Source organism: Mytilus trossulus, unplaced genomic scaffold (assembly GCF_036588685.1).
Source record: "Mytilus trossulus isolate FHL-02 unplaced genomic scaffold, PNRI_Mtr1.1.1.hap1 h1tg000110l__unscaffolded, whole genome shotgun sequence".
Taxonomy (NCBI): Eukaryota; Metazoa; Mollusca; class Bivalvia; order Mytilida; family Mytilidae; genus Mytilus; species Mytilus trossulus.
In genome coordinates, this window is record NW_026963297.1 from 697,597 (window position 1) to 769,685 (window position 72,089).

The following is a 72,089-nucleotide window of genomic DNA, read 5'->3' on the forward strand; positions in this document are numbered from 1 at the left end:
TCAATCAATCAATCAATCATGATCATGATCAATCAACCAATAATGATCATGATCAATCAATCAATCACGTTTCCGTCTCATGTGTTTCTTAAAGGGTTCAACCAACCAACCAACCAACCAACCAATCAATCAATCAATCAATCATGATCATGATCAACCAATCATGTTTCCGTCTCATGTGTTTAATATAGGGTCCAAGAACTTCTTTGTGTCTTTTTCCGTGTTTCAATTGACCCTATCCCATGTGTTTAACCAACCAACCAACCAACCAACCAACCAACCAATCAATCAATCAATCAATCAATAAATCAAACATGATCATGATCAATCAACCAATAATGATCATGATCAATCAATCAATCACGTTTCCGTCTCATGTGTTTCTTAAAGGGTTCAACCAACCAACCAACCAACCAATCAATCAATCAATCAATCATGATCATGATCAACCAATCATGTTTCCGTCTCATGTGTTCAATATAGGGTCCAAGATCTTCTTTGTGTCTTTTTCCGTGTTTCAATTGACCCTATCCAATGTGTTTAAACAACCAACCAACCAACCAACCAACCAACCAACTAATCAATCAATCAATCAATCAATCAATCAATCAATCAATCAATCAATCAATCAATCAATCAATCATGATCATGATCATGATCAATCAATCATGTTTCCGTCTCATGTGTTTAATATAGGGTCCAAGATCTTCTTTATTTCTTTTTCCGTGTTTCAATTGACCCTATCCAACGTGTTTAACCAACCAACCAACCAACCAACCAACTAACCAACTTATCAATCAATCAATCAATCAATCAATCAATCAATCAATCTGTATGACTGTTTAATCATGACAGTTTATTGAAGGAACAAACTCTCAATTATTCAAGAAAAATTGAAATTTAATATTGTTCTTACGTCACTTCTGAAAAAAAATCCACATGTTCTCTGAAACTACAAGTACAATCGACCTCAAAATTTGCAGTCAGCAGGGCATACATGTACTTAACGTTTATAAAAAAACTTGGTGCAGATATCTCTCAAAGCTTTTCCTAGAGAAAAGAAATGGCAATGCCGTAAAAATAGCTTGCTAGGTCCGTAAATCTCAGTAAAAACCTACAATAAAATGTCCGCTCCGAGTTTGAAATACTAATCTGTGTTACAAACAGGTGCTGAAAAATGTACATTATCAGAAATTAATCAATAAATGTGTTTTAAAGTTACACCGGATCAATTAAATCCAAAACATGCACTGCTTGTGAACTGTCATCAAAATGTCAATTTCCTACAATGACAAAAGAAATTACATTGTGTTTATTCCGTCTCTATACATGTTGTCTGTTCAAAGTCCCCACTTAAAAAGAAATAAAAAGGACTATCTTTTCGTTATTATAAACCCGTGTCACGTGATGTGGCGCGCGCGCTGTACCTAAAATAAAAGAAAAACTTTCCAAACTAAACATGAAACTTCTCCGGTAACAATAATATAGACCCCATACAGAAACAAACAAACAAACAAACAAACACCCCCCTTCAATTAATTTTACAGGGGGAAAGACCCCCTACAATTGCTTTTTTAAAGCAATTGATTTATATTGTAAAAAACCTTTTTAACCATTCTGTTCCGTTAATAAAAAAAAAAAATCTCCCCTAGACCCCCTTTTGCCCCCCCCCCCCCCCCCCCTTTTTTTAACCCTCCACCTACAACTGAATGTAGGTTGTGTGCTATCTATCCTATCAACGTAAAACGAACGACAACTCCAGTTTTTTCCATATTATTAGGTCTTTCCAATTTTCTGTGGAAAGCCTATTGTATTTGTTCTGATTATTTTTTTTTTCTTCCGCCTAATTTTGTTCTTGCGATAAACATTTGTTTCGCAATATGTCGCTTAGATATTTTGTATATGATATCGAACAGTTTATGCGCTTTTGAAATTTACCCTGCGTAAACGAATACTTTTCTTTGTAGGAGTTATCTCCCCAAACACTGTTTTCCTTGTTATGGCATCTCCTTCGCAACCGTTAAAGATTATGACAAATTTATTTTACAAAATTGTTCGTTACATCCTCAGTAATTTTTGGCGTATTTGGATCGAAGCGATTCGAAGAAATTTTATAGGAGTTATCTATCTTTTCGGAATAAATTTGTCGGTATGTTTTTTTAACTCATAAACCGTTAACCGTATAACCCTGGAATGTTTTTATTTGAGTCCCCTGATTCCTAACTTAGAAAATTAGGTCAAGGTCATATTTTAGATTTTCATATGTCTTTGATTTCCCTATAACTCTTGAACGGTTATAGATACAAAAAAAATAAGCAGTGAAAAATGCTTGGTACTTCAAGGGGCAACTTTTTTTACATTATGACTATATTGATTTTACCATCATGTAAGGGACATAACTCCCATCGATGGTTTTTAAAGGGCCATTTTTAGGCAAAACTCTTAAACAAAAGGTCCTTGACCCATAGGGTCTTTTGCAATGACCTTGTGGAGCAATGACCTTGACGAAGGTTACAAGGTCAAAGGTCAAGGTCATCAAATTATGTGGTTTTGGCACTATTTAAACAGTTTTATGTGTGTTTGAATTTCAACCAACCAACCAACATACCAACCAACCAACCAACCAACCAATCAATCAATCAATCAATCAATCAATCAATCAATCATGATCATGATCAATCAACCGATAATGATCATGATCAATCAATCAATCACGTTTCCGTCTCATGTGTTTCTTAAAGGGTTCAACCAACCAACCAACCAACCAACCAACCAATCAATCAATCAATCAATCATGATCATGATCAACCAATCATGTTTCCGTCTCATGTGTTTAATATAGGGTCCAAGATCTTCTTTGTGTCTTTTTCCGTGTTTCAATTGACCCTATCCAATGTGTTTAACCAACCAACCAACCAACCAACCAACCAACCAATCAATCAATCAATCAATCAATCAATCAATCATGATCATGATCAATCAACCAATAATGATCATGATCAATCAATCAATCACGTTTCCGTCTCATGTGTTTCTTAAAGGGTTCAACCAACCAACCAACCAACCAACCAATCAATCAATCAATCAATCATGATCATGATCAACCAATCATGTTTCCGTCTCATGTGTTCAATATAGGGTCCAAGATCTTCTTTGTGTCTTTTTCCGTGTTTCAATTGACCCTATCCAATGTGTTTAACCAACCAACCAACCAACCAACCAACCAACCAACCAACCAACCAACCAACTAATCAATCAATCAATCAATCAATCAATCAATCAATCAATCAATCAATCAATCAATCATGATCATGATCATGATCAATCAATCATGTTTCCGTCTCATGTGTTTAATATAGGGTCCAAGATCTTCTTTATTTCTTTTTCCGTGTTTCAATTGACCCTATCCAATGTGTTTAACCAACCAACCAACCAACCAACCAACCAACCAACTAATCAATCAATCAATCAATCAATCAATCAATCAATCAATCAATCAATCAATCAATCAATCAATCAATCAATCAATCAATCAATCAATCAATCAATCAATCAATCAATCATGATTCCGTCTCATGTGTTTAATATAGGGTCCAAGATCTTCTTTATTTCTTTTTCCGTGTTTCAATTGACCCTATCCAACGTGTTTAACCAACCAACCAACCAACCAACCAACTAACCAACTTATCAATCAATCAATCAATCAATCAATCAATCAATCAATCTGTATGACTGTTTAATCATGACAGTTTATTGAAGGAACAAACTCTCAATTATTCAAGAAAAATTGAAATTTAATATTGTTCTTACGTCACTTCTGAAAAAAAATCCACATGTTCTCTGAAACTACAAGTACAATCGACCTCAAAATTTGCAGTCAGCAGGGCATACATGTACTTAACGTTTATAAAAAAACTTGGTGCAGATATCTCTCAAAGCTTTTCCTAGAGAAAAGAAATGGCAATGCCGTAAAAATAGCTTGCTAGGTCCGTAAATCTCAGTAAAAACCTACAATAAAATGTCCGCTCCGAGTTTGAAATACTAATCTGTGTTACAAACAGGTGCTGAAAAATGTACATTATCAGAAATTAATCAATAAATGTGTTTTAAAGTTACACCGGATCAATTAAATCCAAAACATGCACTGCTTGTGAACTGTCATCAAAATGTCAATTTCCTACAATGACAAAAGAAATTACATTGTGTTTATTCCGTCTCTATACATGTTGTCTGTTCAAAGTCCCCACTTAAAAAGAAATAAAAAGACTATCTTTTCGTTATTATAAACCCGTGTCACGTGATGTGGCGCGCGCGCTGTACCTAAAATAAAAGAAAAACTTTCCAAACTAAACATGAAACTTCTCCGGTAACAATAATATAGACCCCATACAGAAACAAACAAACAAACAAACAAACACCCCCCTTCAATTAATTTTACAGGGGGAAAGACCCCCTACAATTGCTTTTTTAAAGCAATTGATTTATATTTATTATTATATTTTGAAGGGATTATGTATGGAATTGCACTAGCCCATTGATTATAAACCTATTATTAAAAATTCTTAATCACATGAAAGAAAGCATGAATGATATTGTCTTGAAACAAACTATTATATTTAAAACAAAACGGAACAATTCAAAAGTTGGTATTTACTTTAAAGTTTATTATGATATTGATTTACTAGTACAAATCTTATAAAATACGATCCTGAAATAGGTAATTAGATCCGCAGTATTTAAAACAAAACTAGGTATTATGTTTAAAATTAAATTAATAATTACAATCATCAAGATTTTTACAGAAACACGTGAGGATTTGTATTTGTAATTTGAAATCAAACAATTTTCCTAAATACATATCATTCGGTATATAATTATTATTTTTCTAATAGTATACACACACATTTCTCCATCATATGAATCATTTTAACTACATTTTTTTTAAATTTTTTGGTTGAGTTCACTCAAAAAATAAGCTACGCCAGTAAATTGACTTTCCAATTTTAGTAATGATTTTTCTTTATATCTTTTACTATTAATCATTCTTTTTTATTATCACAAACGCTTGTGGAAATGCCACTTTTCACAGATAGGTTGCGATTTTATTTTTTTTTCCTTTCATATCTCAATTCCACAAAGATCACAAAATAACACATTCAGCAGAATATAAATAGCATACTTCAACAGACAGTCTGCAAATTGGCCAATAGGACTTAATTCAATATATATATAACACACGGCCAGCGAAAGCTCTTTATTGAGAGCCCAGGTGGTGGTGTGGTCTAGCGGGATGGCTGCAGTGCAGGCGATTTGGTGTCACGATATCACAGTAGCATGGGTTCGAATCCCGGCGAGGGAAGAACAAAAAAATTGCGAAAGCAAATTTACAGATCTAACATTGTTTGGTTGATGTTTAGACGAGTTGTATATACATTATGTACACAGCCATGTATCACCATCATTGATGGCGATCCGATGGATACATCTGTTGTAGAGTTGTCACTGACTCAGACGTACTTATAAATATAATTATTTTCTGTGACTGTATAGTACATTAATTTGTAGGATCCTTTACTATAGATAATTTAGCTGATCTGTAACAATAACATCGTCATGCTTTATATATCATGTACTGTAGTACGCCGCTAGATTAAAACTGACGAGGAAAGGTAACACACTGCCAGCGAAAGCTCTTTATTGAGAGCCAAGGTGGTCGTGTGTTCTAGCGGGACGGCTGCAGTGCAGGCGATTTGGTGTCACGATATCACAGTAGCATGGGTTCGAATCCCGGCGAGGGAAGAACAAAAAAATTGCGAAAGCAAATTTACAGATCTAACATTGTTTGGTTGATGTTTAGACGAGTTGTATATACAATATGTACACAGCCATGTATCACCATCATTGATGGCGATCCGATGGATACATCTGTTGTAGATTTGTCACTGACTCAGACGTACTTATAAATATAATTATTTTCTGTAACTGTATATTACATTAATTTGTAGAATCCTTTACTATAGATAATTTAGCTGATCTGTAACAATAACATCTTCATGTCTTATATAGCATGTACTGTAGTACGCCGCTAGATTAAAACTGACGAGGAAAGGTAACACACTGCCAGCGTAAGGTCTTTATTGAGAGCCCAGGTGGTCGTGTGGTCTAGCGGGACGGCTGCAGTGCAGGCGAATTGGTGTCACGATATCACAGTAGCATGGGTTCGAATTCCGGCGAGGGAAGAACAAAAAATTTGCGAAAGCAAATTTACAGATCTAATATTGTTGGGTTGATGTTTAGACGAGTTGTATATACATTCTGTACACAGCCATGTATCACCATCATTGAAGGCGATCCGATGGATACATCTGTTGTAGAGTTGTCACTGACTCAGACGTACTTATCAATATAATTATTTTCTGTGACTGTATATTACATTAATTTGTAGGATCCTTTACTATAGATAATTTAGCTGATCTGTAACAATAACATCTTAATGCCTTATATATCATGTACTGTGGTACGCCGCTAGATTAAAACTGACGAGGAAAGGTAACACACTGCCATCGAAAGCTCTTTATTGAGAGCCCAGGTGGTCGCGTGGTCTAGCGGGACTGCTGCAGTGCTGGCGATTTGGTGTCACGATATCACAGTAGCATGAGTTCGAATCCCGGCGAGGGAAGAACAAAAAATTTGCGAAAGCAAATTTACAGATCTAACATTGTTGGGTTGATGTTTAGACGAGTTGTATATACGTTATGTACACAGCCATGTATCACCATCATTGATGGCGATCCGATGGATACATCTGTTGTAGAGTTGTCACTGACTCAGACGTACTTATAAATATAATTATTTTCTGTGACTGTATATTACATTAATTTGTAGGATCCTTTACTATAGATAATTTAGCTGATCTGTAACAATAACATCTTCATGCCTTATATGGCATGTACTGTAGTACGCCGCTAGATTAAAACTGACGAGGAAAGGTAACACACGGCCAGCGAAAGCTTTTTATTGAGAGCCCAGGTGGTCGTGTGGTCTAGCGGGACGGCTGCAGTGCAGGCGATTTGGTGTCACGATATCACAGTAGCATGATATCACACGATCCACGTCAGTTTTAATCTAGCGGCGTACTGCAGTACATGATATATAAGGCATGAAGATGGTATTGTTACAGATCTATGGAACGCCGGAACTGTCTTATAGTGTAAATATTTAATGTGTTATGTCGCTTTGCCTTCAGGTCCTGTCATTTCTTCTTTATGTTATGTGCAGATGCATTTATGTCCTGACACGGCATCTCTGTGTTATGTCAAATTAGTAATTTGTTTGGTCAAACAAATGTATGATATGTCATTGCTAAACTTTGTTGTGTAAAATATGCAATACATTATGCTGTAAATACTATATATTATGTGAATACTTCGGAACTTAATGATCAACCACCTTTAAATTACATTCTCTCATATTTTATCCATGTTGTGTCTATTCTTCTTTTACATAGGTCAGTTAATAATTGCGTCCTGTCTCGAGTGTTATTGTTATGTCAAATGTTCTAAACGTTTTGTCGTGATACACCTTTGTTCTATGTAAATCTCATGATATTATAGTCTTTTGGCGTTATGTTGTGTTTATTCAGATGTATCTCTAGTGAAAAACTTAATACATCATGGTATAATTCATATGCGTTTTGCCGTAGAGTACGGACTCTCTGTGAGCATTCATTGCGTCATGTTCAAATGCCTTTTACATTGTGTGCAAACAACTAATACGTTTTGTGCAACCTCGTTTACGTTATGTGCAAACATTGTTTACCTTATGTGCAAACACCATGTAAGTTATGTGCAGATACCTATTACATTATGTCCAAACATCTATTACGTTATATGCAAACACCTATTACGTTATGTGCAAATGCCGCTTACATTATGTGCAAACACCATGTGAGTTATGTGCAAATGCCTATTACATTATGTCCAAACATCTATTACGTTATGTGCAAACACCTATTACTTTATGTTCAAACACCTATTACGTTATGTCCAACACCTATTACGTTATGTGCAAACACCTATTACGTTATGTGCAAATACCGCTTACATTATGTGCAAACACCATGTGAGTTATGTGCAAATGCCTATTACATTATGTGCAAACACCTATTACGTTATGTGCAAACACCTATTACGTTTGTGCAAATACCGCTTACATTATGTGCAAACACCATGTAATTTATGTGCAAATGCCTATTACATTATGTCCAAACATCTATTTCGTTATGTGCAAACACCTATTACTTTATGTTCAAACACCTATTGCGTTATGTTCAAACACCTATTACGTTATGGTAAACGCTTTTTTGACACAGATTTAAATAAAACGCATCAATGATATGCATTTTGAAAACGAAGAAAATTAAAATTTTGACCTTTTTAACAAACTGTGGATTTTCATAATTATATTGAATGGTGTAAAAAAGGCTATATACATACTATGTATTTAGTTTTATGGGAAATTATTTTGCTCCACATTAAAAGTGTGCATTATGCAAACCACATTAAAAGTTGTGCGTTATGAAATAATTATATTGAATGGTGTATAAAAAAGGCTATATACATACTATGTATTTAGTTTTATGGGAAATTATTTTGCTCCACATTAAAAGTGTGCGTTATGCAAACCACATTAAAAGTTGTGCGTTATGAAATAATTATATTGAATGGTGTAAAAAGGCTATATATATACATACTATGTATATAGTTTTATGGGAAATTATTTTGCTCCACATTAAAAGTGTGCGTTATGCAAACCACATTAAAAGTTGTGCGTTATGAAATAATTATATTGAATGGAGTAAAAAGGCTATATATATATACATACTATGTATTTAGTTTTATGGGAAATTATTTTGCTCCACATTAAAAGTGTGCGTTATGGTTGCATAACGCACACTTCAGGTGACCCGCCCCTCTTATCTGACATTTTTTTTAAAAGCTCAAAGAGATGTTGGAAAAATTTGATCCATTTTCGATCAGTCAGGGTGTAACAAAAAGCTGCATTTTCTGTAAAAAAAACCTGTTTTTTTTATATTAAAAACTGCCTTATCCTGCAATCCACAAAAATGACGCATACATATATTAATCTGAAAGAAAGGGTTATCAGCCTTGTTTGACCTTCACTGGCCATACTCAAAATTAAATTCCGCAAATTGAAACTCCAAATAATGACTTTTATTTATCCGTATTTCGTCTGGTAACTTTTCGAATAGTGTCATCAAGATCGATACAAAAAAATACATAATTTAGTAAACTGTTATTGTTTTCTTCTATTATTTTTTTTATAAGTGGTGTATATATCGTTTCTTTTGTTGTCTATAAAAATAAATAGATAATTTCGTTGCTAAAATGGTCATCATAACCGAATTTTTCCTTTGAATTTCAGAAAATACTAACTATCTTTTAATAAGGATGTGGTGTGAATGCCAATTAGACAATTCTCCACGAAATACCAAATGATATGGAAATAAATAACAATAGATCCCCTTATGGCCTCGCTTTTCGTCCTGTTTCTAAAGCTCGTACAAATAAATTTCACGTTTACCGACAAAGTACATATATAATCAATACATTATTCCACAGGAGATCCACGCGTAGCCTCTGGCTGTTGGCAATCCTCTTTAAATAAATAAAGAATTAAATTAAATTAATTATTCCACAGTGGTTGATATGGATTTATCTATTTGTTCGATATTTCAACGAATATCGTCGTATAAATTAGAAACATAAACTTATTTTCCGAACGGAGAGTCTTAAATCAATGAATAATACGAGATATACGGTATAAACGGTAAGCTTCGATGCGTTTAGTTAAAAGCGGGAATGATTCTATCAATATAGCTAAATACACAATTAAGCCAAATGTTCATAAAATGAATTTGCTGCACATCATTATTCTGACAAATCTTATTTTAAAAAAAATAGAAAGTTTCATACAAATATATTCTATTGAATTTCAATGTTATCATTCTAAAGTATGTTTTTGACAGTTTCTGTAAAATATTGCAATTTTTGTCGAGCCTTCGACTTTAGTCGAAAAAGCGAGACATAGCGATCCTAGATTCCGTCGTCGTCGGTGTCGTCATCGTCGTCGGCAGCGGCGTCCACAAATATTCACTTTGTGGTTAAACAGGTCGAGAACTCTAGATTTTCCGACGTCAAAATATATTAGCACAGTAATTTTCAAAACACAAGGCCAATATGGCCTTGAAAAACTGACCAATCGATTCAATGAACTACAATGCGTTGTGGGCTACTATAAAAAAAAGTGTGTGATAACATTGTGTGAGGGAATTCGACGTTTGCTGTACCACTGTTCACTCCAGTGCAATTTATGACAATACCACTGCATCAATCATAATAATTTTTTCTGCAGTGTTTTAAGAAATGATTTTGCTTTGTTGTCGCGTATTAGTTGAGAAACATTCAATGTTTTAAAAAGGTGAATTGTCTGTATAAAGTCAATGATTATGTTGACTTTTGAAGGCCAAACTTTCTACAGCCTTAAATACGCTAATGAAAGATCCAAAAACTATACCAATACATAATGACATGTTAATAAAATTATAACAAATCTATTGGTTAACAAATTTTTATTCGTTATTGCAAAAAAATGAACTTGAAATATTTGACATTTTCTCCCTACCCAGTTTACCCCTATGCATTTTTATGGTGTGGACTGGTCATTGTTATTGAATCGTAGTCAATTTGATTGGATTAAATTGTTATTAGTTTACCTTCAAAGATCTTCAAACTTGTTTATGCTTTTCATACATGACTATTGATTGATTAAAACATGCATGATTGTGTACGGTAACTAAAATGACCTTCAGACTGGACACTGGACGAGTCAATAATATGTTTTATCAATGAAAGTTAAGGTATGAAAGGTAAGAATTACCAATTATTCTATTTTCACAAAATTTTCGGAATATACAGTTGAAAGGTTATTTTTTTAAAGCCTATTGTGAAGATTAAAGAGAAAAGTTACAAATAATACGTTTTGTTCCATTAAACAAGTCATTTTCGTAAGAGAAATGCCGAAATATATTTTACGCACGACTACGGCAGGTAAAATAATTATTTATCATACTAAAAAAAAAGAATTTTTCAGTCTCATTGGAATATGTTCATTACAATTAATCTCAAACTTAAGAAGTAAGTAAATAAAGTCAAAAGTTGTCCGATCTGCCTATTTCTGCACTTCAAAAGTCAATAGGATCGTTTTAAAGTCAATTTCGCCTACCTCACACAATCTTGTTAGGCACTATACGAGTAAACTACTACTTAAAACACGTGGAATTAGTGGGAAAACAGTCAACTAATATATTGTCTTGGACTCTCATTACCAAAGTTTTTATTCTGCAAATGTATTTAATGTAAAATATATAACGCAATCTTCATTTTGCATGCTCAGATAAAAAGAATATTGTTTATTGGCTTCACGATTCGACTTTCTTTTTCGCCTTGCGAAAGTAGTTAAACCGGTTTTGTGCATTGATATGAATTGAACCTGCATTAATTTCACGACATGACACAGTGAAATATCTTATGAAGTGACCACTGTCCCGTAAGAAATCATTTGAGCTCTTTAAAACCTGTATAATGTCATTCCAAAATAAATTCTACCTAAAAAAAATCACGAAAACTTTCATTGACACATTCTTTCTGTACTGTATGTGTAATTTTTTTTTTATCAGGACCTGAGCTAATAGTAAGAACATCATAATATTCAGTATGCTTAACATAAGTGTTATGAAAGCGGCAGAGGTTTTTTTATCGTTCGGCTGCTGTCCTGTGGACATATGTAAGATATCTCCAATATTAAAAGTCTCTGGATAATAGTGGGTGTCATAATACCTATTATATTTTTTTCTAAAACGTGCTTGTTGTCTGCTCTATGGTCGGATGGTTGTCGCTTTGACATATTCACCATTTCCTTTCTCAATTTTATTTGTACTAGTATATAGAAATAAGAAGATGAGGTATGAGTGCCAAATGAGACATCTTACCAACAAAGACATAATTAAGTACAGTAAGCAGTCAGGTTCAATGCTGAAAAGTAAGCTATAATTAATGACCCAAAAAATACGTATGTAAAACAATCCAAAAAAACAAACAAACAAAAACGGCCCAATTAAATATACAAAAAGACAAGAAATCTATCCCATCGAAAAAATATATTGTATAGGAGCCTGTATTTCAGTGGTTGTCGTTTGTTTATGTGTTACATACTTGTTTTTCGTTCATTTTTTTATATATAATTAAGGCCGTTAGTTTTCTCGTTTGAATTGTTTTTCATTGTCGTATCGGGGCCTTTTATAGCTGACTTTGCGGTATGGGCTTTGCTCATTGTTGAAGGCCGTACATTGGTCTATGGCTGTTAATTTCTGTGTCATTTTGGTCTCTTGTGGACAGCTGTCTCATTGGCAATCATATCAGGTCTCCTTTTTTATTATAGATCCCACGATGCAATTTTCACAAAACATCAAATTTTCCACTTTGTCGCACATACATATGGATAAAATCATTACAGCTTACTTCCCAATGCATGTAGATACTGTACAACATATAAAATATACAAGTTAAACTATGCCTATATATACATTTAGCTGATCTGTAACAATAACATCTTCATGCCTTATATATCATGTACTGTAGTACGCCGCTAGATTAAAACTGACGTGGAAAGGTAACACATGCCCACCGAAAACTCTTTTTTTGAGAGCCCAGGTGGTCGTGTGGTCTAACGGGACGGCTGCAGTGCAGGCGACTTGATGTCACGATATCACAGTAGCATGGGTTCGAATCCCGGCGAGGGAAGAACCAAAAATTTGCGAAAGCAAATTTACAGATCTAACTTTGTTGGGTTGATGTTTAGACGAGTTGTATATATATATATATATATCGCCGCTAGATTAAAACTGACGTGGAAAGGTAACATATGGCCACCGAAAGCTCTTTTTTAAAGAGCCCAGGTGGTCGTGTGGTCTAGCGGGACGGCTGCAGTGCAGGCGATTTGGTGTCACGATATCACAGTAGCATGGGTTCGAATCAAGGCGAGGGAAGAACCAAAAATTTGCGAAAGCAAATTTACAGATCTAACATTGTTGGGTTGATGTTTAGACGAGTTATATATATATATATATATATATAAACGAGTCTAAATTGAAAACTACGTTCAAACCTATGACTGCGTTGGATAAAAACCGGAGTTTTTATACGTGTGCATGTCAAACAAATTTCGATGTAGAAGGGTCTAAAAACAGCACAAACAACATTTTCCAAAAGACCAAAAGAGTGAAAAAGTATATTTAAACAAAACGCATTTGACTAACAGGTCGAACAACTGATGTTCTTTAACCCTGCTGACTGCAATTGGCGATTGCCAAATAAAATTGATCACAAGATGTAACAAAATGGATCCTAATATAAATTTAATACGTCACAGAAAAAAAATAATTGTTAACTTGTGGACAGGATATTGAGCCACAAACATTCGGTGTCAATATTCCTTTAGTACACCATATCCGGATTTCGACAATAAATGTCTCTTCAGTGATGTTAGGGATCGAAACGGTATTTGGAAGGCCATATAAAAAGTACCCTCATTTTTATAGAAAGTACCCTCATTTTAAGATTAACTCTTGAATTTTAAGAGTCAATATATAGGATGAACGGATCATATAAACCGGAGGGAAAATATGATACATGCCCAAACAAAAAATATAAACGAGTCTAAATTGAAAACTACGTTCAAACCTATGACTGCGTTGGATAAAAACCGCAGTTTTTATACGTGTGCATGTCAAATAAATTTCGTTGTAGAAGGGTCTAAAAACAGCACTAACAACATTTTCCAAAAGACCAAAAGAGTGAAAAAGTATATTTAAACAAAACGCATTTGACTAACATATATATATATATTGTTTAAAGATTTTCAAAGCTTGTATAAACAACTATACAAACAAAGCAAGCAAACCAACCAACGTTTTACTTTGCAGGTATAAGAAATCAGCTGTAATGATTTGATTCAGTGTGGCAAATGTCCGAGCCCGTTAAAAAACGAACAAAAAAGGGAACAGTTTGGAAGTGCCATATAATGAAATGTGACCAAAAAATATACTTATAGATCACGATTTTGTTAACACTGCAATGTATTTTAATATTTCTTCGCCTTTTTTACGAACACACAATTCAAGAATCCCACATTTGCCTTTAGTTATCTATACGAACATTGCTGTACTCGTGAATATCAGCACCGGGTGTTATCGACGACTTACTTTACACTTGTAAGTTTGTCTCATGGGAAATTGTGTTTTTTCGCTGTTGTTTCGTTTCTGTCTGGTGGACAAATACATGAAATCTCTGTGCCATCATCAAACATGTTAATGGCTATACATCGGGTTATTCAAACCCTTTTTTCTTCACATAGAAACAACTCTTCGTTAATCTGAGCATGGAAGTAATACTTTATATCACGAACTATAAATGAGGATACACAAAATGAAAAACTAAGCGAAATTGTGAATCCCGCATTGCACGAAAAAATGTGTTGTATTTCAGTAAATAACACGTGTTCTTGGTTGATTGTAAATACGTAGTAGTCCATCATGCATTGTGACTCATTTAGTGGATTGGTCAAAAACCTAGGTAAAAATAAATTGCGTCACATGTAAATAAACAATTACATGTGCGAGAACATAAGTATGCTAATTTATGCATTTCCATATAAGGTAGTGGTCCCGACCTGTTAAAGCTTTTGAAATTGTAAAAACTTTCTTAAACTACATAAATGTATACTGGATTTCTTCCAAACTTGGACAGAAGCTTGTTTATGATCATATTAAGATACATGTACATGTATCCTGAATTAAAATTTGTAAAAATAAAATTTATTTTTTTCCGTATTTTACTTATGAATAAACTTAGATTTCTGCCAGGAAATAATACATTTACACTGTGAAGCAACACATTCACTCTGTGGTTAATGTTTTTAGAATTTTAATAACTTTCTTATACTCTCTTGGATTTGTAGCAAACATGGACAGACGCTTGTTTGTGATCAAAAGCTAGTATCTGGAAAGAAATTTTGTTAAGACCTGTGTTTTACTTAAGAATGGACTTCCAGTTATCATTACAGTCTGAAGTTCTTCTGTAATTTTTCTGCTACTGATTATAAATTAAGAGAGTTCACTTGTCATGTTTTGTATTATTGGAATTTTGGAACCCTGTTGTTCATTCGTTTAAAGCACCATGCAACAATTGCCAGGTAACTCCTAGTTTTCAAGAATCTTAAAATGTGCAGTATGTCATTGATACGATTCGAGCCCTCAAAGTGAATCAAGATAATATAAGGACAATAAGACATTTGTAAAAAATATTAAACCCTTGTTATGTGTTGGTACTAATTGAAAACATCTTTATGTTAAATATATTAATCAAAGCACTGAAGTACTGAACATCGGATAACCGCAAGTTCTTGTGGACAGTCACAGGCACTTGTCCCAGAAAACCAAATCACATCTCTTTACGTGAAAGTGACGTTAAAGTACAGATAGATATTTTTTCTGCGCGTGGATGATAAATTCAACCTCATCGTAGAAGTCATAAAAATCAGTAAAGTCTGGGTTTTTTTTGTTATACATTATTTTAAAATTTGTAAATTACAGTTACATGTATATATAATTTTCATCCATTTGTATATCCTTCTATTGCACTATATTAGTTATAGTGCTGTGCAAGTGCATGGTGGACACTCTTCTGTAATATTTCGATTTTTGTAATAGATTGCATTTGAGTGGGCATTCATATTTTCCAGCAAAACATTCAATGTCCCACGAAAGAGGAAGCAAAGACAGATAACTCTGCATGTGATATCGCAAACGTTTTTGAGATATTCTTCCGCATGCGGTAACACACTTTTTCTGTACGTGTGTATACATATTAAAGATGTGTTTACTTTATTTATGTTTCTCTTTATTTATGTTAAAATATCTTCGTCCTCAGACAATATAATCTGAAAAGACGTATACATTATGTGTTGACCTTGTCAAAAGTCTATAATAAATAAATGTAATTTGGCGCCTCAAAAACTATATGTTATGATTATGTATGCAAGATATGGCGACCTTTGTAATGCCCGGCTTGGTGCAGTTGGAAAAGAACATTACATAAATAAGGCCGTTAGTGCTCTCGTTTGAATTGTTTTGCATTTTTTTTCGGGGCCTTTTATTGTTGACTATGCGATATTGGCTTTGCTTATTGTTGAAGGCCTTACGTTGACATAAAGTTTTTAATTTCTGGTCTCTTGTGGAGATTTGTCTCATTGGGAATCATACCACGTCTTCTTTTTTTAAATCAACTTATTTTCCGTTCACATTTTCCGTAAAGAAATGAGGTTGCATTTTGTTTTTTACATGTAGCTTTTTTCGCTTCGATTAACAGGGCGGACCTTTTAGTTTCAGTCGACATACACGCTATCTTGAAAAAAATACTTTTCACATATAAATTATGTTTGTTTGCGTCATGATGAGGCTGAAATTCAGCAACAACTATTGGCTTACATGAGCTAAATATTTACAGACTGTTATCGCTAAAATCGGACGTTTTTCATGGTTTAGACGCTACAAAAATACTTCTAGAATAAGTAAAGTTAATGTACCTGTCTGTTTAGGGGAGGGTTTGGATCCTGCTAACATGTTGAACCCCGCCGCACTATGTATGTATGTGCCTGTCCCTAGTCCATGTAGTCAGGAGCTCGTTATTCAGTGGTTTTCGGTTGTTTGTGTGTTACATATTTGTATTTCGTTCATTTTAGATAAAATACAGCTCTTAGTTTTCCAGTTTGAATTGCTTTACATTGTCATTGCGGGGCCTCTTATAGCTGACTATGCGGCATGGGCTTTACTCATTGTTGAAGGCCGTACGTTGACCTATAATTATTAATGTCTGTGTTATTTTGGTTAATTGTCTCATTGGCAATCATACCACATCTTCTGAGGGACCCCAATAACGGCTTTAGTTGTTCTCGACAATTGTCGGTATGGTGGCCTTATACTTCAAATGGAATATTTATGCAGTCTTTGAAAGTACCAAACAAATAGTTTTCACAAGAATAACATGACAGGTACGTAACTGTCAAATAAGCACCTTTCAAAGAAGAAAAAAAATTGATAAAGGCTATTGATATTAGGAACGATTTAAAAGATATTTTCTCACGATCTATACTCCCGAGTTCTGCCCTGTTATTCGAAGCAAAAAAAACTACTTGTAAAAAACAAAATGCACCATCGTTTCTTTACGAAACTGTGAACGGAAAATAATTTGATAAGTGCTAATATTGTATAGATGATAAGTTTTCTTTCAAACATTTAAGTTGTGCATTTTGCCACTATGCACGGAAGTGATGTCTAGCGAATTTGTCTTAAAGTTCTATAAAGTAATTAAACATGTTACCCGGTCTAGTGTATTTTCTGACAAGTGTAAGTTTTTTCTAAGTTTTTACAGAACTTTATATATTCGTATCGTTTTACAGAAACATTGGGAGCATCATCCGAAACATTCTTCGTCCGTAAATTTTAAAGAAGACTCTTTAATGCTATGAGATAGAACCGCAAACAAAAAATGCTCGTGCAATTACGCACCCAAATTTACTCGTTTAAACTTGCACGTGTTGCACTTAATTTATTTGCGAGTAAAAATAAAACATTCAATCTGTTCCGGGTTGAGGGCAACATTTATCAATATCATAGAATGATAAAAATAATCATAAAAATCAGTAACATATAGATAGATCAAATCGTAGTTTAAAAAGTATCTCTCTATATATGTAGCACAATGTATGCACCGACAATCGACTAAGTTGTGTTCTGTGTGTTTTTATGGCACTGCGTTTTTTGTTTCGTTGACTATTCAAAACCACGCTAGGTTGCCGCTGACATTACCTTCAACAAGAACTATCTTTAAAAAAGATATCCGACCTATTTAAATTTGAGTATATGTTTAAAACTATCATTTCGATAACCTTCAGAAGCACAATGACTAAATGATGCAGGACCTCTTTTATTAAATCTCCATCTGAATGTAACTACAAGAAATTCTATACTAAGTATGGTTATACTAGGGCAATAATATATAAGAATATTGTGATGACATCTAAACAAATTATTTGTGTTCAGTATTCATGGTCCTCGTATCTTTGTGTTTACATTCACCAAAACCCCGCGGAAATCTCACATGCGTAGGTGCGTTCTATGTTGAGGTTTCTCATTTGTACTTTAGCTTTCATGGTTATTTAAGAATATGTAGTAGTTGTTGTCATGTACGTTCGTACAACAAAGTTTACATTAAAAAAATATAATTATCCCGAATAAACAGCTGTCATGGATGCAAAGAGCTATTGGAGAAACAATTATTTTAATAAAAATATAAATCTTTGTAAGATCTAGTTCAAATATTTATAGTTTTTCACTTGCTTTCCATCACGATATAAATAACGAGACGTGTTTTCAAACACAACTAAATCATCCACCATGAGATCATTTTGTCCAATCACTGATAGGATTTTCGAGCATGCGTATTCTGTTGCCATAGTTAAGCGTCCTTAAGTTCAAAGGTCACAAACAGAAACTATACCGACTACGGCGGAAAAAGAATACAGCGAAGTAGTTCAGAGCTTTTTAGACAGCTAAACTTAAAGTTTTCAAAGTGTATATCACTGATGCGTTTTGTTTTAATCTGTGTCAAAAAAGCGTTTACCAGAATGTAATAGGTGTTTGCTCATAACGTAATAGGTGTTTGCACATAACGTAATTGGTGTTTAGACATAACGTAATAGGTGTGTGCACCTAACGTAATAGATGTTTGGACATAATGTAATGGGCATTTGTACATAACTTTCATGGTGTTTGCAAATAATGTAAGCGGTATTTGCACCTAACGTAATAGTATTTGCACATAATGATGAAGTTTTTATACATAACTTGATAGGTATTTGCTAATAACGTAATAGGTGTTTGCACATAAGGTAAACGATGTTTGGACATAGGGTGAACAATGGGCCATTCCAGTTAATGTCTGATAAGGGGGGGTGGATGGTTATTTCTGAGGGGTGTAAAATTCATACATCTTAGGGGTGTGTTTTTGGGTTTTTTTCATCTGACACGTACACTTATTTACCAAATTCTTCTAAGGGTCGAGCTGCAGTAAATACATCTGAGGGGTTGAAAAAAAAACTCTTGTCAGATCTTCTTAGGGGTTAAAAATGCCAATACAATGTGAAATTATTTTCATGAATCAACCGGATTTTTCAAGGATTTGTATCAATATTCATAGATACATGAACTGTATTTGAGTGATTGTAGAATTAAAATTTATGGGTCATCCTTATGATAACTATCAGATAACAAACAGCTAGCTATGTACCAGTCACGGAGTTACTGTGAAAGGTAGACTTAAAACTGTTTGGAAGACTAAAAACAAATAGATCACAAACAAAGTTAATGCCTGTCAATTAATATGCAAGTAGAAAAGACATACAAGTTTTAAATATGTTTTAAAAAACTTTATAGAAATTTACAGAAAAGAAATGAAAAGTTTTGATGTTACAGCAGAGTTCTCATCTTGCACTCCTGCTGTTTAATATGACTGCCTAAAATCGTCCTGTGTTTTGTGCAGCCCGTTTTGAGTCTCTAGTTTTCTATGTTCTGTTTCTTTGTATACCCCCCATTTAATTATACCCCCGCTATAAAAAAGGGGGGTGTATACTGTTTTACCTCTGTCTGTCCGTCCGTCCGTCAGTCCGTTCGTCAGTCCGTCCGTCAGTCAGTCCGTCCCATGAATATTTTCCGTCGCATTTTTCTCAGGAACTACAATACAAGGATTTCTGAAATTTGGTTTCAGGGTTTATCTAAGTCAGCTATACGGTGTGATGCGTTTTCAGATTCATCACTTGACAACTTCCTGTTTACCGAACACTTGTATGGTTTTACACATGATAGCCAAGTTGAAAATTTTCGTCACACTTTTCTCAGGAACTACAATACAAGGATTTCTGAAATTTGGTTTCATGATTTATATAAGTCAGCTATACCGTGTGATGCGTTTTCAGATTGATCACTTGACAATTTCCTGTTTACCGAACACTTGTATGATTTTACACATGATAGCCAAGTTGAAAATTTTCGTCATACTTTTCTCAGGAACTACAATACGAAATTGGGTTTCAGGATTTACAAAGTCAGCTATACCGTGTGATGCGTTTTCAGATTCATCACTCGACAACTTCCTGTTTACCGAACACTTGCATATTTTTACACTATTTGTATTATCCACTTGCGGCGGGGGTATCATCAGTGAGCAGTAGCTCGCAGTTTCACTTGTGTTTTTAATGAATTTGTTGGCCTTTCCCTTGTCTTTGTGCAATGGTGTGGTCAGTTATTTGACTTGTTTTGAATGTCCCATTGTTATGTTTCAATCGTTTTATATAAAGATTAGTTTTTATTCTTCTACACGTGAAACTTTAAAAGACTTTACAAAATAAATTCTAGTTTATATTGTTGTTTTCCTTAGTTATAGCATTAAATGTTCAATTGGCAATCATACCAAGTCTCCTTATTTTTTTTTTCAGAAATGTTGACTGATTGTCTTGATGGAAATCATACCACATCTCCTTATTTACATATTATTTTTTTTCCATTGACAATCATACCACATCTCCTTTTTTATATTTTCATTTTCCATATACTGTGTATTTACAGTTTGTTCATAAAAAATCATAATACGCCCTCATTCATCTTTATTTTTTTTACACAAGGGCTCAAACTCTAAATCCGAGTCATTGCCTTCTTCTGGAAGTTCTTTCAGAAAGTCTTGTATCTCAACAGATAAGGGCATCTGTTCGAAATCTTTGTTAATTTTTGATTTCTCTTCCCCTAACTGGCATAGTCTCTCCTGTAGGGCTTTTCTTAAAGCTTCTTGGGCATTTTTAAGCTTCCGCATGATTTGCCTCATCTCTTCCTCTACTTCCTTTTCTTTATCGAAATCACCTCCTTCTGCACATGCCTTCACTTCCTTGTCTAAGCTTTCAAGTTTTATATGATTTGTCATCATTTCCTCTAGGTTCTTTCTTATGGTAGACTCCTTTTGCTTGGGGGCCTTCTTTCCTTCTAGCAGAGTACTGATATAATTGTTCTCTACCTTTAACAGAGCTGTTTTTTTTAAAGTCCAAGCTGTGTCGGCAGCACCTGCTATCTCTGTCTTTGTCCAGTTATGCCTTATGTGCTTAACTGAGCACAGTTCTTCAGCCTTCATGTTGAAAAATTCCCTCCTTTTTTTCTCCAAACCAATAGCTGTTTTTATCTGGAAGTCTGTCCACAACTTAATCCCCTTTTCTACTGCATTTCCATATGTGTTTTTTTTGCCAAACATAATAGGCATTTGCAAACCTAAAGAGAAAAATTAAACACACATTTATCAAACAATAGTTTCATATGGAAGGAAGGAAAATGAAACGAATGCTATACAAGTCAAATTTAAGGGTTAAATTTTATATTCACAATTCTCTCAAACATGATCCAGTCATATTTTCCTTAGTTTTAAAATCAATGGAATGTATGCATTTCAATAAAGTCAAGAGTAACACAAATGGGCTCTTCTAAATAAACAGGAACCTGCCCCTTTAGGTGTAGCAGAATTCATCTCCATTTTTTTTACCGGTATGCTTGCTTCATCTGAATTTATTTTCTTTCTTTTGATGTATTTTTATATGCCAGTGTGCGGGACATATTCTGGTATACTGTTGTCTGTCTGTTGATCTGTTCATTATCAACATGTTGGACAATAAGTCAATATGATTGAACCAATTCGCATGACACTTTTGGTATATTCAATGTTTATATCTATGATTATCAGACATGTGTTTCTGGAAATTTTTAGATATTTGGAGTCATATGATTTTATTCATAAAAAGGTTTGATTTTCCAGTTTTCTTTGAGCAGTTATCGTGAAACTTTTGGTGAGTGGTTTGTATCTATTAAGATAACATCCCTGAAGTTTTTCATGAATTTCTAATGTCATGACAAGCTATAATTTGAACTTTATGTATTCTGTGAAAAAGTGACTGGCGTATCATGCGGTCTTGTTGCAGCTGTTTATTTGTTTTTTCTTCATTTATAATTTGTCCATGGTCTTATTTGTTTATATTCCATGTAATGATCCCCCCTTTTTTTATAAAACTTTGATTGAATGAAGTTTAATTCTATCACCTTGAAAATTCATACATAAAAAAGAAGATGTGGTATGATTGCCAATGAGATAATTCTCCATGCACAAGAGACTAAATACCACAGAAATAACCAACTAAAGGTTACTGTATGTTAACAAATTATGAACAAAGCCCATACCACATAGTCAGCTATAAAAGGCTTTTTTGTGGTTTTAGTTTTAAATTATTTAATGTAAGTTTGTAGACAACATATTATGACAATTAGCATATCGGCAGAACTTACCATGGTTCTTTATTTCAAATTCCTGATGTTCACTTGACTGCTCTTTCATCGTATTTGATGTTGATGGAATAGGTGTTGCTATGCATTCTTCCAAATTATCTTGTAGAATTTCAGATCCTCCTTCAGCTCCAATCTCTTGTTCATAACATTCTTCTTCTGTTGAAATATAAACATATATATGTCATAGGACACAAGAATTTGTATTGTTTATTTGGTCATAATTTTGGTGATGATCTAATGGGTTATGAAATATTTTTCTTTGTGTATACCTCGCCAGATATTAACAATAAGAATGAATATTATTGCACAGCAATATTATATTTCCCACAGAAAGTAACCAAAAGTTAGCGTGCAATAAATTCCAATATTGCACTAGTGCAATAAATCTTCAAAATTCATGACGTCATCAACGTCAATTTCTTAGTTTAAACCAATTTTTCTTTCAAATATTATATTGCTATACAATAAAAGGGTTATTGCATGAATATTGGGAAATATTGTCCCTCGAAGAACATATATTGCACTCGCAAGCTCGTGCAATATAAAATTCTACTCGGGACGATATTCCCCAATATTCATGCAATAACCCTATAATATCAAAACCAAATACTGGTAATACTGGTAAACAATAAATCTAGAGTGGTTTCTATCTTATTAAAATATCTAATAGACCTACTAGATAATATTTTTTTTGAAAAATATTGATTTTCGTTGAATTTTGGAGTGGGAAATCACTTTTGTCCAATGACTGTCTTTTATTACTGTAAATACATGTGATGCAAAATAGGGGACAGTTAAAATCTTAAAATTCTTAACAAGCATTGGCATGGAAAATTTAGTACAAAATGATTTTTTTTTTAACTTTTATCAACATCAAAACCATAGTAAACATGGTAAAGGTGCAATTTTTATTTTTTTATATTATAATATATAGTTAGCATATGTGTGAAAACAAAGCTTTTTCAGAGGGAGGCCCAGGGGGCCTGCCCCCCCCCCCCCTTTTAGGGAAAAAAATGGTTGCTTATATAGGGAATCACTGAAGCGTGACTGGAGCGGTCCCCCTCTTAGCGCAGTGGGTGGGGCCCCACTTATAAAAATTTCTAGATCCGCCAGTGTTTCTAAATATTTAAAACAATTAAAATCACACAACAAAGACTTCATTTTTGTCAAGCCTGCAACTTTTGTTGCAGAAAGCTCGACATAGGGATAGTGATCCGGTGGCGGCGGTGTTAGCAAACTTCTTAAAAGCTTTATATTTTAAAAGGTAGAAAACCTGGATGCTTCATACTTTGTATATAGTTGCTTCATATTACGAACTTTCCGTCAGTCACATGTACAAATTATGTCCTAATGCCCGTCAGACAGTTTTCACTTGAACTCACCCTCATTTCATGGATCAGTGAACAAGGTTAAGTTTTGGTGGTCAAGTCCATATCTCAGATACATCATACTATAACCAATAGGTGAAGTATATTCAGTGTATGGAAGGACTGTAAGGTGTACGTGTCAAACTGACAGGTGTCATCTGACCTTGACCTCATTTTCATGGCACAGTGGTAACAGTTAAGTTTTTGTGTTTTGGTATGTTTATCTTATACTATATGCAATAGGTCTATATCTGGTGTATGGAATAATTGTAAGTTGTACATGTCTAGCTGACAGGTGTCATTTGACCTTGAAATCATTTTCATGGTTCGGTGGTCAAAGTTAAGTTTTTGAGTTTTGGTCTATTTTTCTTATACTTTATGCGTTAGGTCAACTTAATTTGGTGTATGGAAATATTTTATGATCTATGTCTGTTACACAGGTTTTATTTGACCTTGACCTCATTTTCACAGCCCATTTGTTAAGTGTTAAGTGTTTGTGTTTGGTCTTAATTTATAAGCAATAAGTCAACTATATTTGTTGTATTGAAGAATTGTTAGCTGTACATGTCTGCCTGGCATGGTTCATCTGACCTTGACCTCATTTTCATGGTTCATTGATCAATGTTTTGTTTTCTTGGTTAATGTTGAGTTTATGTGACAGTTGAAATAAAGCTTTACATTTAGGCAGCAACCATTTGATTTTCTAGGGGGGGGGGGCTAAAAAAAGTTTGTTTCCAGTTTTTGGAATATAGCCCCCCCCCCTCCAACCCCCAACCCCCCAACCCCTGAAAATCAAATGGTTGCTGCCTTAGGGCTATCAACATTATATATCAATGATTAGTTAAACCCTGAAAATCTTCAGTCCGACTGAATCTGTATGATCTGTTACGGATACATTATTTTATCAACTTGTGACAGATTTAATTGCAGTTCAGGTTTTGGTTTCACATCTGATAACAGGTCAGAGAAAAGACAATGACCTTAGTTTTAGAGGAAAGAATTTTTATCATCAAAATACATAAGCACTGAATATTCACACATAATGATTTGTGTTTGTTACATCATTCCCACTTATGTCCAATATATAGGATGTAAAGATATGGAAACATTAGAAATTGTAAACACACTTTATATTTTGATCTTCATTATACATTCTTTACCTAATGACATTTCAATTGATTGTAACAAAAGTAAAACAAGGCTAGGCATCTGCAGGTCATCAGCTTCTTGTTGTCAAATGTATGGTCATAAATTCATTGATAAAGAGAAACTATACAGTGACTTTCCTCATCACTAAACTGATCAAAAAGCTGTGTACTTCGGGGCACGGGGGAGGGGGGTCAACTTCATATTATTGGGTATACGGGGATGTGCCAAAAATATGTGTAATAATTTTGCGAGATTTTATATAAGAATGACCCTCCTTTTAAATGACATTCAATATTAAAATGCATTTACGTTTGATAACTGTATATTGATTTGGGGTATGATCTACATATCATAATATATATATAAATATGCTTAATTGAGAATCTTACATTATGAAATATATGAGCACCAAACGATGTCAATTCATATATAAAAACTTAAGGGTAGCTGGTATATTTATGAATTATGAGTGATGATGAGCTAGTGCTTATATAAGCATGGGTCATATTTTAAATATTGTATACAAGTATAGGTCATTCTTTCTTAATTTTTTATATAACTATAGGTATTGAATTTTAGTGAATGTTATATTAAAATGGGTACGTTTTTTAGGCAAAAATGGCACACCCCTACCAAAAAAATATCGAAGTCCCCCCCCCCCTTTTCAAGACATTTCAGGGTGTGCACTCTTGTTACCTTTTGCCAGGATGCATTCTGTTAGCTAGAATACTTTTATTCTATCTAGGTCATGTTTGGATCATTTTAAAAATTCTCACAATACTAGGATATATATTTCATTTCCTTAAAATCATTATCACCCCCCCCCCCCCCCCTCCCCCTTTTAAAATCTAAATGACTTTTCCATCAAACACACATTTATTGTGATCTCACCTTTTACATCAGCTCTTTCACAATCTTCAAAGTCTGGAAGTTGATGCCTGTTTTTCTGTTTCTTGTTAATTTCTGTGAAAAATATGATTATATATTTAAGGCTATATAAAAGTTCTAGATTTTATAATGATTTTAAAAATTGTAAGCATATCAAGATCTTACAAAATAATATATGATAGTTTTCATTAAAAGAGAAAATTCTGAAAAATTCCATGAAATAACTATTTGTTTTACTTGTGTCCCTTATAAAATTCCTTATAAAATTACTAAATTAGAGAATTTCATTTGAGTAATATTTTTTACATACCTGATTTAAATCCACTTAAAGCCTTAAATAGTCTTCTTTCTTCTAAGGGCTTGAGAATTTTTTTTACATCTAAGCTTTCTATAGCAAAAAAGTCATCAAAACCTGCTACTCCCAAGTTGAAGAAGAATTCCTCATGATGGGACAAGTTATTCTTTGTCAAAAACTCTGCACAATCCTTTGGTAAACTCATTTTTGTTTTAATTTCTGGCACAAGAAAGTCTTTGGTTAGAATCTTCAGTTTTCATACAATATCAGGTCAAAATGTCAGAATAATATAAAACTTGTTTGTATGAGGCTGAGAAACTGGGGAAGGGCCAAGTTGTACCAATTAAGCTCTTCCCCTGTTTTGTGCCAAAAACAAAAAAAGTGTATACTTTTATCACATTGACCTAATGTTGTTTTAATACTGCAACTAAAATTAATACATTAATAGCTTTTTAAATGTTAAAAAAATGTCCAACTTATTTTCATCCCTTAGTGAACCCCTGATTGTGGAGAAAGTGTTTTATGATGAAAAGATTTACATTGTTCTAAAATAATCAATGTAATTAAATGGACATCTACGAGAAAACCATGCAGATGGTGCTCCATGCAAAGTTGTTTGATTTTGATAAAACTTTGCTGACATGTTCAGGTTAACCTTATATGAAAGTCATGCAAGTTTGAAGCCCTTACACTGCTTGTAACCATGGCAACGATAGGGATTTAGAGTATTTCCCAGTTTATTTATAGATGCATTTACTGAAATGCATAGATTTCATAGATTTCTCAAATAAAAATAAATACTATAATACTTCTGAGTGTTTAAATACTTTAATAGCAGAGATAGGATGTGTATGAAGTATAAATCACATAATTTTATTAAACATAATGATATGTATAGAAAATAAGGTCGTGGCAAAACACATAAAGTGATAAAAAATATGGCCTTTTCATCAAATCACACTAAAACAGACACTACAGCCCAAAAGTCGCTTTAATTTACCCTAAATTTCAGACATACATTGCATTTTATTTGGTTCAAAATACTGTGAAGGGATTTCGGTTGCAAATTTATTTTATAGATTTTATTGATCATTTAGATAGCCTCCCCCCTTTTTTTGGGGTATTTTCGCAATAAATTGAGGAAAGTCTCATATTTCAATTAAACAAAGCATTCAAAAATAAATACTTGAAATATACAGATTGTATAATGCAAAATAGGTAATTCAAATAGAAAATTCAAAGTGAAATGGATTTTTGTGTCACAAACAATAGTAAGCATCAGGCTTAAAAAAGGGGGGAGCTGCAAAAGACAATTTTTTTTTGGTATTTTTTTTATTCCAAATTCCTTCAGTACACTTGTCCTTATTACTTTAAAGAGTAAAATCCTTTCATTTCTTCCTAGTAATCCTATTTTGGTTATTGCAGCTTGCTAATTACTTAAGTTTTATTCTGGTTACTCAAAAATGATATGAAATTTAATGTCGAGTTCATCATATTGAAAAATCTTAAGTATTGAGCTTCAGAATATGTGTTCTACAGGTAAACAAAGATAAGACAGTTGCAACCTTTTACTTGCATGCTGGTAACAATATAAGTCATTTTGATCATCAGTACCTGAGACAGCGATGATAAAATCTGAATTTCTATTGTACAAAGGGAGATAATCCAATAAAAATGTTGTTTCTTAAAACCTTAAAATTGCATGTACATATTTATTTAAACTAACATACGCTTCATCAATTTAATAAAATACAAATATATCTCTATTAGGTTATCTGGTGAGAAAGTTAATATTGAAGTTGAGCATATATACTATTCGTTTGCTTTTGTTGTAGTACTTTCTTAAATTTTCCTCGAAAAATGTCTAATTTCCTTTTAGCATTGATATATTCATAAATATTTCAATCTGTTTAAATGATCATAAATGTTATTTTATTTATAGCATTAGTATTATATTTAACAATCAATGTAGTAATACAATAACACAAAATGATGCTTAAATGCAAGAATAAGATTACTATAAACATACATAAAAGTTAATTCAAATTTACTTAGCAGCACAAGACAATTGTTGCATTAGGTATGGAATTTAGGGACGTATTAAATTATTTCCATACTATCTGATCAAAATTTACATACATGTACCTACATGAACTACGAAAGCTAATTTACTAATAATTCAATCAATAAAAAAAGTTAGTCAATCTAAGTAACTATTTCTGATAAATGAAAATATTATAATGTTAATCAAATGGCCAAGTACAACCGTAATCTTCTTGATTGTCTTCAATATTGATGACCTTTTAATGCAGAAGTAATTTTTAGACTTCTTCTTTGCTGATGAGAAAGCCATTCTGATGGTGAGACAGTGAGAACACTGTAAGTCCTTGCAAAAATCTCTCTCTTCTCATATGTGTTGCAACTGTGTGTTGACTTGGTTGTTGGTAAGACTTCGGCGAGATTCACATTGCTGTTTATTTATTTTTTTCAAAGCATATCCATGAGTTCCATTCCATTTTTTTTTTGAGCTTGCAATTTTTTAACATCAACAGGAAAAATCAAAGACAGATCAGAGCCTTATTCAAGTATCCGTAATACTATCTAAGTTTTTCTTCATCATAAACATGTTTATCAACAAAAATGTGTCCCAGCAATCAGTCTTGTTTCATGAACTCCAGTTCTTTTTGGATCACCAAATATCTGTAAAAAATAATAAGAAAACAATTGTTATCCATTAAATGATTGAAATTTCCAAAAAAAGAAATATATTATTAACTTGGTCTTAGTGTAAATGTGTTTCGATTATCACAACTCTGACATTCCAGTACATAGAATAAGAAATAAAGTAAACTAGCTAAAAATGGACCTAAATTTGATTTGTTTCTTATTCCAAGCTGCAGCAAACTTAATTTTAATGAAGTTAAATTTGCAGATTTCATCTTGTATTTAATTAATTTAATTAATGACATTATAACAACACAAAACTAGGGAGATGAGTATTGATTACAAATGAGACAAATATCCACAAAAGTTCAAATGAAATGAATGTAAGGCCCATGTACAACCTTCAACAATGAGATTTAAACAGCTCAAGTACATTTTATTACAACGCAGAGATTGCACCTTAATGAGGTTGGTGGTGTTTAAACACTTAACAAAAGTTGCAGGCTCGACAAAAAAATCAAACTAAGTTTAGTTCTGAATCCCTTATACCTTGATGTGGTTCAATTTAAAGCTTTTAAGACATGCCCGAAATTAGAAAAAATATGACTATAATGCACTGTTTAATTTTGCATAATATCAAAGAACACCAATTATTCCATTGTTTTATCAAATCAAGATGAACTTTATTTAGATTTAAACATATTTTATTTGCTCAAAGCAAAAAAAGATTGGACACAAGTAAAACATACTCAAAGTTTAACTTTGGACCCTTTTGACCATATAGCTGATATGGATCATTTAAAAACAAGCCAAAACATTTGAAATTGGTAAAACAATAAGCATTGAAAACAAATATATAAATAATTTTACAGCTAAATTCCTAAGGCATGTAAATCGAAGACTTCGGTTAGCTTGCATGGTTTGTTTGTATATTGTACAATTGCAATTAGCATAACGTCTAATCAAATTTAAAAGTACTCTACAAGAAGATATCAACATTAATTACAAAGCTTGAATTAATATTTATACAACGGAGCAAGTTTTACTCTACATTTAGTAGGAAAATAGCTGTAATAATGCTTAAAGTGCTTTTTCAAAAATTAAAAATACAAATGTAGTCTTCAGGTTTACAATATATGCATGTATACTATAAATGAGGATCTTTCAAGCTGACATATATTTTTTTCTAGGTTTAATTCTTATAAAAAAACAATTTCAATATGATGAGTAATGAAAATTTTGTTGTGTAAATTGTACTGATATGGCCCTTAATTGATCATAAAAAAAGAATGAATTTGAGTGTTCTGTTTGTTATTTTTACTTTTTGTTTACCAGATTCAACTTTTCAAAATTGAAGGGTTAATCTAATTGACTGAACATTTATCATGGTTTTACAATAATAAATGTAACTGGTCAATTTCCAATTTCTATATATCATGTATATGATTATATTTCACAAATAATGCCACAACACAGGTCTTATTTGCTGTCTATTTAGTAGTCTCTTGTTATGTCTTGTTTGATTCATATTTTTATCAATTATATCACATATTTACCTATATGATCTCTTATCATATCTGCTTTCATTTTCACATTTTTTTTGTGTGTTTCCATCTTCAACATTAACCTGTTGATAAGAAATAAAATGTTGTATATTTGTGCATTTGCATGATCAGTACAGTGAGTTATATCTACATGTACATTGTACATTGAGTTGGCTTTATAAAATAATGCATTGGATCATTGAAAAAAAAAGTTTTGTAGATATGATAATTAATCTGTGTAAAGTAATTCATTTCTTCAGTATTGTTATTTTGAATTTGTTTTATCTGAGTAATCTGTAATGTTATAATCTCATGTTGCCCCTTCTGTGCCCTTTAATTTGGAATACATTTGTAAGCATATTCTATTCTGATTCTATTTTATTAACTGATAGAAGTAAATACATGTACAAGTTCTCTTTCCATGTTTTTAACTGTGATACATGACCTTCACTTAGGAAATATAAAGAAAAAGTCTCACAGTAACAAATATTTAGAGAGAAAAAAAACAAGCTCATAGTCTGTAAAACATGTTTTTGAGTTTGAGAACCATATATTGAATCAATCTAGTTGCATTGTACATACAATGTACATGTAGTATCGATAGAGGAATGAATTAAGACAGGAAATTCACAACTCTTTAACAGTGCTTAATCAAAACCTCATAAAAATCTTTAGGTAAGGGATAAAAATAATGGTACATAGGTTAGGGTAATGCGGTTAACACACATACGTTTTAGTTGGCCTAAATGTACAGTAGTTTTCGTTGTTTATGTACATGATGTACATTAATTTGTACGTGTTTCTTGTTATTCCTTTTTAGACCATTAGTTTTCCTGTTCAAAGGGTTTTACACTAGTAATTTTGGGGTCCTTTATTATTTTTATAGCTTGTTGTTCCGTGTGAGCCAAGGCTCTGTGTTGAAGGGCGTACATTGACCTATAATGATTTACTTTTATAAATTGTTATTTGGATGAATAGGCAGTACTCATACCACATCTTCCTATATCTATCTACTGAATGTTTTCTATTTCAATGGGTTATATTTAAAAACAGGGATTTGAAGCAACCATTAATTTTGAATTAGGAAATGTAGGAGAACAAAACCTGAGTCAACGGACACTTTAATATTGACAATTTGGAAAACAAACTCAGGGCGAACTTTGTAATCGAATATATATTTTATCATGATTATTATAGATTTCTTGAGAGAAAGAAAAAAGTCTATCTATTAAAATTAAGAAGGCAAACACATCAATCTTTTAGCTTTTAGTTTCAGAAGAATTCTGAATCATTATAAATGTATGTCAATGAAAATTAAATCAGTGTTTGCTTCAAGAAAATTATGAAAATACCCCCCCCCCCCCCCCCTTCTTTTTCTCCCAAAGACAAATGGTCAATGCTCTTCTTCCTATATTTATGACCTGATGTGATGTTTCTACAGTAAGTTTTTTTTATGGTGTCAAATTGCTTTTTCTAACCAAAAGAAATAAATAACAAACTTACCAGAACCAAATGAAACTGAAAGTTTTGCCTTCGAATTTCCGTTGCTAGATTTGCAAGGGTCATGAAAGGATGACAGCAACTCATTTTGTCTTCTTGTCCAATGCAATCCAACTGCTGTCCATGTTTGCAGCATATGCATTTAAAATTATGTTATGTGAGTCTGAAACCTAGACATGATAGTGATAGTCTAGCCTCATGAGTCATGTATAGACTATCTGATCAGGATCAGACTTATCCGAATGGCAGTGGGAATGTCTTGGCCACATGGTTAACTATGTCTTTGTTACACTCTTTCAATGAAAATAAGTTTTTGGCTACACCATATTCATCAAAAATACCATTATTTTCTATCCTTCTGCACATTTGTTGATTTCCCTCCTTCTGTTATTGACATTAAATCTACCTTTTATTGTGAAGAGTTTTACAAAGGGAGATAATTTTAGGAATATTTTTCAGTTTTTCATCTTTTATTCAAATAAGCTTATATCAATTTGCAACGAAAATCCCGTTAAGGAATAGTAGTTTGTAGTGAACCATAACGTTTAACAAAATATTGTTTCAATTTGAGTGACTTTTGAGGTTTTATGGACATTTTCAGTAAAGGCTGAATTTAAATTTTAGAAAAACACATTTATGTCAATAAAAATAAAAACAAAAATAAAGGTTGAAATAAGATCAAAATTACAGTTAATTTTAGTAGAAAGTCCGAATTTTAAGGTAAAACCATTTTTTTTGTTATATAATACTTTGAACTATTCAATAAAAAAAAAAAAAAAAATGTCCATTTTCAACAACATTTTTCAGCAAATTTGGTACTAAAATAGAATTGCCCTGTATTCACATATTTTGAGATAAATTGTCATTTTTTATACATAGAACTATTAGATGTACTTAGAACTTTACTAGGAACCCAAAATCAGCTGAAAACTCCACAACCCCTTTCATATTTTTTTTTGGATTTTGCATGGTTTTCTCGTAGACATCCATTTAAATGTAATCACTTGTATGAAATTTAACTTAATTGCACTGCTTGAGTGTCATAGTTGACAATAAAAAAAGCAAACTCAAGTTTGTATTTGTAATATTTTAACAGCAGGACACTACAGTACCACTATTATATATTTGGTATAGAATTATAATTTGTTTGTCTGTGTGTTTGCAAAATATTTGTTACCTTCTCCATTCATCATCTGAACAAAAGAAGATTTATCCAGAAAACTTTCAACATTAGGTAAGTTTTATACTATTTATTTTGATCAAATTTTATAATTTAATAAGAATAAGTAACAGTTATTTAAATATTTAACAGTGTAGGCACTGTAAATTACCTTTGGAAAAAAAGATTTATGTTCTTTATGTAAAAAGGAGGTAGAAGATGAATATCATTTTGCTTTAAAATATTTCATATTTAAGAAGAATGTAGGCTAAAAACCTTTTCTAAAAGTCAAGAGTATAGTTCCAGATTTCACCAAAATGTGTGATCAGGAAAAATTTGCAAATATGTATTTATATGTTTTAAGAATTGCTGATAAGAAAAAGTAGTTGGTGTAACAAAGTTATAAATATTGTTTTATACTTTTCGTTTGGTGTTTTCTATCAAGTTTAAGAATTAAGTTGATGTAGGTAAAAAAAAAGCTAAGATTTGCAGTTCGGACAGAATTCAGATAGTACACTTTAATTCTTTTAATAACTTTTTTAAATCAACTTGGATTTTCATCAAACTTTGCACCTATCCTAGTTATAAATTAGGCTTACTGAATCATAGGTCATTATGAAGTTTGGTGTACTGCTTTAAAATTTAAGATTCAAATTAATCTAGTTCAAAAGCTAGAACTTGCAGTTCGGACTATATTCAGATATTGCACTTTAATTCTTTTAATAACTTTTTTTTTGAATCCCAGATTATTATGCAGTTTGCTGTATTGCTGTCAAAGTAAATTTAAGGATTTAAATAATCTAGTTAAAAAAAGCTAGAATTTGCAGTGATGACCTGTGATTCAGTAAGCTTATATATTGATAAGATATCTGCATAGTTTTGATGAAATTCCAAGTTAATTTGAAAAAGTTATATAAAAAATTAAAGTGTGACTTAGTGTACTATAATTTTGTCTGCACTGCAAATCTTAGCTGTTTTTGCCTACATTAAATTATTTCTTAAATTTGACAGCAATACACCAAACTACTTCATGTACTTAATGATCTGATTTTACTGGCCCAGCACAAAAACTGGTCTTTTCAGACTCAGCAGTTTGTAGTGCTAGCCTTTTTTATGATTATTTGTTAACTTACATTTGAAAATCTATGGATACCATTTGACTATAAAGAGTGCACAAAATTTCAGATTTAGCTTCTAAGTATGCATATTTATTCAAATTGAGAATATAAACAAAAAATCAAATTTCATGCAACTTTCTCATGCAAAAATATATTAGACACCAATTAAGTTTCCTTCACCCTTACTACCAGTATCACTGAAATAAAACTGTACTACTGTACTTAACAATTAAATTATACATGAACAATGGAAAATATTTTAATGCATATATATATCTGATTTCATTACAGAAAAAATACTTTTATGTGAGAGCAGATAAGAGCACCTGTCCATGTACATGTTTATATTTGCCTAAACATATTGAGAAAAAAAATCATGTATACAGATTCAAGGTACAGTAACTTTTTTATTTTTGTTAATTATCAATTTAATTTTATTGTGCATATTATAATGCACAAAAAAACTTTTTGGATCAAGGTTTGTTATTTGACTTTCAAATTATGTTTTGGCATGATATAACAGGCTACAGACATACTGTGACTTTAGACTAGTTATAACTTCTATGTCTTTTGATCACTGGCCACTGCAGAGTTGTCTCCCTCGCATTTATACCATATTTTCTAATATTTTAATACACATCAGAAGTCTGGTACTTGAATTTAAGAAAATATGAAGATCATGCCCATTACCCACATAAGACATATAAAAAAGAAGATGTGGTATGATTGCCTACGAGTCAACTCTCCACAAGAGACCAAAATGACTCAGCAATTAACAACTATATGTCACAGTACGGCTGTCTTCAATAAGCAAGGCCCATACCTCACAGTCAGTTATAAAAAGCCCTGAAATGACAATTTAAAACAATTCAAACAAGAAAACTCACGGCCTTATCTTATCTTTTAGGTCGGGTGATATTATGGTATACCATATCATGACAGGGGGGGCTTTTTTTATGATCAATACTATTGAATGGGGATGTACGATTGGTTTAAGAAATGATTTAGTCTTTTATTCCGTGTACGGTGTATAGCTGACCACATAAATCCTTCTGTGCAGTGCATAGTTAAAGTCATATGTAACCTCAATTTAAAAAAAAAATGATGCATTTGATTTTTTTATAACAAAATGGATAGTTTTCATCATTAAACTAAATGTACATATACTTTTTTCTTACAAAAATTCTTAATTTGTCCACATTTAGAAGAGGTTTACTTTTTAGCTCACCTCTTGGCGTCCGTCGTCGTCGTTAACTTTTTACATTTTGAACTTCTTCTAGAACCACTGAATGGAATGAAACCAAACATTGCATGAATGTTCCTTATGAGGTGCTGACCAAGTGTTGTTACTTTGTAGCTGATCCATCATATACAAGATGGCCGCCTTTGGGGGACTTAGTTTAACCTAGGACCCTATTGGAAATGCATTAACACATGACTTCTTTTAGAGAACTACTGAATGGAATGAAACCAAACATGGTTTGAATGTTTCTTATGAGGTGCTGATCAAGTGTTGTTACTTTGAAGCCAATCCATCATCCAAGATGGCCGCCAGTGGGGACTTAGTTTAACATAGGACTCTTACGGGAAATATATACAAATGACTTTTTAGAGAACCACTGAATGGAATGAAACCAAACATGGCATGAATATTCCTTATGAGGTGCTGACCGAGTATTGTTACTTGATAGCCGATCCATCATCCAAGATGGCTGCCAGCGGGGGACTTAGTTTAACATAGGACCCTAAGGGAAATATATACAAATGTCTTTTTTTAAAGAACCACTAAATGGAATGAAACCACACATGGCATGAATGTTTCTTATGAGGTGCTGACCAAGTGTTGTTACTTTGTAGCCGATCCAACATCCCAGATGGCCGCCAGCAGGGGGACTTAGTTTAACATTAGACGGCCGATGGGAAATGCATTCAAATGACTTCTTTTATAGAATCACTGAATGGAATAAAACATAACATAGCATGAATGTTCCTATGGGAGAACCACTGAATGGAATGAAACCAAACATGGCATGAATATTCCTTATGAGGTGCTGACCGAGTATTGTTACTTGATAGCCGATCCATCATCCAAGATGGCTGCCAGCGGGGGACTTAGTTTAACATAGGACCCTAAGGGAAATATATACAAATGTCTTTTTTTAAAGAACCACTAAATGGAATGAAACCACACATGGCATGAATGTTTCTTATGAGGTGCTGACCAAGTGTTGTTACTTTGAAGCCAATCCATCATCCAAGATGGCCGCCAGTGGGGACTTAGTTTAACATAGGACTCTTACGGGAAATATATACAAATGACTTTTTAGAGAACCACTGAATGGAATGAAACCAAACATGGCATGAATATTCCTTATGAGGTGCTGACCGAGTATTGTTACTTGATAGCCGATCCATCATCCAAGATGGCTGCCAGCGGGGGACTTAGTTTAACATAGGACCCTAAGGGAAATATATACAAATGTCTTTTTTTAAAGAACCACTAAATGGAATGAAACCACACATGGCATGAATGTTTCTTATGAGGTGCTGACCAAGTGTTGTTACTTTGTAGCCGATCCAACATCCCAGATGGCCGCCAGCAGGGGGACTTAGTTTAACATTAGACGGCCTATGGGAAATGCATTCAAATGACTTCTTTTATAGAATCACTGAATGGAATAAAACATAACATAGCATGAATGTTCCTATGGGAGAACCACTGAATGGAATGAAACCAAACATGGCATGAATATTCCTTATGAGGTGCTGACCGAGTATTGTTACTTGATAGCCGATCCATCATCCAAGATGGCTGCCAGCGGGGGACTTAGTTTAACATAGGACCCTAAGGGAAATATATACAAATGTCTTTTTTTAAAGAACCACTAAATGGAATGAAACCACACATGGCATGAATGTTTCTTATGAGGTGCTGACCAAGTGTTGTTACTTTGAAGCCAATCCATCATCCAAGATGGCCGCCAGTGGGGACTTAGTTTAACATAGGACTCTTACGGGAAATATATACAAATGACTTTTTAGAGAACCACTGAATGGAATGAAACCAAACATGGCATGAATATTCCTTATGAGGTGCTGACCGAGTATTGTTACTTGATAGCCGATCCATCATCCAAGATGGCTGCCAGCGGGGGACTTAGTTTAACATAGGACCCTAAGGGAAATATATACAAATGTCTTTTTTTAAAGAACCACTAAATGGAATGAAACCACACATGGCATGAATGTTTCTTATGAGGTGCTGACCAAGTGTTGTTACTTTGTAGCCGATCCAACATCCCAGATGGCCGCCAGCAGGGGGACTTAGTTTAACATTAGACGGCCTATGGGAAATGCATTCAAATGACTTCTTTTATAGAATCACTGAATGGAATAAAACATAACATAGCATGAATGTTCCTTATGAGGTGCTGACCAAGTGTTGGTACTTTATAGCCGATCCATCATACAAGATAGTTGCCAGCGGGGGACTTAGTTTAACATAGGACCCTACGGGAAATATATACAAATGTCTTCTTTTAGAGAACCACTGAATGGAATGAAACCATGCATGGCATGAATATTCCTTATTAGGTGCTGACCACGTGTTGTTACTTTGTAGCCGATCCATCATCCATGATGGGCGCCTTTGGGGGACTTACTTTAACATAGGACCCTATTTGAAATATATACAAATGTCTTCCTTTTCATATAATTACAAAAACCCAAGTAGAATCAGGTGAGCGATACAGGCTCTTGAGAGCCTCTAGTTTTAAATGTGCTTCCTTCCGTCGACATGTTTTTTGAATGCAAGTGACCTTTATAGCTATCCTTTTTGTAAAAAAAACTCAAATTGCTGGATTTCATGTTTCAAGCATGATTTTGTGCTCTGAGCACTGATAAAAGTTTTATGACTTCCAGGCCTGATGTGAAAAAAAACAGTAATTATATTAAAATTTTGATTCATGGGAATAACTTCCTTACATAGCCCAATGGCTTTCAAACACTGGTAACTGTCAAATCAAAAGAATTTTTTATTTAAGAACCACCAGCCATAACCTACATAAACTAACTTTGATTAGTGATATTTAAAATGGATATTGGCATATTATTTCTTTCATTTTTATTTCTTTAGTTTGAAGCTTGATCTGTGAGGTTTCCATTGAAGTGAAACTTGCACAGGTTTAAAATTTGATAAGGAATTCTTAACAGAGAATCATATAGCTATAAAAAAGGCAATACATAAAAAAATTTCTACAATTTTATTGATGACACTGTTAAGAAACATTTTATATCCTTTTATATCAGATATATATATTTATAACTTGTTTCTTTTACAGGATGAAGTTCTTTGAAGATACATTTATAAAATTCAAAGATGCTGCTAGTAATGGCTTTAACCACCTGAAGACAATTGTTGATGCCGAAAAGTTGAAAGTACAGAATTTATCATTCCCTACTACCAAAGAAAAAGTCAATTATAAAGTGGACACATATTCCAAAACCTTGTTTCCACCCGATGAAGACAAACAATATGTCCCCGTGTGTGTTTATGGTGATGGTAATTGTGCATACAGATCAATGTCATTACATGTATTTGGAACTGAAAAATATTTCACAGAGATGCGTGTAAGAGCTATTATCGAACTAGCACTGCAAAAGGATTTTTATCTAAATGAAGCAATGGATGACCATAAAGGGAGAAAATTTTCAAGAAGACTATCACAGACGACATCAAGTGGTAGCATTCACTGTTTAAATGATGCTTTTGAGAACGAAGTCTTGCAAACATGTCAGAAAAATTCTTGGGCAGGAATATGGCAAATAAGTGCATTTGCTAGTATATCAGGACATCCTGTTAAGTCAATTTACCCTGAACATAACAGGATATTAAGAGCTGATCTCCATCACATGTTTAATCCAAGACCAAATGCATTTAAAGGTGATGAAATTTACAGGACTATGTGGACTAGAACACAACCAAGCCGAGAGTCATGGTGGACACCAAATCACTTTGTTCCTTGTATCAACCTACTATGTCTGCAAGCTCCATGTGAACAAAGCAATTTACAGTGGACTGTATCCAAAAAAGAGGGGTTTAACGGAAATGACATTCCCCAGAGAAATGCGTTAACCCTATCAGATTTCCTAACTTCATGCAGACCTAAAAACAAGAAAGGAAAGTTCATTCAAAAAAGAAATACAGACCATGATAATAAGATGAAAAAACAGTCCCCGCAGAAATGTCAATCTAAATTGAAGAATGAATCATCCGAGCTAGAAGTAAACGTAACTGAAATCAAACTACAAGGTCAAGAACATCAGAAAATGACTAGTATCTTGGATGATCTACCTAAAAACAATGAAATAAATGCTAAGGAAAAAATTGATATTGACCAACAATATAAAAATGCCTATAAAAACAGCCTTCATCCTGCTCAAGACAGATCATATGAACAGATAAAAAAAATCGAAATTGAAAACTCCAATGAATACATCATAGATAGTACTGAAATAAAAAATCAGTCCAATTTGTATGCATGCAATGAAATAGACACTATAGATGGCAGCCTACTTGATGAAACTCAGGACAAATCATGTACATTTGACCAAAAAAAATATACAGAGAGTTTACAGTTTGATTATGATGGACATCTAAATAAAAAAACAGATATAAACACTAACAGCCTGCTTTTTGCTAATGGAATATCATCTACCTACTACAAAGAAGCAACCCCGGATGTAAAAGTGGAACAGAACATGCAACATCGCATTGTTATAAAATGTGAGGACCCTCTACAAAGGAAAGACAATTTTGTAACAAAAAATCAGAAGTCATCAAGTGAAATAACTAAAGAAAGTGAAACGAAATTAGATAATAATGGTACATGCATTGATGTATATTATTTTCATAATTATGCACAAATAGAAACAAGGAAAATAGATTGTTACATCAATTCAGAAAAAAACAGAGAACAACAAAATGATCATGATGATGGAGTCGATGACACAGAAGAGGAGAAAACACCTCAACACATGAAAAACACACCTTTAAAAAAGTCAATATCAATTTACAATACAGTGGATGATATTTCTGTAGCTCAAGAAATTGAGGTGTCAACAACCCTCCATGAATCTCATAATATACATAAGGAAAAATATGCAGCACCTAACAGCAGCAAGAAAACAGTTGCCAAAACATCAGTAAAACTAAAAGAACAAACAGATTCAATATGCTCGAACAATCTCATAGTTCGTGCAGCAAAACGGAGAAATAGAAATGATTCTATAAATGTAAAGACTGACTCAGCCTCTGCCAAGAAAAAGAGTAAAACAACCAGCATGATTACAAACTATTTTCCTAATACAGGATCAAAATCATCGTCATCTAAAGGTAAAATTTATGCCACACAAGCAGTAGATAAAGCAGGCAAAATTAAACCTCGAAGACAGTTATTTGCTTCATCAAGTATTGATGAAAATATAGACTTCCAAAGCCATATTGAATACAAAAATGACAGCGAGACACAATGGAAAACACTTTTACCTCTACATGTGAGCAGAGCTTGGTATAAACAACAGGGAGAAACATTCATAAGTAACCGGGCCAGATCAACTTTAAGAAGCAACAGCATCATAATGGATGGAAACAACAAAATTGGTATGCAGAGATCCAAAACTGAAGGGAACTTAGTTATGGCAAATTTAGGGCTGGAAAAGAAGTTAAGTCAGGCACTACCTGAATCACAATCGCATTCGCACCTGTCAGCTGTGAAAAAAGTTTGTGAAAAACTTATATATGGATCACCGATTTTGTTAACTAAAACGGCTTCTGAAATTTATACAACGACAAAAAACAAACCACTTAACATCAAACGCCAAATCTCTCAGAAGAAAGCTTGTGAAACTTATGATATTTTATCAAAGTATCTGCCTATTATGCAGCTTTATTTCAATGGAAAAGCTTATCTGACAGAAGACAGAGGTATGAAACTAGCGGCAGTTGTTGAAGAAATCAATGGAATAATAGGATCACAAAACGAACAAAAATTCATTAATGAACATATACAAAATCAGATTGGTAAAGTATATAAAAATGCTTTAGACTACTTAGACTCTGAAAGAGATCGGGATACAATTACCTTTCTCTTAACAAAAGTGACAAGTGTTAATTTCATGACTAAATTAGAAGATGTAAAATCAAGAAAGCGAATAACCAAAGCTAGAGATATTGTTCCACGGCATTTAAAGATTTATGAAAATATAATGAAGGAATACAAATTCAAAAAAGGTCTGAATGACCAACAAAAACGATGCATTTTACACCGTGTAAAAGAACTAAAGAAAAAAGAATTTTTGCGACATCATATGACCGGCAGAGGACGACAGCTTAAAAGTGACCAAAATCCAAATCTTGTTCCTGTCTTAGAATATGAATTTGGAGAAGGTGATACGGAACAAAGAGGTGGAGGAGGAATGGAGGCACATTCACGACTTACTAATACAATTAAATACAAGTCAGCAACTAACAGAACCAGAATGTCTGATGCCAGGGAAACTGTTTTGGCTGCAGGACCACCAGATTTTAATATTTCTTTATCAACTTGTTATAACTATACCCAAAATTACAGGAAAGGAACTTACCAGGCAAAACAACATCATGAAGGCAAAAATGTCAATGCAATGATTTCACTTCACAGTGCACCAAAAACTGCTGTAGTCAAGGACACAGTTGTCAATGCACATTATTGTTCTGCAAACATCAATTATTTAGCAGATAGTGCAGCAGAAAACACAGATGATACATTTATAGATTCAAAGGATGCTAAGGCAGCTGTCCGCTGTAACAATTCCTTAGGTGGGAAGACCTGGGTTGTATGTGAAGCACCAGATCATGACTGGGATCAAAGCCGTACAAATGCAATTACACCAATGGGTCATCTCTTCCTGGAAACAAAAATTATGAAGACACTTCCAGATAATTTATCACTTGAGCTGGAGGGTACCACTGAAAAAGTTTTACATGTAACCAGAACAGGGAAAGCTGTCTATCTCTTAAATTTGTCTTTTTATGAACCAGAAACTGTTTTCAGATGCTTCAATGAACTATTTGTACTTTTGGCAGAACCAGCACTCGATGAATATTTTAGAAACCCTATCTCAGGGAGACTTAAAAGCTCTTTTGTATTTGTTGTTGATAATGGACCTTCTGAATGTCCGAGCAGTCCATTAGTGAGAATGTTACTTGCAAGATTTCAACGGTTTTTAAATCTAGACAGAGTTATCCAAATTTCAAATGCTGAATATTACAGCAAGAGGAACTTTGTGGAAATTGTTCATGCATCTGTCAATCTACATATTCAGAGGCTGGGAATTATCAAATCGTCAAGTATATTTAAAGAGCCAGAAGCTGGAACAATAGAGCATACAAAAAACATGGAAGCTGTTGCTGAGGAATTACAACATGTTATACAAAATGCTTCATTTGGTGGTAAAAATATTCAATGCTTTAGAGGTGTCGGAGCAGACCAAACATTTCTCTTCGATGATGAAAATAATTTAAGAAATTTTTTGTCCTTGTCTGAACAAAGGAAAATGGAGTCCAACCTTGGTTATGGCGTTAAAAAGAACAATCTGTCTGAAATCTTACATATGACATGGGGATCCGGAGATAATTTCATAGCTAAATATGCAGATGATTATGCACGTCTTAATAATGAATTTTGTGACATGACAACAGCATTTTCTGGCAAATATTTAACAGCAATATTTAGATCGGATGACAATTGGATTGGCAATAATTCATCTAGGGCAATCATACAACCACTTCCAGATTATATTAGGTATATCAGAACTGGAAGATTGCATTATATGTCTTATGAAATGCGAAAATCCTTGGAATGTGGGGTTTGGGACAACCATCCTGATATTTTTCTCCCTGAGACAATACTTGGTTTAGCATTCAAGGTGATTCCACATTTGACTGCTGATATTTCGAACTCTTTGGCCTTACTGTCATGGATTACACAAACCGAGGTTGAAAACTACTTTCATCATCTGCGGAAGCAAATGGAAAGAGATCTGACAAACGAAATAGAAAGAAATAGATGGCAGAACCATGAACTCTTCCAAAATACAAAGGCAGAATTGGTACAAATGTGTGCAGATCAAAAGGTTCCTTCAACTGGAACAAAAGTTGATTTAGTAAAAAAGTTGGCTGAAAAGTTGGAAATTGAAGAACCAGATAGGTCAACCTTTGATGGAGATTTATCAACAATTCCAGATTCAATTCAAGGTATCCATCGACTAAATATTGCAAAAATAAAGGAGGTTTTAAATTTTTTCCAAGTACCAACTCTTGGAACAAAAGACGAACTTTCCCTAAGGTTGTTAGCTTTACGCCTTGGTTCCAGAAACTTAATTTTTCAAAAGGAAGCTGAATTAATTTTGGATTTAATTAATATTTCAAAACAACTAATATTTGCACAGAAGTCCCTCTACATTTGCCAGGAAGAATTCATTCACCGCGAAAGAGCTTCCGGAGTTAGGGGAAAGCCAAGTTTGTCCTCACACAGACCAAGAAGAAATGCTGGCAACTGTGGTGAGAAAAGAAATTTAACAGAAGTTGAACTACCATTTGGCATTTCAGAAGAAAATTTACAAGACATTTTTGAAACCATAGAAAGATACATCGAAAAAATAACCTGTCAGAAATCAAAGGAACAAGTGTCAAGTCAACGAGATGTGATATGCCTACCAGGAAACAGAATTTTAATTTACTGGGGAGATGAAGAGCTTGGAGCATCCAACAGGAAAGCAGGTACATGATGATTTATAGATACTTAAGTTGAATTTTTTTTTTTATTATAGAAATACGAAAAATTTCATAAATTGAGTTAAACAAGAATGTACATGGATACTCAATCCGCACTATCATTTTCTATGTTCAGTGGACCATAAAAATAGGGGTAAAATATCTAATTTGGCATTACAATTAAAAGGTCAAATCACTTGAGACATGTTAACTAAGCTTCAAGTTGATTGGACTACAACTTCATCAAAAACTACATTGACCAAAAACTTTAACCTGAAGTGGGACAGATGAACGAATTCACAGACCAGAAAAAATAATGCCAGTAAATGGGGCATAAAAACGTTACATATTCAATAAAAAAAGACACTATAAAAAAGAGGATGTGGTATGATTGCCAATGAGACAACTATCCACAAAAGACCAAAATGACACAAACATCAACAATTATAGGTCACCGTACAGCCTTCAACAATGAGCAAAGTCAATACCGCATATAGTCAGCTATAAAAGTAGATAGCAATCTTTCCAGATAGTAATGAAAAAGTTTTTTATACATAAATATATAATAGAGCAAACAACTTGCTAAGTTTTTGAAAGATTCTAAAATTAGTTTGAAATAATAATTTCAAGATTAAAAAAAAATATTCTGAACTTTAAGTATTAAATTACTATTCTTTAAAAATATACCTGACAATTAAAAGTTTGGCAAATTGTGTCCACATAGTAGAATCAAAAATTTCAGAATATAATTTTGACACCATCTTATATTTCTTTTAATTTTCAGGTTGGTTTCCTGCTAAGGTTATGAAGTATGAGGAATACAAAGATGAAATTACTGTGAAATATGTCAGTGAAAAAGATAAAGAGTACAAAATAAATGTTGATAATGCAATGAAAAGAAAAATAATCAAAAGCGCAAGGACTACTCTGAGCGAAAGTTCAATTTATGACAAAGTTATAGAGGTTGGATCTTCTATTTTGATAAAATGGACCAAACAAGAAGCTGAGACTGCAAAAATGAATCCAGGCAAGTTCATGCTTTATTTGATCAAAAACAACTATACATTTGCATGTAATATACTGATTGTGTCATGTTTCAAATGCAGCACTGATTTTCTGCAAGATAATTGTTTGATTATGCATTACCAACAAAATAGTAAACTTGGTAGGACAATGAATTCTTCTAATGCCAATTAAATGCTAAAAGTAATATTTCAACTACTTTATTATTGTTGTGCCAAATGGACATTTGGCCATTATCTTAATTAATGATTATCATGAAAGTAAGAAGATGTGGCATGATAGCAAATGAGACAAATATCCATTTAAAAACAATGGATATAGAAGTTAAAAACTTTATGTCACTTCTTCTATCAAAAATGAGCAAAAAAAAAAAACAACATTATCTTGATTATTGGTTATCATGAAAGTAAGAAGATGTGGCATAAAGCAAATGAGACAAATCTCAAAAAGAAAAAAATGGATCTAGAAGTTAACAACTTTAGGTCACTGTGCAACCGTCAATAAGGACCATATCACATATTTAGTTCTAAAAAAACCTGAAAATACAATATATATAAGTAATTCAAACGTGCAAACTAATGGTCAATATTTTTATCTGCATTTTTATATCTGAAATAAGCTATATCATTACCACTTGACCTAGATTTAAAAGATATATAAATGTTTTTTTTCTTGTGTTTATACAGGTCGTTGGTATGCTGCCGAAGTACAGGACTACTCTCCCGAAGAAGACACAATTGCTGTTTATTTACGAAATAATTCAAGCATACATACTCTAGATGTAACAGAGAAGATCGTCAGAGGGAATATCAAACTATCAAAAGCTGTTATCTAACATAAATTTGACATTTTCTGATTAAAAAGTCAGTAACAACTATAGAGTTAAAATATATGGAACCAAATCAACTTTTTTATTTGGGGGGGGGGGGGGGGGGATGGCATTAGCATGAAATGCTTTTATAGTTCTTATAAGATTTAGAATGGAATGGGGAATGTTTTAAAGAGACATCAACCTGATCAATCAGCGGAAACCAGCTAAAGGCCAACAATTGGTCTTTAAATCATGCATCCAGAAACTAAGTTTGGACTTAAAACTAATTGCAACAAAACATATGTTAGTTCTCATCTATAGCATTTAATCCAAAATATACACAGAAAAAAAGTCCCATTAAATCTAATTTGAGGAAAATTCAAAATCAGCGTTTTTAATTTCCTCTGGAAATCAACATTGGAAAGGGACATAGAACAGGCCTTGCATCATTAATCATCTCTTTGAAAGTTAATTTAGACAGTTTCTGCATTTTAATTTGCTATTATTGATGTCACTTGATTTACCAGAAGTTCATGGCAAAATTTATAATAGTAAGTCTTTGAAAGTTTACCGGAAGTTCATCACAAAAATTGCCAGAAGTTCACTGCAAACTATATATGCTTTGAAATATAAAAAAGAAGATGTGGTATGATTGCCAATGAGACAACTATCCACAAAAGACCAAAATGACACAAACATTAACAACTATAGGTCACCGTACAGCCTTCATCAATGAGCAAAGCCCATACCGCATAGTCAGCTATAAAAGGCCCCGATAAGACAATGTAAAATAATTCAAACCTGAAAACTAACGGCCTCATTTATGTAAAAAAAGAACGAAAAACAAATATATGTAACGACAACCACTGAATTACAAGAAGTTTGCCGGAAATTCATCACTTAAATTGCCAGAAGTTTGCCACAAACTATATATAAGGCTACCAAAGATCGCCAGAGGTTCACCACACTCTATATAAGGCTATAAACTTTTGGGCAGACTTGCAACAACCTTCATTTTCATGATAAAAATTCATTGTGAAGTTGCTGCAAACTATTTGCAAACTATTTGCAGCAACCTTATTGCAGTGTTTGCGACACAGTTGCACAACAGTTGGCCAAAAGGCTGATTTTTCAGTAAGGGCAATTGCACGCATATATTTTAGCCTCATAAAGAGAATATACTCAGAGACATAGAACTTAATGAAAGTTTAAAAGGGGTGGATGGTATTTTCTGACAGGTTGAAGTGTCAGAAAAATTCTGATTGGTATGTTAGTAGCATTAAAAATTTCTGATAGGTAAGTTTTTCCTATACTAGCCCATCCACCCATTATGAACTGAAACTCTTCATCTGACAGGTCTTATTTTTTTAATTCTGATAGGTCAGTTTCTCAACATGTATTTTCTGATACCTAGGAAATAAATCACCTCATCCACCCCCACCTATCAGATATTAACTGGAATGGCCCAATGTTTGCACATAAGGTAAACGAGGTTTGCACAAAACGTATTAGTTGTTTGCACATAATGTAAAAAACATTTGCACATGACGTAATGAATGCTCACAGAGAGTATCAGCTGTACGACAAACCCCATATGAATTATACCATGATGTATTATTTTTTCACTGGAGATACATATGTATAAACACAACATAACGCCAAAAGACTGTAATATCATGAGATTTACATAGAACAAAGTTGTATCAAAACAAAACGTTTAGAACATTTGACATAACAATAACACTCGAGACAGGACGCAATTATTAACTGACTTACGTAAAAGAAGAATAGACACAACATAGATAAAATATGAGAGAATGTAAAGGTGGTTGATCATAAAGTTCCGAAGTATTCACAGAATATATAGTAGTTACAGCATAATGTAATGCACATTTTACAAAACAAAGTTTAGCAATGACATATCATACAATTGTTTGACCAAACAAATTACTAATTTGACATAACACAGAGATGCCGTGTCAGGATATCAAGACATTTGCACATAACATAAAGAAGAAATAACAGGACGTAACGACAAAGCGACAGAACACATTAAATATTTACACTATAAGACAGTTCCGGCGTTCCATACAGATCAGCTAAATTATCTATAGTAAAGGATCCTACAAATTAACGTAATATACAGTCACAGAACATAATTATATTTATAAGTACGTCTGAGTCAGTGACAACTCTACAACAGATGTATCCATCGGATCGCCATCAATGATGGTGATACATGGCTGTGTACATAATGTATATACAACTCGTCTAACCATCAACTCAACAATGTTAGATCTGTAAATTTGCTTTCGCAAATTTTTGGTTCTTCCCTCGCCGGGATTCGAACCCATGCTACTGTGATATCGTGACACCAAATCGCCTGCACTGCAGCCGTCCCGCTAGACCACACGACCACCTGGGCTCTTACAAAATAGAGCTTTCGCTGGCCGTATGTTACCTTTCCTCGTCAGTTTTAATCTAGCGGCGTACTGCAGTACATGAGATATAAGGCATGAAGATGTTATTGTTACAGTTCAGCTAAATTATCTATAGTAAAGGATCCTACAAATTAATGTAATATACAGTCACAGAAAATAATTATATATATATATAATCAAAACGCAATTTTTGAAACAAAGACAACCCACAACTTTTGATCCATTCATTAACGAAATTAAAATGTGCATTACGGTTGTCTTTAATCATTAATTTATAAATAAACAAACATGGTGTCAAATACCACTACTGTTTATTTGCAGTAGAAATTATAGAAAAAACTGAATCTATGTTCAGGTTAGAATTTGGAAACAAATATATATTTCTTGCGTCGGAAAGGCTTTTAATGAAAACCTTCATCGGATCCATTTTTTTCGAAACTTCATAGTAACCAGAGCTAGTGTTATCCGTAAAATTAGTCCCTATGGGAAAATTTCATTGTTTGTTTTTACAGAAATAAACTTAATATGACCCAGATTTTATTTATTTTTCCTTCAATCAGTTTAAGTTTGTTTCCTTTCACAGGACATCAACAATAAATAATATGTTCGTGGTTATTTTACAGAAACAGGACTCACAGTTATTACAACAAACCGCTTTTTTGTATTACATCTTCAAGGATTTAGATACTATTTCAAATGTTCCCCCTTAGTTTGTCAAGAGACATTATCAAACATCAGCATATGTTTAAGGAGAGGTTACAAGTGAAGGGAATGTATGATTAATGTCTATCCGTATTAACTTAAAACACGAAAACGCTCCATCTTCAACGCAAATTTAATACAACATATTTATTATTACACAAAAGGCTCCCAAGAGCCTAAATCGTTCACTTGTTAGTTTTTTTTTTTGCTTAAATCTTTCATCAATGCTTAGTTTTGCTTTTTAATATATTAATGAGCGGCTTAAATATGCAATTTAAATGTTCATTGTATCTGTCATCTTTTCTTCAAAAGCAACTTTTGTTCCATTTTAGCCATAGTGTCTATGTTTCTTGACGTACAAGGAAATAAAATACAAAATCTATACTATATTCATTTTAGAAGATTTTTAAAGTTAAAAATCATAAAAATCATTGTCTAAAATTGTCCTTAAAGGGCAATAACTCATTAAAGGGTCATTTGACAATTTTGGTCATATAATCATCATTGATATGTTTGCGTTTTTGATTTTTCCATTTGATAAGTGCTTTTCGTTTCCAAGTTCTGTATTTTTTGTGATTTTACATTTAACACAGAGACTATCATTGTCCTGATTTAATTACGCATAGCCTGCGCATAAATTGTTTGTCAAACTGGTCTTTCATTGTCTACAAATTTTGAATTTACCTTCGTTCTTTGTTTTGCTTCGAGCGTCATTGATGGGTATATTGAGGACACACCCCGGGTTTAGCGTACCAACTTATAAATCTAGATTATTAAATGAATTATACATATTTTATCAGATTCCTGACTGATGTACCTTCCAATCAGTTGCAAATGTCATACAGGAGATCATTAAAAGGCAAGAAAATATCACTTTGTTCAGATTTAAATTTTGTACTCATCACATCAGTACACATAAGGCAATACAAGAGTATTCACCAATTGGATTGTATGATGTATATGTATTAAAACAAAGCAAAGATAAATGAAAAATATGTAAACTCTGTCTACAAACTTTTACAAGAAATTTCCACTTTTAATTGAAGTAAGCTTCTTTGTGGATACCCCCATAGTTTGGATATTAATATATGTTGTTCCTAGAGCCATGATCTACAAGGGGGTACTCAGATTTTTGATAAAATATAAAGATCAAATTTTACACCTAATCAAACATCATCTACTATCATGTGGTAAGGAAGTTTACACTAATACAGATTTATGAGAGACGTGTTTGAAATACAGAAATTATCTAAACATTTTGAGGATGATCATGATGATTTAACAGATGTTAATAGACACAAATTGTCAAATAAAGCCTAGTGAGTGATACTCTGCTTGCAGTGACACACATTCCGTACTAAGGAATAACAAGAGTGCACTCACTAAAATGTCTCGCCTTATTTACTTATCATTGATATTATGTTGATAGTCCTAAATATTAAGCTTTATTACAACTGTCACATAAACTTAACATTAACCAAGCAAACTAAACATTGACTAATGAACAATGAAAATGAGGTCAAGGTTAGATGAACCATACCAGGCAGACATGTACAGCGAACAATTCTTCCATACAACAATTAGTGTTGACCTATTGCCTATAATTTAAGAAAAACAGACCAAAACACAAAAATTTAACACTGAGCAATGAGCCGTAAAAATGCGGTCAAGGTTAAATAAAACCTGCGCTACACTGCGGGTATCACCAGCCCAGTAGCCAGTACTTCGGTACTGGCATGAAAATATGGATTTTTTGTGTTATTAAAATTTGCTGTTACAAAATATTATAAATTATTATAAATTAAGGAATGTATCTCCCTCAAGCAAAGCTCTGATTTCTTTCACGGATTTGGCTATACTTTTTGGACCTTTTGGATTATAGCTCTTCATCTTTTATATAAGCTTTGGATTTTCAAATATTTTGGCCAAGAGCATCACTGAAGAGACATGTATTGTCGAAATGCGCATCTGGTGCAAGAAAATTGGTACCGTTAATTTAATTAACTACAGACATATAGATCATAAAATATTTCCATACACCGATTGCATATAGTTAAAATAAGTATTTGAAAAAAGATCAAAATTCAAAAACTTAACTTTGACCACTGAACCATGAAAATAAGGTCAAGGTCAGATGACACATGCCAGTTGGACATGTACACCTTACAGTCCATACATACACTGAATATACTAGACCTATTGCTTATATAGTATCTGAGAAATGGACATGACCACCAAAACTTAACCTTGTTCACTAATCCGTGAAATGAGGTTGAGGTCAAGTTAAAACTGTCTGACAGACATGAGTACCTTGCAAGGTACAAACATACCCCAAAAAATAGTTATCCTATTACTCATAATTAGAGAGAAATGAAAATTACAAAAAAATACAACTTTTTTATCAAGTAGTCAATGAACCATAAAACTGAAGGAAACTTCGTAACATGAAGCATCTATATACAAAGTATGAAGCATACAGGTATTCCACCTGCTTAAATGTTAAGCTATTAAGAAGTGAGCTAACGCCGCCGCCGCCGGATCACTATCCCTATGTCGAGCATTATGTGACAAAAGTTGCAGGCTCCACAAAACCACGGTTTAACAAAGAAGGGGTACACTAAAAAGAGACTCTCAAGAGCCTGAACCGCTTTCCTGTTATTTATTTGCTTTTACTTTTCATCAAAAAATAATTTTGCTTTTCAATATATATTAATTAGTGGCTTAAAAATGCCTTTATTTCAAGGAGTGAAATATTAATTTACTGCCAGTAATTTTTTAAACATGTTGACGATGACATTACAGACGAAAATAGACACAAACTGTTAAATCAAGCCCAGCCGTTTGTACTCTACTCGCAGTGACACACAATCAGTACTAAGGATTAGGACGAAGGTTTGATTAGAACGAAGGTTTAACAAGCATGGAAGTATAATGAAAAGGAAGATTACATTAAATATAGACAAAAGGTTGAACTATGTCCTGGAACATTTCAAAACAGCAGAGAAGGAAACACGAAATGTAAGTTGAGAACTCATTTATTTTGTCTTATAGCCCCTTCAAGTACAAATTGATACCGAAAAAAAGAAAGAAAAATATGGTATAATCAGAATATTAAGAAGAATATTAGATGTTATGTTCAAATGACGTCATCAGTATTCTGAAATTGACAGATTTTACCTATCATCAAATATGAGAATATAACAGAAAAGAAACAAGGATATGAGGTATCCAATCATGACATAAAACTGGTGGATGCACTACAAATCACCCTAAAAGGAAAGGAACAATGGCTATTGTGTGCATAGGTTTTGGTAAAAAAAAAAAATTATGCACCAAGGTACAAGCAGGATATTTATACAATTAAATAGTTATCAAAGGTACTAGGAATATAATTTAATACGCCAGACGTGTGTTTCGTCTACATAATTCTCATCAGTGACGCTCAAATCCAAAAAGTTTGCCAAATCAGCTAAGGTAATCTATACCTGATATAAGAAAATCCTTAGTTTTCCAAACATTTCAATGATTTGTTACAGGCAATTCATAAAAATGATCATATAATTGACATTTATGTCAACTCCGAAGTGCTGAACTGGGCTGGTGATACCCTTGGGGAAGAAACGTCCACCATCAGTGGCATCGACCCAGTGGTGTAAATAGTTATGAAAGGTACAAGGATTATAATTTAATCGTGTTTAATCTTCATTTCTTGTGATAATTGATATTGGGTAACTTTTAAGTTACCACCGGTAAGTATGGTGAGCAGAAACTACCCATGTTATATCGGTCTAAAAATAATTAGAACAACATTGTAAGATATCAATGGGGAAACATAGTCAATATCAGTACAAGATGACAAGAGATAGTCAAAGGGAATATCTTTGCAAGATGACCAGAGGTAACCAACGTCAATATTTGTGTATGGTTACCATACAAATTAAATATCTGTTAAATGTGACCAGAACATTATTGTAAAGTGACCAGGGATAATCATGCAATGTAACCAGAGGTAACCAAAGTAAATATATGTGTAAGGTGAACAGAACTGACTAATTTAATATCTGTGTATTGTGTCCAGAAAGTTATTGTAAGGCGACCATAGGTAAATAAATTCCATAAGTCATATGTACAAGTGATCAGAGAAATTAAAGTATAATATATGTATAAGATGATCACAGATAAACAGAGTTAATAGCGGCCTTGCAAGTTTAGAGTGAAAAGATAAAAATTATCCGTCGACCAGAGATAACCATGAGGTGATCAGAGGTAAAACAAATCAATATATGTGCTAGGTGATATTGGGTATATAAAGTTGGCATATTTAAATGAGGTGACCAGAGCATTTTTGTAAGAAGATCACTGGGAAACATAGTCAATATCATTACAAGGTAACAAGAGATATTTTAGGTGAATATTTGTTAAAGATGAACAGAGGTGACCGTAGTCATAGTTAATAGATGTTAATATAAAAAAGAAGATGTGGTATGATTTCCAATGAGACAACTATCCACAAAAGACCAAAATGACACAAACATTAACAACTATAGGTCACCGTACGGCCTTCAACAATGAGCAAAGCCCATACCGCATAGTCAGCTATAATAGGCCCCGATAAGACAATGTAAAACAATTCAAACGAAAAAAATAACGGCCTTATTTATGATGATCAAAGGTTAATATAGTCACCATCCTTGCAAGGAGACCAGAGGTAAAACAGGTCAATTTATGTTAGGTGAGCTTGGGTACCTAAAGTCAAAATATGCGCAATTATGGTGAACAGAGGTAACCATTGCCAATATCTGTCTACAGAGAACAAAGGGAACTAAAGTCAACACTTCTGTAAAGAGAACAAAGGAACCAAATGTATGTTAGGTAAACAGAAGTAACCAATTCATTGTGTGTGTCAAATGAGAAGATGTTATCAAAGTCGTAATATGTGTAAAGTTTCCAGAGCAAACCAAATAAGAAAAAAGTGTAAATTGAACATAACAATATTATACAGTGACCAGAGGTAACCATATTCAATATCTGTGTTAGATAAACATAGTCACTATCTTTGCAATAAAAACAAGAGGTAACCGAATTAAGTATCTATGTAATGTTACCAGAAAGTCATTGTAAGGTTATCTAATCATAGTCACTATCACTGCAAGGTGACCAGATGTAACCAAAGTAAATATATGTGTATTGTGACCAGAACATTTGTAATTATGTGAACGTAGGCCAAAACAGTGTTTATCAACCCCCTACCCCCTAAGTGGATGCCAATATTGACCATACCACAGATCTTTTTTACCCTATGGACTGAGCGGAGCATGTTAATGTTAATTGCAAATGCCTTGGTTAATTATAAGACCAGAGGTAAACATAGTCCACATTTGTACAAGTGGCCAGAGATAACCAAAGTCAAAAATATGTGTCAGACAATCAGAGGTTAACATAGTCAATATCCTTGCAAGGTGACCAGCTAACAAAAGGTAACTTAATTAAATATCTGATTTAGAAGAGGGGCGAAAGATAGCAGAGGGACAGTCTAATTCGTAAATCGTAAATAAATTGCCAATGCCATGGCTAAAATTGGAGTAAAAACTCAAATTTTGCATTTAAATTAGAAACATATAACAGGGAACATGTATACTTAGTTTCAAGTTGATTGGACTTCAACTTCATCAAGTACTACAACGACCAAAAACTTTAACATGAAATTTGCACTATCATTTTCTATGTTCAGTGAACCATGAACTTGGGGTCAAACACTTATTTGGCATACACATTAGCAAGATCATGTCATAGGGCACATGTGTACTGAGTTTCAAGTTGATTGGACTTCAACTTCATCAAAAACTACCTTGACCTAAAACTTTAACCTGAAGCGGGACGAACCAACGGAAGTACGAACGAACGGACGCACAGACTGGAAAGCATAATGCCCGTCTACTATCGTCGGTGGGGCATAAAAACATCATGATAGGAAATACTAGCACGGGAATATCGTAGGTGAACAGATGTTACAAAATACACAATTTATGTTAGGTGATCATGCAAATCCCATGCGTACCATAAATCAACACATGTGTAACTATGATGAACACAGGTAACCAAAGTCAATATTTGTCTATAGAGAACAAAGGGAACTAAAGTGAACATTTATATGTGTAAAAGGGTAAAGTGAACAGAACATTATTATACGGTGACCAGAGGTAATGATACTTAATATCTATGTAAGGTAATCAGAGGTTAAGAAATCAATATATGTGGTAGGTAATATTGAGAAACTTAAGGTAAACCGAGGTTACCCCAATTATATCTGTTTAAAAATAATTAGAACATCAATGTTCAAGATGGCAAGGGGGAAAATAGTCAAAATCAGTGCAAAATGACAAGAGGTAACCAAAGTAATTATCTGTGTAAGATGACAAGAGGTATTCAACGTCACTACATGTGTAAGGATACCAGAGGTTACCAAATTGATGTATTGTGTAACGTGACCAGAGCATCGTTGTAAGTTGACCAGAGGTACACATAGTCAATATCCTTGCAAGTTGACCAGAGGTTACTAAATTAAATATAAGGGTCTGGTGACCAGAACATCAATTTAAGGTATTTAGAGGTATAAAAAATCCATTTCTGTGTAAGGGAACACATTCCCGTGCTTGTATTTCCTAGAATGAAGTAACAAAATACACAATTTATGTTAGGTGAGCATCGGTATCCAAAGTCAACATATGTGTAACTATTGTTAACAGTGGTAAGCAAAGTCAATATATGTTAAGAGAACAATGGGAACCAAAGTAAACATTTGTATAAAGCCAACAAAGAGAACCAAATATGTGCTAGGTGACGAGAACTACATAAATTCAATATTTGTGTCAATCAAGTAGATGTAATAAATTCATTTTCAGTGTAAAGAGACCAAAGGTAACCAAATGAGATAAAAGTGTTAAGTGAACAGAACATCATTATATAGTGACTAGAGGTAACCATAGTCAATATCTGTGTATGGTGATCTGAATTAAAGAAATCAATATATGTGATAGATGATATTTGGGTAACTTAAGTTAACATCGGAAAGTAAGACGAACAGAGGTTACACTAGTTATCACGTCTAACAATAACTAAAACATCATTGTAAGATGACCAGGGGGCATAGTCAATATCAATGCAAGGTGACAAAGGTAACCAAACTAAATATATGTGTAAGATGAAGGGAGTAACTAACATCAATATATTTGTATGGTTACCAGAGGTAACCAATTGAATATCTGTTTAATGTGACCAGAACATCATTGTAATGCAGTCAATAGATGTGCAATGTGACCACAGGTTACCGAAGAAAGTATATCTGTAAGGTGACAAGAGGTAACCATAGTCAATAGATGTGCAATGTGACCACAGGTAACCCAAGTAAATATATATGTAAGGTTACAAGAGGTAACCATATTGAATATCGGTAGAATGTGACCATCACGTCCTTGTTAAGCGTCAATAGGTAAACATAGTCGATATATGTACAAGTGACCAGATATAACTAAAGTAAAATAGATGTGTAATATCTTTGTAAGTTGAAAAGAGGTAACAAAATACACAATTTATGGTTACATGGTAGGTGAGCCTTGGTACCCAAGGTCAACATATGTGTTAGTATAGTGAGCAGAGGTAACCAGAAAGTCAATATATGTCTATAGAGAACAAATGGAATCAAAGTCAGAGGCAAACAAATCATATAAAAAAGTAAAGTGATCAGAATATCATACCAGAGGTGACCACAGTCAATATCTAGGATATGTATATTTTAGGTACACATTAACTATACCTCAAGTATAGACCAATTTAATCTACATGCATTGAAATATAATGTATATTAATGCATATTGCCATCAAAACTTTCGACAAGCCTTGTCTACTTGATGTATACATCATTTATACCTTAAGTTCAGACCAATTCAATCTTCATACATTTGAACCTCACAAATTTGACAGTCTTTTTCTACTCGACTACAAATCAATTGCACTTCAGGGTCACACCAACTACGTTCTCATAAACTAAAAGCAAAGGGAAATTAGTGTTTATTACAATCAAAACATTCGAAAGGCTTTGTCTACTTAAGTTGCACATCAACTGTACCTCAAGTGCAAACAAATTCAATCTTAAATATAAATCAATTGCTTTTAAAAGGCAATTGTAAACGGTCTTTCCCCCCTTTGAAACATGATTGTTTGTTATGTGTGTGTGTGTTTGTTTGTTTGTTTGTTTCTGTAAGGGGTCTATATTATTCCGGGGAAATTTCATGTTTAGTTCTGAAAGTTTTTTATTTTATTTCAGGTCCAGCGCGCCTTTCAAATATAACAAGGTCAAGGTCATAGTACACTTTGAAGGTCAAATTTAAATTTCATCCTGACCCGACATTGACCTCAAACTGAAGGTTTTGAATTACTGATCATCTTTACAGTTTATAGTAGTTTGATATATGTTACCTTATACAAGATATACATATGTTACAATAGTTTTAAGTGTTATGCTGACGTTACTTTTGAACAGACGGTAGGACATTTTTGAGCTTAATGTATAAAATGTAGAGCTTGTCAAGAGGATCATTTCAAATGCAGTATGTATGCAGCAAACACTTATCGCTTTCTTAATATGTAAGCTTGAAATTGAAGCGTATTTTTTTGCACTTAGTGACCTTTGACATTGGGTACAACTTAAAGGTCACATGAATTAAAAAGTATTGGTGAAGGTCCTAAGTCTCTACGACTTCCGGTTCTCGAAATATAATTTTTCGAAAAATGTATAAGTTTTCAAGGGAAATAACTCCTTATCAGGGCAAATAACCTGCTATTTTTTATGTTTATTAACATTACCATCTGTTCCTGTACATGGTGCCATTTTCAATTCTATTCTATATCTAACACTTTTTAAGAAAATTGCAAATAAAAGAAATTGCTTCAAGGGGATATAACTCTCAAAGGGGATGATGAAATCCAACACAGCCTCATCCGGTTATAGGACCTCATGAGGTCTATCGATGGCAAATATTTAGTCTTGATGACTTTAATAGAAACGAGGGGAGGGCATGTCAAAAAAAATGCTGGAAGAAAAAAAAACCTGATATTGCCATCAAAACTTTGGACACGCTTTGTCTACATGCATTACACATCATGTGTACCCCAAGAGCAGACCAATTCAATCTTTATACACTCAAACCTAATAAACAGAAATGTCTATTACCAGCAACAATTTTGACAGGCTTTGTAAACTTAACATACAAATCAACTAAATCTCAAGTACAGACCAACCACGTTTACATAAACCAAAACCTAAAGAACATTATTGTGTATTGTTACTAGATTTATTTCACTTGACTGGGCGGGGTTTGAGAATTTCGCTTATTTAAGACCAGGCACAATTCATCTTCTTTTACAATTTTTGTGCGGTCGTTTGGATCCGTATATTTATAACATTCTGATGAAAAATGAGGTTCCTTGCAGTATGCTCAGTTTGTTTGTTAAGATTTCTGTGGTGAATTGGTCTTTGACCAGATCTCGCGCGATTTTGTGTTTGTGTAGAAAGTGCATGTAGCTGTAGCGATAGGTCTTTCAAATGTTTCTGTTCTTCTAACAGACTCTTAAATTGCTAGCTCCTTAAAAATAGATCTAAGATTACCAAGAATCCAATCGGTTGAACCGTGTTCACTTGTTAAGTTTTTCCTATGTCACCAGGCATTTTATTGAGTATGACTGGTACTTATAACGAGCCGTACGAGTCTTGAGCTTGTCCAAGTGATTTTAGTCCTCGTATGTGTGTTTCGATTCTATCGTAGTTGTTTTAAGGTGCGTAAGCGTATACTTTGGTGCGGGTGTCTCTAGTAGTGCTTGCATGTACGATTGAATGATCCAATGCTTTTGTCCCAATCTTTCATGTATAAGTTTAATAGCTTTGTTGTAGTTTGTGTGCGTAAGAGCAAATCCGGCAATGGTGTATGACGCTTCTCCCTCTAGTTAAGACATTAGGTAATTGAACTTTTGAACGTCGGTTAGTGTGTTGTTGTGGTGAATTGCCGAATCAAAAGAATCCAAAAAGTATTGCCATTTAAGTACGTTTCCATCAAAAGTAGGTAAATTCAATTTCGGTATTTGCTATTGACGCTTGAATTTGAACGTAAAGAGTTGAAATTAGGGCCAGTATTGTGTGAGTCATTTCTAAAGCTATATGCGGGGCCAACATTTTGAATGAGTGGCAGTGTCCCATTATTTGGCAAAAAAATTTCTAGCGGCTGCATTCAAATCAGATATTTCAACGTTAATGAATTTACGAATTTTGAGAATTTTCGTCTCTAAGTTAAATTTATATTCATCTTTGTCAAGTATCTCTTGCTCTATATCCTTCTCCTGTACACTTTCTAAAATGTTCTTATCCAAATCCTCCAGAATATCTTGCTTCTCCTTCAACGTATCAAAATGTTTCCAACTCGTTCTCTTCCGGATTTTCTTCTGATTCACTCCTTTCGTCAAATCTTGTTAAAATCCTAAAAACTGCGCTTCTGTGTCCCGCTCGGATAGATTTAAAGGGATAATTCGGGATTTTTCACTTTTCATCTTATTATGTTCATAATACCATAAAAAACATATTCACCAAGTTTTATTTTGATATGAAATCTAATAAAGGAGAAAATTGGGAATTATTAATTTTATTTCTTGAAACTTCCTGACTTATGTGACGTAGTTTAAGTCTTTGATGCATGCCGGGAGAGAAAATAGCTCATTTAAGTCTTGTTCGTTAACCATCTAATAACGCGATTTAAAGCGCATCGACGACTTTTGGTGTAGCTATTAACCAACGAAAAATAAGTGATAGCCATGCAACTTTTAAAATTAGATCGTGTGGATATTTTAAAACGAATTTTAATAATAAAATAAATTCATACAATAGAACATTTTTATGATTTTTTTCTACAAATACTTTAAACAAACATATGAAATTGACATGATCAATAGTGCAACAAAAATACACGTTTGTATTCTGACCTTTTTGCTTCATTCCAGCAAAGTTTTCACTTGCTTGTACGGTGGAAATAAAATGTGTATTGTTTTGTGACACCTAAAGAATGTTGAGTGCGTCGGTTAACTCCAGGTAATTAAAGGATTAGCATTATGTAATTCTAAATCCTTTGATCCTCATTCAGTGAAATCTAGATGTCACGGTTTACTAGCTTGAAAGTGTGAACAACATTTCGTGTGAATTTAAAACGGAAGTCAGTCAAAGTTTTAGACACAGAAATCAATGACTTATAGACGTCCCTGCAGAAATGTAAAAAAAAAATAAAAAAATAACGGGAATAATAAGGTCGCACAATAACTGAATAGCTGTTGTATATTTTTATATTTTGCATAAGCATGATAAGATCACTTTTAAATGAATCATGACTTTTGATTAATTCAGTAACGATAAAATACTGAATTATTTTAATTGAGGTATAAATTCATAAATAAAAATAGCCTTCTAATCACGAACCTATGAACTAAAAATTGTACTATCTTAGATTAGGATCGGCAGCCTTAAATATTTCAAACAGATCATTAACAATTGCAATTATATAATTTAGTCCATCCAAAGTTATCTTTAATTACCTATTTAGGAATTAATGTTTTCATCAAAATATTTCAAAGCTCACAACGCACGAATACTTCAGATATTTGATAAATTTTTAAAAAAATTGACAGAAAATTCATGACTCTTTAAGAATGGAATCGAAATTTACGAACATATATGCTTTTCAAGTGTGAAAAACATCAACAATTTATACATAATCGGGAATGTCCTTAACAAAATAGTCATCGTCTCACACTGTAACTATCGGGCCCAACTATATATAATACTTTAGCTATTTGACCAACAATGTATAAAAAAAAAAAAAAAAGAATTTAATGTCATCTTTCCCTATTGTTTAATGTTATTATAAGTCTGTTTCAACTGGCAAGAATACCCATAAAGCGGACAAGCAGTTTGCTATTTAAATTGCTGTCATTGAATATCAAGAAAGAAAATAAATCCCGAAATTGATTTGAAACTTTGTTACTGTAAAGTTTTCCTAGAACATATTCACATCTCTTAGGGATTATTAGTGTACGTCCAGTTGCGTACATATAATAACATGCATGTCGGAACAATTGTGATGATGACGAACTTCTCCCTTTATTCGAGAACAATCTAATTGATATATAAATGTCCATAACTTCGATGAGCCAAAGAAAGTTATATATCGACCTGTATTTAAATCTCTTCTTCTTTTTCTTTTGGTATACAATAGTCTTTCGACATTTGATGAGTACATACTGTTGGCATACGTGAACTAGTCTACTAACAAAACTTTTACCCCAATTCACACAAAATGTATGTTTCTTTCTTATGTACAATGTATACATGTATATATTTGAATTTGCGCTATAGTTCCGTAACTTTTTATCCTGGCGTATATACGAATGGTCGACAAGTGCGTACATTTTTTTAAATCAAAATTTCTGGTATGGTCCGATCTGTCCTTCGCCATTGACAAAAAATATGTATATAGATTTTTATTTCATCAAACCTGTTGTTTATTTTTAGGTTTTATCTATATTTTTATAATTCATTTTCTTTACATCAGAAACGTTAGAAGTGAAACGATGCATGAACTTGCAAGCTCGATAGGAAATCGCTTGAATACCTGGACGTGTCACACCCCCTGCAATACCTTTGGGAGTACTACCTTTAGCCATGCAGGTGATCAGTGGAGCGAAGATCCTAATTTATTTGAATAAAGTTTATTACATAAAAGAATTATGAACTAATTAGATTTCCGAAAACAATTCAAGTTTCACGGAACACTTATTTATGATTTTAAATTTTTACTTTTTAACTAATTCCAATATTATCATTATTGTTAAAAATAACAGATCATGGTTGTTAAAAAAAAAGATAAGAACATTTTCCGTATCAACTTAGTTATAGTTAACTAGTCGGATAAAACAACCGTACGATTGACAAGATATCGACACGCAATTACGACTACATCGGGTTACTGTAGTTTTGGTCCTTAGACATATCTGGGGTGCAAATCGGAGAAGGTAACAAAATGGCGGACCGGAGAGAATTGATACTCTAAATTTAAAATCGATGGTGATCTCTTATCTAGCAGAATAAAACTTTAATATTCATGAATTTGAGCATTTTTATACAGAATGAACATAGTATCAATTTTTGATTTTTTTGCGAAGTTTCCCTTTAAGCTTTGTAGTCATCTTCTTCTAGTCACGGTACCTACATCGTTAAGTGATTTTACTTAAACTGCATATGTAATAAGAAAGACGTCTAAACTGTATGAATTTGTATTGATGACTGAAGTACAAGATAACGTCACAAGTAAACGATGTTGGATATACAATAATGCCGCGTTAAGTTGACGTTCTCTTCTGGGCGTGATTTCCATTAAAAACATTCAACAGGCCTTGTCTACTTGAAATACACATCATCTCTACCTGAAATACAGACTGATTGAATTTAGTTTAAACATATTTAATTATAGTGAATTGGGAAACAAGTTTTGCAACTTATATTAATCCATTTCCACTTTGCGGGTGCGAGTGCTGCCTTGTAGCGGCATTAGCCTGCTCTTTTGCGAAATCTTACAAGGGTGTCTTTAACGTGCAAGAGATATGGCTCTCTCTTAACACGGGTCAGCCATTTATCGTCCCCTTCCGACGGACTATCATCGTTTCATCCAGACCATACTCGCAAATGGTGTCAAGGGAGAGCCGAAAATTCAGCCCCTGAAATTTTCATCCCAGACGGGAATCGAACCAGGAACCTTTGTGTTAGTAGATCGATGCACTAACCACTACACCACGGCGACTGATTGAATCGACATACAACCAACGCTGATGAATACTGATAATCGTTACCATTAACACTCTCGACAGGCTTGGTCTACTTGAGGTAGACATCAACTGTACCTCAAATACAGACCAATGCAATCTACATAAACCAAAACATAATGAATACTGATGTTTATTACCATCAAAACTTTCGACAGGCTTTGTATACTGGAGCTTAACATCAACTGTGCATCAAGTACAGACCAATTCAAATCTATATACACCCAAATATAATGAAAATTTATGTATAGTACATCAAAACTTTCGACAAGCCTGGTCTACATGACGTTCATATCATTTGTACCTCAAGTGCAGAACAAAACAATCTTCATACACTTGAATCAAAGAACGGGAATTTCAATTACCAACAAAGACCATCTACATTTAGATAAACCAAAATCTAAGAAATATTAATGTGTATTACAATAAAAAAAAAATCGACAGGCTTTGTTTTTTGACGCGTACACAATAACTGTAACTCAAGTGCAGACCGATTTATTCGACATACAACCACACCTTATGCATACTAATGTGTGTGACCAATAAATCTTTCGAAAGGGTTTGTTTTCCTGAGGTTAACATCACCTGTATCGCAAGTACAGACCAATTCAATCTACATACACTCAACCTTTACGAATGTTAAAGGCCTTACTGTGACTTTCAAATTTTAACACCAGACTGTTTCTACATGATCACTGCGAACAAATTTAGTCATTTAATCAGTAACCTACAGAAAAACAATCAATCTTTTCGTGACTATATGCTCTTGAATATTGTTTTTTAATCATAGAAAAGCATCTGTAACATTTATATTCCATGAAGGTTTGACACAATTATTGAATACTAATAAACTTTAACCCGAGACTTCATATAAATGTTAATTGCAAAAAACTAAGTCAATTTATCAGTAAAATATGGAAAATTCGTACGGGTTCCCCGGAACCCATGCAGTGTCTCGCCTACTTTTGCTATTAAGCGCACACTAAACAAAAATGAGGGAAAAAAATCAATAAAAATATTTTTCTCGATACTATCTTTGTAGCTTCAGTGCAAGTTTGGAAAAAATCTGGGATATTTTCTGAATCTTATAAATGTTTTAAAAACTTTAATTCCAGACTGTATGTAATGTTTAATGAAAGAAAAACTAAGTCCATTTATAAGTAAAATACGGAAAAAAAGGATTTTTTTACAATACATTTGTATTTACTACTGGATACTATCTTATGATCAGAAACAACCCGGCTCTTTAAGTTTGGTAAACAATCCAGGATAGTTTAAGAAAGTTATTAAGATTTTAAAAACTTTAACAAACAAAGTGAATGTAATGTTTCCAGGCAGAAAAACTAAGTCCAGTTATAAGTAAAATACGGAAAAAATGGAAAACTATTTTTACAAAATTTAGATACTATCTTATGATCATAAAAAAGCTTCTGTCCAAGTTTGGTAGAAATCCAGAATAGTTTAAGAAAGTTTATCATTTTAAAATCTTTAACCACAGAGTGAATGTAAAGTTTCGTGGCAGAACAACTAAGTCCATTTGTAAGTAAAATACGGAAAAAAGGAATTTTATTTTTATTTTTACAAAATTTACTTCTGGATACTATCTTATGAACATAAACAAGCTTCTGTCCAAGTTTGGTAGAAATCCAGGATAGTTTAAGAAAGTTATTAAAATTTCAAAAACCTACACCACAGAGTGAATATTTGTGGACGCCACCGACGACGACGACGACGACGACAGCGACGCCGACGGAATGTAGGATCGCTATGTCTCGCTTTTTCGACTAAAGTCAACGGCTCGACAAAAATGAAAAAAAAATGTTTTTATATTACTGTCTTTTTGGACATAAAAAGCTTCTGTAAAAATTTAATAAAATGAAGTTTTGCAAAGTAAATGATGTATGAAAAATCTTAATCCACAGACTGAGCATAATGTTGACGCCGTCACTGACGATGATGGAATATAGGATTGTTATGTCTCGCTTCCGCTACATAAATGTTGCAGGCTGATCAAAGGAAAAGGTAATATCTGTACATTTACATTACTGACATGAATTGTGTCTATGTTGAATCCCAGCTGATTATCATATGAGTAAAATAAACGCTCAAATTAATGGCTTTCTCATCTATGGAATGAGACAATAAACTGTCTTAAATTGGTATAAATCAAATCTGGTTTTGGCAACCAATTTGAGTCGAAGAATTCCTGTAAACCCTTATGGACCCTGTTTAGAAGATATAAACAACAACCACCAAGGAATCTTCTGACTAAAAGTTCAGAAATGATTATTTATGAAAAGATTATTAAACAAGTTCTGTGTTTGATAAACGTATAGAATTTCAAATTAATCACCAGAGTTGCATTCTAAAATTGGGAATACTCTTCCATGTTGATCTCATCAAGTTACTGTAATGCCATGAAATAACCCAGAAGGAAAAGAAACAAAAAAAAAGGAAACATTTTAAAGTATAACTGTAGCACTATAATTATATAAATATGACACATTCCACATGTATCTACAATTGGTAATATGCATTTTGTAACATAATCTCTTATTCAAAATAAAATACATCATTAAAAAACCATCAGTCCTAAAGGTCTTGAACATATTATTTTACATAATAACAATCATTTAGATAGCTTCTTTATATATACATTTATGCATTTAATTTAATAGGTTAACAAGTATATGTTACATACAATTATGACAAAATTATAATCATATATAACATGTGCAACAAGATACAAAATAGCCCACAACTGATGCGTACAGTAAATCAATGCAATACAAATGACGTATTGTTAGCTTTGACAAATGCTGTTTCATTTATTGGTTCAAATAGTTGTGTAGCAAAAAGTAAGAACTTCATATACTTTATTATTTCCCTAGAGCATACAAAATAAAAGCTGCCTTCACAAATGTCATTTAAAACACTATTATTATCTGTTTCTACGTTTGTTTATCTTACTTCTTATTTTTCATAACCGAAGATTGAAAAAGAACCAAGGACATTCGTTTATCTTGTATTGTATTTTTATAGTATATTTCTTTTTTACATTTAGTCAATCTTATTACCTTACAGTATACCTTACACTTACAGAAAAGTTAATAAAAAATGTTCTACGGCAATACTTGTGTCTGCACTAGGTGCAAAGGGAAGCTGGGTAGCTGAGGTGTACTGGAGAAGAAACCCAAGGTGTTCTTCGGCACAGTTTTTTTTTGGAACGTAGGTCCAAATTTAGGAACAGACACCCAACCCCGCGACCTTACAGTACCTTGGGGTTCGTGTTGTTTATTCTTTAGTTTTCTATGTTGTGTCATGTCTACTATTGTTTTTCTGTTTGTCTTTTTCATTTGTAGCCATGGCGTTGTCAGTTTTATGAGTTTGACTGTCCCTTTGGTATCTTTCGTCCATCTTTTACAGAAAAGTTAATAAAAAATATTGTACGGCAATACTTTTGTCCGCACTAGATGCAAAGGAAGGTCGGGTAACTGTGGTTTACTTGAGAATAAACACAGGGTGTTCTTCCGCTTAGTTTATTTTTTTTGAAAGAAAGTGCTAAATTGATGTCTGACACCCTACCCCATCACCTAACAGAAAAATTAATTAAAAATATTGACGTCAAATAATTGTCCGCAATAGGCACAAAGGGAAGCTGTGTAGCTGTGGTCTACTTCAGAAAAAAACACAGTGTGTTTTACGGCTTAGTTTATTGTTTTTTATGTAGGTTCAAAGATTTAGTCCATCAGTCTTATTACCTTACAGTCTACCTTACACGTACAGAAAAGTTAATAGAAAATGTTCTACGGCAATACTTGTGTCTGCACTAGGTGCAAAGGGAAGCTGGGTAGCTGAGGTGTAGTGGAGAAGAAACCCAAGGTGTTCTTCGGCACAGTTTTTTTTAGGAACGTAGGTCCAAATTTAGGAACAGACACCCAACCCCGCTACCTTACAGAAAAGCTAATAAAAAGTATTGTACGGCAATACTTTTGTCCGCACTAGGTGCACAGGAAGGTCGGATAACTGTGGTTTACTTGAGAATAAACACAGGGTGTTCTTCGGCTTAGTTTATTTTTTTGAAAGAAAGTGCAAAATTGACTTCGGACACCCTACCCCATCACCTAACATAAAAATTAATAAAAAAAATATTGACGTCAAATAATTGTCCGCAATAGACACAAAGGGAAGCTGTGTCGCTGTGGTCTACTTAAGAAAAAAATACAGTGTGTTCTACGGCTTAGTTTATTGTTTTTAAGTTTTGTTTATATAGATTAGACCGTTGGTTTTCCCGTTTGAATGGTTTTACACTAGTAATTTTGGGGCCCTTTATAGCTTGTTGTTCGGTGTGAGCCAAGGCTCCATGTTGAAGGCCGTACTTTAACCTATAATGGTTTAATTTTTAAATTGTTATTTGGATGGAGAGTTGTCTCATTGGCACTCACACCACATCTTCCTATATCTATTTAAGATTTAGTCCGTCAGTCTTATTACCTTACAGTCTACCTTACACTTACAGAAAAGTTATTAAAAAATGTTCTACGGCAATACTTGTGTCTGCACTAGGTGTAAAAGGAAGCTGGGTAGCTGAGGTGTACTGGAGAAGATACCCAAGATGTTCTTCCGCACATTTTTTTGGGAACGTAGGTCCAAATTTAGGAACAGACACCCAACCCCGCTACTTTACAGAAAAGTTAATAAAAAATATTGTACGGCAATACTTTTGTTCGCACTAGGTGCAAAGGAAGGTCGGGTAACTGTGGTTTACTTGAGAAAAAAAAACACAGGGTGTTCTTCGGCTTAGTTTATTTACTTGAAAGAAAGTGCAAAATTGGTGTCGGACACCCTACCCCATCACCTTACAGAAAAAATTATTAAAAAAATATTGACGTCAAATAATTGTCCGCAATAGGCACAAAGGGAAGCTGTGAAGCTGTGGTCTACTTCAGAAAAAATTCAAATTGTGTTTTACGGCTTAGTTTATTGTTTTTTATGTAGGTTCAAAGATTAAGTCCGTCAGTCTTATTACCTTACAGTCTACCTTACACTTACAGAAAAGTTAATAAAAAATGTTGTAAGCAAAAATACTTGTGTCTGCACTAGGTGCAAAGGGAAGCTGGGTAGCTAAGGTGTACCGGAGAAGAAACCCAAGGTGTTCTTCGGCACAGTTGTTTTTTTTGGAACGTAGGTCCAAATTTAGGAACAGACACCCAACCCCGCTACCTTACAGAAAAGTTAATAAAAAATGTTCTAAGGCAATACTTGTGTCTGCACTAGGTGCAAAGGGAAGCTGGGTATAGCTGAGGTGTACTGGAGAAGATACCCAAGATGTTCTTCCGCACATTTTTTTGGGAACGTAGGTCCAAATTTAGGAACAGACACCCAACCCCGCTACTTTACAGAAAAGTTAATAAAAAATATTGTACGGCAATACTTTTGTTCGCACTAGGTGCAAAGGAAGGTCGGGTAACTGTGGTTTACTTGAGAAAAAAAAACACAGGGTGTTCTTCGGCTTAGTTTATTTACTTGAAAGAAAGTGCAAAATTGGTGTCGGACACCCTACCCCATCACCTTACAGAAAAAATTATTAAAAAAATATTGACGTCAAATAATTGTCCGCAATAGGCACAAAGGGAAGCTGTGAAGCTGTGGTCTACTTCAGAAAAAAAATACAATGTGTTTTACGGCTTAGTTTATTGTTTTTTATGTAGGTTCAAAGATTAAGTCCGTCAGTCTTATTACCTTACAGTCTACCTTACACTTACAGAAAAGTTAATAAAAAATGTTGTAAGCAAAAATTCTTGTGTCTGCACTAGGTGCAAAGGGAAGCTGGGTAGCTAAGGTGTACTGGAGAAGAAACCCAAGGTGTTCTTCGGCACAGTTGTTTTTTTTGGAACGTAGGTCCAAATTTAGGAACAGACACCCAACCCCGCTACCTTACAGAAAAGTTAATAAAAAATAGTGTACGGCAATACTTCTGTCCGCACTAGGTGCAAAGGAAGGTCCGGTAGCTGCGGTTTACTTGAGAAAAAACACAGGATGTTCTTCGGCTTAGTTTATTTTTTTGAAAGAAAGTGCAAAATTGATGTCGGACACCCTACCCTATCACCTAACAGAAAAAATAATAAAAAAAATATTGACGTCAAATAATTGTCCGCAATAGGCACAAAGGGAAGCTGTGTAGCTGTGGTCTACTTCAGAAAAAAAACACGGTGTGTTTTACGGCTTAGTTTATTGTTTTTTATGTAGGTTCAAAGATTTAGTCCGTCAGTCTTATTACCTTACAGTCTACCTTACACTTACAGAAAAGTTAATAAAAAATGTTCTACGGCAATACTTGTGTCTGCACTAGGTGCAAAGGGAAGCTGGGTAGATGAGGTGGACTGGAAAAGAAACCCAAGGTGTTCTTCGGCACGGTTTTTTTTGGAACGTAGGTCCAAATTTAAGAACAGACACCCAACCCCGCTACCTTACAGAAAAGTTAATAAAAAATATTGTACGGCAATACTTTTGTCCGCACTAGGTGCAAAGGAAGGTCGGGTAACTGTGGTTTACTTGAGAATAAACACAGGGTGTTCTTCGGCTTAGTTTATTTACCTGAAAGAAAGTGCAAAATTGATGTCGGACACCCTACCCCACTAATTTAAAGAAAAAAATAATAAAAAATTATCTTTGTCAAATCATTGTCCACAATAGGCGTAAAGGGAATCTGGGTAGCTGTGGTCTACTTGAGAAAAAACACAGCTTGTAGTTCGGCTTAGTTTATTGTTTTTCATGTATGTTCAAGGATTGAGTCGGACAGTCTTCTCACCTTAAAGTCTTCCATGCAGAAAAGTTATTAAAAAATGTGCTACGGCAAAACGTTTGTCTGCACTAGGTGCAAAGGGAAGCTGGGTAGCTGGGGTATACTGGAGAAGAAACCCAAGGTGTTCTTCCGCACAGTTTTTTTTGGAACGTAGGTCCAAATTTAGGATAAGACACACAATCCCGCTACCTTAAAGAAAAGTTAATGAAAAATATTGTACGACAATACTTTTGTCCGCACTAGGTCCAAAGAAAAGCCAGGTGGCAATGGTTTACTTTAGAAAAAACACAGGGTGTTCTTCGGCTTAGTTTATTCTGTTTAAAAGAAAGTGCAAAGTTGGGGCCGGACACCCTACCCCACTAATTTAAAGAAAAAAATAATAAAAAATTATCTTTGTCAAATCATTGTCTACAATAGGCGTAAAGGGAATCTGGGTAGCTGTGGTCTACTTGAGAAAAAACACAGCTTGTACTTCGGCTTAGTTTATTGTTTTTCATGTAGGCTCAAGGATTGAGTCGGACAGTCTTCTCACCTTAAAGTCTTCCATGCAGAAAAGTTAATAAAAAATGTTCTTCGGCAAAACTTTTGTCTGCACTAGGTGCAAAGGCAAGCTGGGCAGCTGGGGTATACTGGAGAAGAAACCAAGGTGTTCTTCCGCACATATGTTTTGGAACATAGGTCCAAATTAAGGAACAGACACCCAACCCCGCTACCTTACAGGAAAGTTAATAAAAAATATTGTACGGCAATACTTTTGCCCGCACTAGTTGCAAAGGAAGGTCGGGTAGCTGTGCTTTACTTGAGAAAAAACACAGGGTGTACTTCGGCTTAGTTTATTTATTTGAAAGAAAGTGCAAAATTGCTGTCGGACACCCTACCCCATCACCTTACAGAAAAATTAATAAAAAAACATTTTGACGTCAAATAATTGTCCGCAATAGGCACAAAGGGAAGCTGTGTAGCTGTGGTCTACTTCAGAAAAAAAAAGTGTGTTTTACGGCTTAGTTTATTGTTGTTTATGTAGGTTCAAAAATGTAGTCTGTCAGTCTTATTACCTTACAGTCTACCTTACACTTACAGAAAAGTTAATAAAAAATGATCTACGGCAATACTTGTGTCTGCACTAGGTGCAAAGGGAAGCTGGGTAGCTGAGTTGTACTGGAGAATAAACCCAAGGTGTTCTTCCGCACAGTTTTTTTTGGAAGGTAGGTCCAAATTTAGGAACAGACACCCAACCCCGCTACCTTACAGAAAAGTTAATAAAAAGTATTGTACGGCAATACTTTTGTCCGCACTAGGTGCATAGGAAGGTCGGGTAACTGTGGTTTTCTTGAGAAAAAACACAGGGTGTTCTTCGGCTTACTTTATTTTTTTGAAAGAAAGTGCAAAATTGATGTCGGACACCCTACCCCATCACCTAACAGGAAAATTAATAAAAAAAATATTGACGTCAAATAATTGTTCGCAATAGGCACAAAGGGAAGCTGTGTAGCTGTGGTCTACTTCAAAAAAAACACAGTGTGTTTTACGGCTTAGTTTATTGTTTTTTATGTAGGTTCAAAAATGTAGTCTGTCAGTCTTATTACCTTACAGTCTACCTTAGACTTACAGAAAAGTTAATAGAAAATGTTCTACGGCAATACTTGTGTCTGCACTAGGTGTAAAGGAAAGTTGGGTAGCTGAGGAGTACTGGAGAAGAAACACAAGGTGTTTTTCGGCACAGTTTTTTTTGGAACGTAGGTCCAAATTTAGGAACAGACACCCAACCCCGCTACCTTACAGAAAAATTAATAAAAAGTATTGTACGGCAATACTTTTGTCCGCACTAGGTGCAAAGGAAGGTCGGGTAACTGTGGTTTACTTGAGAATAAACACAGGGTGTTCTTCGGCTTAGTTTTTTTTTTTGAAAGAAAGTGCAAAATTGGTGTCGGACATCCTACCCCATCACCTTACAGGAAAATTAATAAAAAAAATGTGACGTCAAATAATTGTCCGCAATAGGCACAAAGGGAAGCTGTGTAGCTGTGGTCTACTTCAGAAAAAACACAGTGTGTTTTACGGCTTAGTTTATTGTTTTTCATGTAGGTTCAAAAATGTAGTCTGTCAGTCTTATTACCTTACAGTCTACCTTAGACTTACAGAAAAGTTAATAGAAAATGTTCTACGGAAATACTTGTGTCTGCACAAGGTGCAAAGGAAAGCTGGGTACCTGAGGAGTACTGGAGAAGAAACCCAAGGTGTTCTTCGGCACAGTTTTTTTTTGGAACGTAAGTCCAAATTTAGGAACAGACACCCAACCGCGCTACCTTACAGAAAAGTTAATAAAAAATA

The 72,089-nt window shown here is 33.6% G+C and overlaps 2 protein-coding genes and 1 long non-coding RNA gene across 3 annotated transcripts; 1 reads left to right on the forward strand and 2 right to left on the reverse strand.

Moving 5' to 3' along the window:
- Positions 1 to 20,846: 20,846 nt before the first annotated feature.
- Positions 20,847 to 26,750, reverse strand: LOC134700004 (uncharacterized). Its single transcript, XM_063561404.1, has 4 exons — positions 26,282 to 26,750; positions 25,975 to 26,046; positions 22,568 to 22,723; positions 20,847 to 21,505 (listed from the first exon to the last, which is right to left on the reverse strand). Exons 1-4 carry the CDS (start codon positions 26,469 to 26,471, stop codon positions 20,847 to 20,849), a joined length of 1,077 nt encoding a protein of 358 aa, XP_063417474.1. The 5' UTR covers positions 26,472 to 26,750.
- A 430-nt stretch (positions 26,751 to 27,180) lies between these two features.
- On the reverse strand, positions 27,181 to 32,607 carry LOC134700032 (uncharacterized). Its single transcript, XR_010103738.1, has 3 exons — positions 31,978 to 32,607; positions 30,487 to 30,557; positions 27,181 to 28,966 (listed from the first exon to the last, which is right to left on the reverse strand). It is a non-coding gene; the product is annotated as an uncharacterized LOC134700032 (long non-coding RNA).
- Positions 32,608 to 38,243: 5,636 nt separating this feature from the next.
- On the forward strand, positions 38,244 to 45,923 carry LOC134700005 (uncharacterized). The gene is made up of 5 exons (XM_063561405.1): positions 38,244 to 38,260; positions 38,592 to 39,586; positions 39,806 to 44,071; positions 44,850 to 45,092; positions 45,775 to 45,923. Exons 1-5 carry the CDS (start codon positions 38,244 to 38,246, stop codon positions 45,921 to 45,923), a joined length of 5,670 nt encoding a protein of 1,889 aa, XP_063417475.1.
- Positions 45,924 to 72,089: the final 26,166 nt, after the last annotated feature.

Bases quoted from the DNA above. Each gene is read 5' to 3' on its own strand.
- LOC134700005 (XM_063561405.1), top strand. The intron at 39,587-39,805 runs GTATCTTGGATG...GCAATGAAATAG, and splicing joins AGAACATCAGAAAATGACTA to ACACTATAGATGGCAGCCTA. The intron at 45,093-45,774 runs GCAAGTTCATGC...GTGTTTATACAG, and splicing joins GACTGCAAAAATGAATCCAG to GTCGTTGGTATGCTGCCGAA.
- LOC134700004 (XM_063561404.1), bottom strand. From the start codon at position 26,471: ATGAGTTTACCAAAGGATTGTGCAGAGTTTTTGACAAAGAATAACTTG. The intron at 26,047-26,281 runs GTATGTAAAAAA...TATTTTTCACAG, and splicing joins TTTAAGTGGATTTAAATCAG to AAATTAACAAGAAACAGAAA. The intron at 22,724-25,974 runs GTGAGATCACAA...ATATTTCAACAG, and splicing joins TGAAAGAGCTGATGTAAAAG to AAGAAGAATGTTATGAACAA.